This window comes from Rhinopithecus bieti, unplaced genomic scaffold, assembly GCF_001698545.2.
Source record: "Rhinopithecus bieti isolate Rb0 unplaced genomic scaffold, ASM169854v2 scaffold_1017, whole genome shotgun sequence".
Taxonomy (NCBI): Eukaryota; Metazoa; Chordata; class Mammalia; order Primates; family Cercopithecidae; genus Rhinopithecus; species Rhinopithecus bieti.
The window spans coordinates 1,598,932-1,652,185 of record NW_016803657.1 but is presented as its reverse complement, the minus strand read 5'-3'; the positions used below and the strand labels follow the sequence as shown (position 1 = coordinate 1,652,185).

The 53,254-nt window shown below is 55.1% G+C and overlaps 2 protein-coding genes and 1 pseudogene across 5 annotated transcripts; 1 reads left to right on the top strand and 2 right to left on the bottom strand.

The window, feature by feature from the left end:
- The first annotated feature begins 3,643 nt into the window (after positions 1 to 3,643).
- LTBP3 (latent transforming growth factor beta binding protein 3) lies at positions 3,644 to 23,410 on the top strand. 4 transcript variants are annotated; one of them, XM_017893921.1, is made up of 28 exons: positions 3,644 to 3,946; positions 7,169 to 7,498; positions 7,646 to 7,848; positions 8,028 to 8,133; positions 8,303 to 8,395; positions 8,577 to 8,699; positions 9,155 to 9,313; positions 9,404 to 9,589; positions 9,996 to 10,012; positions 10,086 to 10,158; positions 10,336 to 10,434; positions 13,957 to 14,082; positions 14,188 to 14,319; positions 14,443 to 14,571; positions 15,096 to 15,218; positions 15,456 to 15,578; positions 18,502 to 18,624; positions 18,827 to 18,946; positions 20,532 to 20,660; positions 20,966 to 21,133; positions 21,305 to 21,388; positions 21,622 to 21,750; positions 21,854 to 21,991; positions 22,083 to 22,223; positions 22,342 to 22,503; positions 22,594 to 22,674; positions 22,764 to 22,895; positions 23,010 to 23,410. In XM_017893921.1, exons 1-28 carry the CDS (start codon positions 3,883 to 3,885, stop codon positions 23,159 to 23,161), a joined length of 3,645 nt encoding a protein of 1,214 aa, XP_017749410.1. In that variant the 5' UTR covers positions 3,644 to 3,882; the 3' UTR covers positions 23,162 to 23,410. The 4 variants fall into 4 exon arrangements, with proteins under 4 accessions (XP_017749410.1, XP_017749419.1, XP_017749393.1 ...); XM_017893930.1 differs by lacking the exon at positions 22,083 to 22,223; XM_017893904.1 differs by lacking the exon at positions 8,577 to 8,699 and having other exon boundaries at positions 3,752 to 3,946.
- On the bottom strand, positions 23,358 to 27,071 carry LOC108542272 (N-terminal kinase-like protein; annotated as a pseudogene).
- Positions 27,072 to 30,454: 3,383 nt separating this feature from the next.
- LOC108543449 (N-terminal kinase-like protein) lies at positions 30,455 to 37,110 on the bottom strand. The gene is made up of 8 exons (XM_017893942.1): positions 36,912 to 37,110; positions 36,462 to 36,602; positions 36,133 to 36,255; positions 35,826 to 36,052; positions 35,303 to 35,393; positions 35,059 to 35,214; positions 31,488 to 31,646; positions 30,455 to 30,703 (listed from the first exon to the last, which is right to left on the bottom strand). Exons 1-8 carry the CDS (start codon positions 37,020 to 37,022, stop codon positions 30,470 to 30,472), a joined length of 1,242 nt encoding a protein of 413 aa, XP_017749431.1. The 5' UTR covers positions 37,023 to 37,110; the 3' UTR covers positions 30,455 to 30,469.
- Positions 37,111 to 53,254: the final 16,144 nt, after the last annotated feature.

Genomic DNA, 53,254 nt, shown 5'->3' with positions numbered 1-53,254 from the left:
GAGGTGGGGGTGGGAGGGGGTGGGTATAGGTGGGAGGATCCCTTGAGTCTGGGATGTTGAGGCTGCAGTGAGCCAAGATCATGCCACTGCACTCCAGCCCTGGCATGGAGTGAGACCCTGTCTCAAAAAAAAAAAAAAAAAAAAGGGTGTGCTGGCAGATTCTAGGCAAATCAGGTGCCACATGTGGTGATGAGGTTAGAAAAGATGTTCAGGCCAAAGAGACCATGTGTGTTGGGCTTTGTCAGCTTGCCCTGCAGACCCCGTCTGCATTCCTGACCTCCCTGCTACACCAGGAAGCTAAGCTGCACCTGCTGCACCCCCAGGCCCCTCAGTCCATAGACTTTCTTCTGGGTTCAGCCCACAGGAGGCCCAGCTGGAGACCCGTGACCAGGAGGAGATTAGGATGATATTTTTTTTCCCCAGCATCCTCCCTGCAGGCTGCAGGAGGCCAGGGGCTGCTGCTTTGCTTCAGGCCATACCTCTCAGGCAGCCCTCCCTGGTTATGCCAATGGAGCAATGTGCACTGGAGTGATGTCCCTCTGTTGCTAGCCTCAGTGGTTTCAGCTATTTCCTGCGGAGGCCCTGAGAGCTGAAGGAATTTGGTTGGGTATCATTTGAGTTAGGCATCATTACTGGGCTGGACAGTTTCATTGCTCCCTCTCACTGAGTCCCCTCATCAGCTGCTGAAGAAAGGCTGTCATCCCCCCATCCTACTGGCAGCAGCTTTAGACACAAGGGCCACACCTTCCTCCTGGCTCTTCCCCACCACACTCCTGGTTTTCCTCTCTGCTCCCTCCAGCTGCTCCTTCTGGTCTTTTGCCTGACTCCGCCTCCTCTCCCTGACCTGGGAACGGTGACCTCCCTGGGGCACCCTGGGCCCTCTTCTCTTCATAGTAAGCCCACCCTTTCCCACTGTCGTAGATGCCCCTGTATAACCCCAGGCCCCTGTCTCCAGGTCAGATGTCCCGTGTGAGCTGCAGACTCCCAGTTTTGGGCGCCTCCACTTGGATGACTCACAAGTATCTCATATTCAGCAGGGCCAGAACAGAGCTGTGGACCCTGCCCCGTGTTTCCAGCTCCTCTGTCTCCCCTCTTCTCTGCCCATCCAGGGATCAGACCAGGATTCTGGGGACCATTCATGCCACCTGCCTCTCCAGCAGCCCCACTTCACCCAGTCTTTACATCTCCCCTCCCAAATACCTCTCTCCTGGGGCCAAGTGAGATCTCTCTCCTGGGATGAAGGCAGGGTGCTCATTCTTGCCCTGACACAGTCCCACTGCAGTGAAAATAAAAGCAAATTCCTCACCACGGCTGGCCCCTCCCACCACCACTACCACCTTCAGCTCTCCCTCTCCACCACCTCCTGTTGTTCACTGGCCTTTTCTCAGTTCTCTGGATAGGCTCCCCCTGCAGCCTTCCCTGAGGTCAGATGCCCACAGGTGTGACTCACTCCTACTCATCTTCCAGCTTCCAGTGGAAGAGTCCCTTTGTCTTCCAGGTCCCAGCCCTCTCCTGTCCTGCTTCTCTGCTCTTCTCTGTCACGGTACCAGCCTCTGCACGGTACCAGCCTCTGTTGTAGCCACAGTTCTGTGTGAATTGATTTGGCACATATCCAGTTCCCCTAATACAGCAGCTCCAGGAGGGCAGGACTGGTTCTAGGGTAGGACTGGCTCTATTTGTGGCCAAGAGCTTAGGACGTGGTGGAGTCTCAGTTTGTTGAGTGAATTTTTTACATTTATTTTTTAATTTTGTATTACCAGTAGTTGAACATAGATGTTGAGTGAACAGATCCCCATCTCACAAGCAATGAAACTGAGGCTTAGAGACAGTAAGAATCCAACCCTGGACTGTTTGACTGTGCTGTGCTCCACGGTGAGCCACAGCCAGCTCTAGGCAGGGTCGGGACAGATTCAGATGAGTGTTAGGAAAAAATGAGTATTCAATGCTCAGCCCTGTGCCTGGCAGGTGGTCAGCACCTAGCATTATTCCCCGCCTCAGTGTGGACCAGGGCCCCAAGAAGCAGGGGCTTGCCCCTCACACTCCCTCCTGGATTCCGGCAGCAGGGATCCCTGGGAACCTGTGATTGCCTGTCCCAGCCCTGCACCACCAGACTGGACTTACTAAGGGTCCTCCTGAAGCTACCCACATCAACTTATGCTCACAGTAAAAACTGAGAGTTCCTTGGACAGGTGTGCCTGAAAGTGAGTCCCTGAACCTCCTCCCCCCAATTAGACTGCTGCCCGGGTGCTGTCCGGGAGAGGGTCCGGTGCCGCCCTGACTTGGCAGCGCTCTTCCTGGATGTGCCCTAGCCGTCCCCGCCTCCTGCTGAGTTCTGTGAGTCAGAGACTAAACCCTGGGGTCTCCTGGCAGGCCCTACAGTAAGGCCTGAGGCCCCGGACGTTGCAGCCTTTCCTTCCAGACCAGTGGACAAGCCTGGTCTGGAACTATGCTCCTCTCCAGCCATGGCCAAACTCAAGACCCCCACCCCCAGCCACTGCCAGCCTCTGCCCTGGGGCTCTGCTGTGCGCCTCTCTAGCCCCTGGGCCCTTGAACAGTACCCCCCTCCTCGCGGCTGTTAGCCTGGGAAGGGGGCCAGGCCCTGAGCTCAGACCTTGGCGATTCCAGAGTGTCTGAGGCCCAGAGCCAGCCCCGCCAGCACAGCCAGACGAAGGGAAAGGGGGGAGGTGGCAGGGTGGGCACCAGGAAGCCATTCAGAGGGGGCTGGCAGGGAAGCTGGGTTCTAGCTTTGTTCTTTCTGCTCCTCTTCTGGACCCCACAGACTTCTTCCTGGGACCTCCATGAGCCCTGGCCAAAGGCTGTCCCCACCCTTGAGCCCTTTCCTCAGAGGGGATTGGATCAGCACTAATAAGAAGTGACTTTGGGGCCCTGAGACCCCCACGTTTGCAAGGGAGGCTGGGAAAGAGCTGGAAGGCCTGGGCCCCGGCCCCACCCGGCCTCCATCGTCAGTGTGACCCGGCAGGGCCACCTCTCTCCCTCAGCCACGGTATCTCGCCCTACACAGGCCTCCCTGCCCCGCCCGGAGGAATCCACTGCCGGCCCGACAGTCCCAGGTGAGGGCCCTCTGGAAAGGGCCCAGCGCTGCCGCGGGTTCCGGCGGGGGCGGGCATCTGGGTTGGGGACGGTCCCCGCCCCGCCCCCCCAGCCTCCGCCCGCCTGCACACCCTCGCTTCTCCAGGAGGCAGCGACGACGCTTTAAACAACAAAAAAAAACTGTGTCCCTGGCCCGGGGCCAGCGTCCCAGCCCCCCCTTGCCGCCGCGCAGCTCTCCAGCCAGGGAAAACAACTGCTCACTTCTCCCTGCGCCCTCCCCGCGCGCTCCCTGCCTCCCGGCGGCCGCGGGAGAGGAGCCCGGCCAGGGGGAGGCGCGGAGCGGGCCGGCCGCCCGGCCTTCCTCTCCCTCGCTCCTCCTCTCCGCCTCAACTTGCTCCGGCCTCCTCGCTCCTGCCTGAGTTCGGGGCCTGGGCTAGGCTTCGTCCTGGGGCTAGGAAGTTTCTGCGCTCCCCGCGGTCCAGTCTCCATCTCCGAGCCTCCCGCCGGGCCCCCGCGGTCCCCTCCTGCCCGCTTCCTCCGCTGCCCTCCCTCGCTGTCCCCTACCCTCTCCTGGGGCTCCCGGCCCTCTAACTCCTTCGGGCGCGGGCCCCTCGCCCCGCCCGGGTGCGCCCCCCCTCCCCCGGGTCCTGCGGCCCCGGATGCCCGGGCCCCGACGGGCTGCTGGCGGCCTGGCCCCTGNCCGGCGAGCGGGTCGCAGGCGGGGGCGGGGCGCTGGCCCGCGAGCGCTTCAAGGTGGTCTTTGCGCCGGTGATCTGCAAGCGGACCTGTCTCAAGGGCCAGTGTCGGGACAGTTGTCAGCAGGGCTCCAACATGACGCTCATCGGAGAGAACGGCCACAGCACAGACACGCTCACGGGCTCCGGCTTCCGCGTGGGTGAGGGCCGGGGGCACGACTGGGGGCAGGGGAAGAACAGGCACCAGGCTCGATGGGAGAGCTAGTGGGGTCTTGGCCTTAAGAGACTGGGGGCTGAGGGTATAAAGGGCAGAGATCCGGGGACCTGGGGGCCCAGGGGCCTCAGAGAACTTGGGAGGCTGGAACTCTGGGGCCCAGAGTTGGAGGGCTGCATGGAGGCCTGGACTTTGAAGCTTTGCATTAGGTTTGGGGCCTAAGGGGTGGGGAAATGCAGAGGTCCTGGATGACACTGGCTTCCCAGAAGGTGCTGAGTTCTGAACAGGAGCACACAGGGTTTTTGAGGAATGTGAGCCGGGGACAGGAAGCCTCAGAGAAGGGATAAATATTCCCCCAAGAAGCAGACTTGCTGGAAGAAACAAGAAAAGTCTTTACAAAATGTCTAAAGTAGGGCCTGCCAGAGTAGACACCTGCATTCCTTGGGAGGAGGAGCTAAGGTCAGGGCTGGGGATGGGAGCTGGTTACTGGCAAGGTCTGAGAAGGTAGAGTATTGAGGCCTAAAAGTAGGGTGCAGGCCTGAAGGTAGGGACTAGTTTGGGGTTCTCAGCCTTTCCTTTTCCAATGCCTCCCCATAAGCTCCTGACATCCTGCCTTGGAGGCCCTCAGGGTCCCCCTCATCCTCCCCCAAGCCCCTACAACCTTCCCAGTTCAGTTTGGAGCCCACCCCTTCCCTGGCATCTCTCTTCAACGGGTCAGGCCTGGGGCTCAGTCATCCTCCTGCTAGGCCCTGTGGGCCAGGCTCAGGGAGGTGTCCCAGCAGTAATTACCCTCCTGGCAGGGTAATTAGGCCAGGCCCATGATGGCACCAGCAAAACAGCCCCTCTTACACATTCCTGTATTCACTCACCCACTCACAGAGCTAAAGAACCCCACTCATGTGGCTCACATTTGTCATGACATGGGGTGTGCGTGCGTGTGTCTGTGCATATTGCCCGTGTCTGGGGTCATGCCATGGGCATGGCGTGGCACACTGTGAAGTACCCGTCTTTGTGTTGTCTTGGGTTGTTTCTCTAGTCGCTGTTAGTGTGTGGGAATGTTTTTGTTTTTGTGTTTTTAAGATGGAGTTTTGCTCTTGTTGCCCAGGCTAGAGTGCAATGGTGCAATCTTGGCTCACTGCAACCTCCACCTCCCGGGTTCAAGTGATTCTCCTGCCTCAGCCTCCCAAGTAGCTGGGATTACAGGCATGCGCCACCACGCCTGGCCAATTTTTTGTATTTAGTAGAGATGGAGTTTCACCATGTTGGTCAACCTGGCCTCAAACTCCTGATCCCAAGTGATCTACCTGTCTCGGCCTCCCAAAGTGCTGGGATTACAGGCGTGAGCCACTGCGCCCGGCCAAGTGTATGGGGATGTTTATGTGAACCTGTGTTGGTGTCAGGATGAGTCTCTGTGTATGTGATGAGGACTGTGGGTGTGAGTGTATGTGTGTCCATCTCCCAGGCTCCCTGGCCATCCTGCCCAGGCTGCTGTCTCCATCTGTGCTGCCCACATCCCCCAGGCTCGGTGCCCAGGCCACAGTGGGCGGGTGTCATTGGGAGGTCACTCTCACCGCTATGAGTGACTCACTGGGAGACAGGAAAAAGAGAGTCCTACCTCCCCCAGCCCAGGACACACCCCTCTGCTCTGTGAGGTCTGGCCCCAGGAGGCCAGGCAGGATGGGCTGGGCTGGGATGTGCTTAGCCTGACCCTGAGGGCCATGGATGTGGGCTGTCCCTGTGAGGCCCTTCTGGCATCCAGGAGAGCAGTACCCCCGCCCTCCTGCCCTCCTGCCCTGGGAAGTGAGGGCAGCCATGGGGTGGGCAGGAGAGGGGCTGGGGTTTTGGGATGAGTCAGAGTCCCAAGGCTGGTAGTAGCATGGGTCGAAGGTGAGTATGGGACAGAAACAGACAAAGGTCCCATCCTCTCCCTCCCTCAGTCACTCCTTCATTCATTCCCCCAAATCCCCTGTGGGACCCAGAGCTGAGGCCAGCCTGGCCCTGCCTTCCAGAGTACCCTCTATAAGGAGGCAGACAGACAAGCAGGTGCCAGGCAGTGCTGGCCAGTGGGTGGTAAGGCAGGAGAGGGAGCTCAGGTGGGCGGGATAGGAGGAAAGGCTCCCTCCTGGTGGAGACACTGAGCTGGAAAGGATGAAATCTGCATATGTAGAGTGGGGGACGTGGGGCCTTGTTGTGGAGGGAAGGGCATGAATGAGGCCAGGAGGCAGGAGGCAGGCACATTTGCAAGAGGGAGATGGGTCCTGGGGTGTGCGGTGCACAGGGAAGGAGCAGAGGGGGATGGGCTGAAAAAGTTCTGGGCCATGGAGTGAGCTTCTGCCTGAGGCAAGTTTCTCTGGGACACTGAGACTTGGACCAGCAGGAGAGGCTGGAAGCCAAGGAGGGGTCTGGGTGGCCAGGCCTGAGCCAGGGCAGGAGCAGTGACCCTAGGGAAGAGGGGAGGCAGGTTCATGGGACATTAGAGGCTGTAACTGGGCAGGGGAGAGCAGGAGGGATGGAGCCATGGGGGCTCAGCTGTGGATGCCTGGTGGCCAGGTGAAGAGGAGGTGGGGAGGCAGGATACTGACTTCTGACAGTATGTCCTGGACAGCGGTGCTCAAGAGAGCCCTGGAAAGGTTGGGGGCTGTTTCTGTGTCTTGAGATGTGGACATCTTTGGCAGTGATGAGGTGGGGGCCCCAGGATGGTGAAGAGGGAGAGGGTGGAGAGCAGGCAGAGAGGGCTGAGGCCTGAAGGAGGGAAGGGTTTAGGGGAGAAGGGGAGGAGGTGCCAGGGACAGAGCCAATACCTTTGGAAGGCCCAAGGGGAAAGCCAGATCACCATAATTACTTGCCACCACTTATTAAGTACCCTTTGTGTATCAGGCCCTAGGGTAAGCATTTGTACAGCCCTTACCTCATCTAACCCACACATCTCTACAGATGAGGACGCTGGGGCACAGGGAGGAGACGTGAGTTGCTCAGGATGGCACAGCTGGCACATGGCTTAGCGAGGATTCAAGTCCTTGACTTGAGACTCCAGAACCCAACATGGGTGTAAGGATGTTGGGGAACCTAGAGAGGGCAGTTTCCCTGTGTAGGATGTATCTCAAAACCTGACTTCCCAAGAGGACAGAGCCAGTGGGTGGCAAGGAAGTAGGGAGGAGGGGAAAGAGACAGGATGTGGGTGAGGGCCTGACCCCCCTCTTCTCCCCAGTGGTGTGCCCTCTCCCCTGCATGAACGGCGGCCAGTGCTCCTCGCGAAACCAGTGCCTGTGTCCCCCAGACTTCACTGGGCGCTTCTGCCAGGTGCCCGCAGGAGGAGCCAGCGGGGGTACCGGTGGCTCAGGTCCCGGCCTGAGCAGGGCGGGGGCCCTGTCCACAGGGGCGCTGCCGCCCCTGGCTCCGGAGGGCGACTCTGTGGCCAGCAAGCACGCCATCTACGCCGTCCAGGTGATCGCCGACCCTCCTGGGCCCGGGGAGGGGCCCCCTGCCCAGCACGCAGCCTTCCTGGTGCCCCTAGGCCCGGGACAGATCTCAGCAGAAGGTACCAGGCGACTAGCAAACCCGGGAAGGTCGCCAGTGGGTGGGCACTAAGGGTGGCTGGGGCAGGGCAAGGTCAGCCCTGGAGAGTTCAGCGCGGTGACCCGCGGCGCGGTGCGGACAGCCCTGAGGACACCGCGCCCGCCTCCAGTGCAGGCCCCGCCCCCCGTGGTGAATGTGCGCGTCCATCACCCGCCCGAGGCCTCGGTCCAGGTGCACCGCATTGAGAGCCCGAACGCCGAGGGCGCGGCCCCCTCCCAGCACCTGCTGCCGCACCCCAAGCCCTCGCATCCCCGGCCGCCCACCCAGAAGCCCCTGGGCCGCTGCTTCCAGGACACTCTGCCCAAGCAGCCCGTGAGTGAATTCACAGTCGCGATGGGCCTTTCCTTCTCTCAGGGTTGCTCTGCCCCAACTCACCCGGATAGCAGAAAACTGAGGGGCAGGGGAAGAGGAAAAGAAAGACCCAACCCCAACAGGCGGCGCGGGGGTGGGGTGCTCTGTGACACCACCTCCCCTCCCCCTCCTTCCCCTAGTGTGGCAGCAACCCCCTCCCCGGCCTCACCAAGCAGGAAGACTGCTGCGGTAGCATCGGCACCGCCTGGGGCCAGAGCAAGTGCCACAAGTGCCCCCAGCTGCAGTGTGAGTGCTTGGGCTCAGAGGGGCGTTCCCCATCTGGTGGCCCCTCCCCACCCACCCCACCCATCCCTGCAGTGGGAGTCCCCACATCACCAGATTCCTCTCTACATCTGCTGTGCCCCTCCCCAGTTCCCTTCTCACCCTCCCATGCCAAGCTATCGTCTCTCTGCAGACACAGGAGTGCAGAAGCCAGGGCCTGTACGTGGGGAAGTGGGCGCTGACTGCCCCCAGGGCTACAAGAGGCTCAATAGCACCCACTGCCAGGGTATGGCCAGCTAGGAGATTCTGTGGGCTGGAGGGGTAGACCAACCATTACTGGGGGTGGGGAGGGTCCCAAGGTGGGTGAGAGAGGAGGCGGGGCTGGGGCAAGACCCTGAGTTTCTCGGAGCAGCCTGCTGTCACCCCATGGCCCCAGACCAGAGGGGCCAAACTTCCACTTACCACAGACATCAACGAGTGTGCAATGCCGGGTGTGTGTCGCCATGGTGACTGCCTCAACAACCCTGGCTCTTATCGCTGTGTCTGCCCACCTGGCCATAGTTTAGGCCCCTCCCGTACACAGTGCATTGGTGAGACTGGGGCTCAGATTCCTGGGAGGTCACAAGGCATGGGTGGGAGCAAGGATCAGAGATCACAAGAGATCAGAGTGGGGTTAAGGGTTGACTGCAGGAGGAACAAGGCTCAGAGCCAATAGGATCAGGGGTCAGCGGGGTCTGGGGTCACATGAGATCTGCCATTAGCAGTCACATGGGGTCAGGGATTACACAGAGCCAGGGTCATGCAGATCATAGGCTTGGTGAGTAGGAGTGGTGAAGTCCAGGATAGCTAGAATCGGGAGTCAGTGGGATCAGTGGTCACATAAGTTTCAGGGGTCACATGAGTTCAGGATCATATGGGGTCAGAGACCACATGGGGATCGATCAAGGGTTGTCTGGGCCGGAGAGGCAAGGTCTGCAGCAGCTGGGCAGAGGGACGTGGGCAATGTGCAGGCTCAGAAGCCCATGCCCCCCACTGCCCCCTGCAGCAGACAAACCGGAGGAGAAGAGCCTGTGTTTCCGCCTGGTGAGCCCCGAGCACCAGTGCCAGCATCCACTGACCACCCGCCTCACCCGCCAGCTCTGCTGCTGCAGTGTCGGCAAGGCCTGGGGCGCACGGTGTCAGCGCTGCCCGGCAGATGGCACCGGTGAGTCAGGATTACGCAGGGCTAGGGGTTCATAGGTCCATGCACCTGTCCAGGAAATGCTCACTTTTGTGTCTGCTGTCTTGACTGCAGCTGCGTTCAAGGAGATCTGCCCAGCTGGGAAGGGATACCACATTCTCACCTCCCACCAGACGCTCACCATTCAGGGCGAAAGCGACTTTTCCCTTTTCCTGCACCCTGACGGGCCACCCAAGCCCCAGCAGCTTCCGGAGAGCCCTAGCCAGGCTCCACCACCTGAGGACACAGAGGAGGAGAGAGGTCTAGCCTGACACCTTCTGATCCCTGACCCATGCCAAGTCCCTAGGCTTGACCCCTTGACCCTTGATCCACAGATCTGACCTCACAGTCTAACCCCCAATTCCTTATCCCTCACCCATCCACTGACCTCCCACATGACCCTCTGACCCCGACCCAGAGATTTGACCCTGAGCTATAACCTCCTAAGCCTTCTACAGCCTGACCTGTAACCCAAGGCCCATCAACCTGATTATGTGACTACTATGCAAACACACCCTAACCACAGAATCTAACCCCTGACCCTTGACCTGGAGACATGATTGTTGAATTCCCAGAGAACCTAACTACAAATACTCAGCTGCTGATCTCAGATCTGACTCCCTTCTCCCACCCCAACACTTCATGGCCCCATCTTCTTCCCTTTTAGGGGTGACCATGGACTCAGTGAGTACGAGAACCCAGATGGGAGGGGCGGGCAGGCGAGGGACAGGAGGGCTCATGCTGCTGTCACCCGCAGCCAGTGAGTGAGGAGCGGTCAGTGCAGCAGAGCCACCCAACTGCCACCACGTCTCCTGCCCGGCCCTACCCCGGTGAGCTGGGCTCTGTAGGGATGAGTCCTCAAGGGCTAAATCACTGGGTGGGCGGGGAGTTCACAGTTTAAGTACTCAGGGACAATCAAGCTGGGGTGGGGCGCCAGGCCAAGACTGAAGTGGAAAGGGAGGCTTCAGTCACTGTCGTCTCTGACCAGAGTGCACTGCCGCCCGCAGAGCTGATCTCCCGTCCCTCACCCCCGACCATGCGCTGGTTCCTGCCGGACTTGCCTCCTTCCCGCAGCGCCGTCGAGATCGCTCCCACTCAGGTCACAGGTAAGGCCCGCCCAGCAAAGCCACGCCCTGCATAGGCCACGCCCCCAGTTTGGTTTTCTCTCCTCCCCTCCCGCCCCCAGGCATTCCCTAGCGCTAACAGGCTAGCGTTTATCCAGGGCTGAGCACTGGGGAAGCCTGAGCACCAGAAATCTCACTGCCCTAACCGATCCAGGTAGCATGGTGGTGAGCCCATTCTGACGGAGTTCATTCCTTCAACAAATACTTACGAGTGTTGCAGGTCTTTTAGAATTTGTCTAGCAGGTTTCCCTGTTTTTTTTTTTTTTTTTGTTATTGTTCTTTGTTTGTTATTTTATTTATTTTTTTTTGAGACGAAGCCTCACTCTGTCGCCAGGTGGGACTGCAGTGGCGCAATTTCGGCTCACTGCAACCTCTGCCTCCCGGGTTCAAGCGATTCTCCTGCTTCAGCCTCCCGAGTAGCTGGGATTACAGGCATGCGCCACCACGCCCAGCTAATTTTTTTTTGTATTTTTAGTAAAGACGGGGTTTCACCATGTTGGCCAGGATGGTCTCGATCTCTTGACCTGTGATCCGCCCGCCTCGGCCTCCCAAAATACTGGGATTACAGGCGTGAACCACCGTGCCCAGCCCATAACCATCTTTCAAACTCTGCTCAGAAAGCCTTCTCATTGCCACCCTACTTATTATCACAACCCTCAGAATTCCTTCCTTCTACTCTGATTTATTTTCTCTTTTTCTTTTTTTGAGATGGAGTCTCACTCTGTCGCCCAGGGTGGAGTGCAGTGGCGCGATCTCGGCTCACTGCAAGCTCCGCCTCCCGGGTTCACACCATTCTCCTGCCTCAGCCTCCTGAGTAGCCAGGACTACAGGCGCCCGCCACCTCGCCCGGCTAATTTTTTTTTTTTTTTTGTATTTTTAGTAGAGACAGGGTATCACCATGTTAGCCAGGATGGTCTCAATCTCCTGACCTCGTGATCCACCTGCCTCGGCCTCCCAAAGTGCTGGGATTGCAGGCGTAAGCCACTGCGCCCGACCCTGATTTATTTTTTAATAGCATTTATAAGACATAAGAGATTCTATTTATTGATTGACTTGTTGCCTGTCTGCTCTACAAAGACAGGAAATTTTTGTCTGTTTTTGTTCATGCAGTATCCCCAGCACATCAACAGTGCCTGGCACATAGTAGGTGCTCAAGAACTATTTGGGTTCTTTCTTTTTGTTTGTTTGGTTTGTTTTTTGAGACAGGGTCTCACCTTGTCACCTAGGCTGGAGTCCAGTGGCACGATCATGGCTCACTGCAGCCTTGACCTCCTGGGCTCAAGTGATCCTCCAGCCTTGGTCTCCCAAAGTGCCAGGATTACAGATGTACACCACCATGGCTGGCTCTTTTTTTTTTTTTGCCTGGGAAGTTTTCCCGTGAAAACTGGGAAACCGTGGCAGGGTGCAGTGGGTCATGGCTGTAATCCCAGCACTTTGGGAGGCTGAGGTGGATGGATCACAAGGTCAAGAGATCAAGACCATCCTGACCAATGTGGTGCAACGTCATCTCTACTAAAAATACAAAAAAAAAAAAAAAAAAAAAATTAGCTGGGCATGGTGGTGCACACCTGTAGTCCCAGCTACTCAGGAGAATCACTTGAACCCGGGAGATGGAGGTTGCAGTGAGCCAAGATCGTGCCACTGCACTCCGGCCTGGTGATAGAGTGAGACTCCATCTCAAAAAAAAAAAAAAAGAAAGAAAGAAAGAGGCCAGGCACAGTGGCTAACACCTGTAATCCCAGCACTTTGGGAGGCCGAGGTGGGCAGATCACGAGGTCAGAAGATCGAGACCATCCTGGCTAACACAGTGAAACCCAGTCTCTACTAAAACCACAAAAAATTAGCCAGGCGTGGTGGCCGGCGCCTGTAGTCCCAGCTATTCGGGAGACTGAGACAGGAGAATGGGGTGAACTCCGGAGGCAGAGCTGGCAGTGAGCAGAGATGGCGCTACTGCACTCCAGCCTGGGCGACAGAGCGAGACTCCGTCTCAAACAGAGAGAGAGAATGAGAGAGAGAGAGGGAGAGAAGGAAGGAAGAGGAAAAAGAGAAGGAGGGGAGGGGGCAGGGGGAGGGGAGGGAGGGAGGGAGGGAGGGAGGGAGGGAGGGAGGAAGGAAGGAAGCAAGGAAAAGAAAGAAAGGTTAGAAGTGCCAGAGAAGTGAGGAAGGGAGGGGCATTCAGCTTGGGAAAAGGATATCACAAGGGAAATTAAGTTCAGGCAAAGGTATGGAAGCATGAAACACTGGTGGAGGAGGGAGAACCCACACACAGGCCAGTGTCTCTGAACCAAGGGAAGTCCAGTGCATGGAGCCTTGTCAGGAGGCTTGAGTTTGATGCCAGAGGCTGTGGGTGGTGTCTGCAGGATTTTGAGCATCATAATTGCTAGCTCAGACTGAGCAGTCCCTTTGTGCCAGGTACTGTCTGAAGAGTTTTACGTTCTACATACCATTTAACTTTCTCATACTCTGCGAAGTGAGCATTATTAGCCTCATTTTCCAGATGAAAAAACTGAGCCTCAGAGAGGTTCAGTAACCTACCCCAGGTCACACAACTGAACTGCATTCAAGCCCATGCCTGTGTGGGCTTCAAAACCACAAGGGAACTGCCAATCCAACTGAAACCCTGATCCTCCATGAGCTCCTGGGGTGAGAGCTCAAGTGGGAGATGGCTGTTCTTGGGGGAACTGGGAATGTGGACAAGGCCTCTCAAAGGAGGGGCTGTTAAGGAAGCCTAAGGAGAGGTACTCCAGGCAAAGAGAACCGCCTGCAAAGCCCACTGGCCAGGTGGGTTTGGGGCACAGCAGAGTTCACTGTCATGGCCCAGGCTGCATGGCAGGGGTGAGGGGGAAGGGGTGTGGGGAATGAAACTGGTGAGCAGTGAGGATCCAAAGGAGGGAGATGTTGGAGGCAGGGAGTCCTGGGCTTGGTGACAAAGAGAGTGAGGGAGGGTTCCTGGATCTGAGCGCCTGTGCGCAACTCTGGCACTAGTTAGGATTCCCAAGAAACCAGCTACTGCTAGTCCTGGGAGGGGGGTAATCAACCCTTCTGGAATAGGGGGGTCGGGTCCCTGGGGCAAGGGCTTTTGGAGTCACTGGGCTAGAGGATATTGGTGTGACTGAGGCTATAGAGGTTAAGGTGTTGAGGTGACTGGGGAGAAAGGGGTTTTAGTCCCTTGGGTGGGAGTACTGGGACTGCTGAGGGGCCCTGAGGGGATGTGGTTTGGTTTGAGGTGACCGGGGTCAGGGTCTTGGAGTGAACTAGGAATGGAAGTATTGCGGCCTGGGTGTGGGGTGATAAGGAAGTCAGGGGCCTGGAGTCCTGGTTTGGAGCTTTCTGGGGTCTTGATACTGGGGTTATCTAACATAGAGAAATAGGACATCCTGGAGTTGGAGTATGGGCTTACAGGAACCTGAGGGCATGTGTGACTAGGGTGTTAAGGTCTGCCCTGGGGATTTGACATAAGGTGAGCGCTCCCTGCTCCGTCCCCTGACCTGGCCATGCCCGCAGAGACTGATGAGTGCCGACTGAACCAGAACATCTGTGGCCACGGAGAGTGCGTCCCGGGCCCCCCAGACTACTCCTGCCACTGCAACCCGGGCTACCGGTCACATCCGCAGCATCGCTACTGCGTGGGTGAGGGCGGGGCAGGCAGCGGGCGTGCAGGTGGGTAGCGGAGGGCGGGCGACCCTAGATAGTGACGCTTCCTTTGACTTTTCTCGGCCTACCGGTTCTTCTCAGACGTGAACGAGTGCGAGGCAGAGCCCTGTGGCCCGGGCAGGGGCATCTGCATGAACACCGGCGGTTCCTACAATTGCCACTGCAACCGCGGCTACCGCCTGCATGTGGGCGCCGGGGGGCGCTCGTGCGTGGGTGAGCACCGCCAGGGCGGGGGCGGCCCTGGGTGGGACAGGCTCTCCTCCAGACTGCCGTGTAATCCCCACCCCACGCCCGCCACCTCCAACACCCGCTTCGTGGCCCCTTCCTCCCGCACAGACCTGAACGAATGCGCCAAGCCCCACCTGTGTGGCGACGGCGGCTTCTGCATCAACTTTCCCGGTCACTACAAGTGCAACTGCTATCCCGGCTACCGGCTCAAAGCCTCCCGGCCTCCTGTGTGCGAAGGTGAGGGGACCCCATTCAGATCAAAGAAGGGGCTCCTTAGCTGTCTCCCCACCTGGGGTGGGCCTGGGGAGCCTGCATTCTTTTTTTTTTTTTTGAGACGGAGTCTATCCCTGTCGCCCAGGCTGGAGTGCAGTGGTAAGATCTTGGCTTACTGCAACCTACGCCTCCCGGGTTCAAGCGATTCTCCTGCCTCAGTCTCCCGAGTATCTGGGATTACAGGCATCTGCCACCACGCCTAGCTAATTTTTGTATTTTTAGTAGAGACGGGGTTTCACCATGTTGGCAAGGCTGGTCTCGGAACTCCTGACCTCAGGTGATCCACCCGCCGCGGCCTCCCAAAGTGCTGGGATTTACAGGCGTGAGCCACCGCACCCGGCCTGTATGCTCAGCTCTGGGCCTCTCAGAGGTTGCGGTTCCGGGAGCCTCGTAGATTTGTGTGGGAGGAAGGCCCTGCTGTGGACGCTGGGAGCCGGGCCACCCACGTTGTCCCCAGATGGGTCCTCTTCCTTCTCCCTCCCCTGCAGATATCGACGAGTGCCGGGACCCGAGCTCCTGCCCGGATGGCAAATGCGAGAACAAGCCCGGGAGCTTCAAGTGCATCGCCTGTCAACCCGGCTACCGCAGTCAGGGGGGCGGGGCCTGTCGCGGTGAGGGCGGGGCCTGGATGCTAGTGGGTGGGGCTGTCGGGTGCCTCCCCCAGTCTGGCTCCGCTGGGGGCGGGGCGGGGCTAGCGGTGGTGATTGGCGTCTGGGGGCGGGGCCTTCCGAGAGTAGACGCTGCCCGCTCAACCCCGCGTTCCCGGGAGGAAGAGACCCACATCCCCGAGGGGTGCGCGGTCCGCCTTCCGGTGGGGCAGAGTCCGAGGCTAGGTCTTTCCGCCGCAGATGTGAACGAGTGCGCCGAGGGCAGCCCCTGCTCGCCTGGCTGGTGCGAGAACCTCCCGGGCTCCTTCCGCTGCACCTGTGCCCAGGGCTACGCGCCCGCGCCCGACGGCCGCAGTTGCGTGGGTGAGCGCCAGCACCCCAGCCCCGGGCCCCCGCAGCGCTCCACGCGCTGAAGCCAGGGAGCGGGTCACGCTGTCTGTAAACAGTGGGTGGAAGGTAGCTCATTCATCCCCAGGTGACTCTGCTCATTCATTTTCTCAACGAACCTTGCCAAGAAAGGCACCACTAGGGCCGGGCGCGGTGGCTCAAGCCTGTAATCCCAGCACTTTGGGAGGCCGAGACGGGCGGATCACGAGGTCAGGAGATCGAGACCATCCTGGCTAACCTGGTGAAACCCCGTCTCTACTAAAATACAAAAAACTAGCCGGGCGAGGTGGTGGGCGCCTGTAGTCCCAGCTACTCGGGAGGCTGAGGCAGGAGAATGGCGTGAACCCGGGAGGCGGAGCTTGCAGTGAGCTGAGATCCGGCCACAGCACTCCAGCCCGGGTGACAGAGCGAGACTCCGTCTCAAAAAAAAAGAAAAAAGAAAAAAAAAGAATCACTAGGAATTAGGCAAGAAAGGAGTAGGAGAGAAACAGCATGCCAGGTACAGGGGCTGGCACTGGCAGATCAGAGGTGAGACAGAGGGTGGGGTGTTGGGGAACTGTAAGTAATGACCCGGGTATGGGGGCTGAGGCCGGCTGGGGAGGGGCAGATCCCCATCCCTTGGAGGGCCCCCTAATTCCTGCCTGGGAGGTTGTGCTTCACTCAGGTGTTCACCTGAAGCATTTTAAGTGCAAGAGTGACAAGATTTGTCATTCGTTTTAGAACGTTCCTGGCTGCTGATTGTGAGGGTAGCTGGAGGTCTGTTGGAGAGACTTAGGGCAGAGACAGTGGTGGACAGGATGAGTGGTGGCCTCAGCATGGCCATGAGACGATGGTATTGGAGAAATGTTAGACCTCCTGGGTTTTTTAACTAGATGTCAAGTGAAAGCGAGGGTGGTAACGACCCCTCCCCGTTTCTGGTTTGGGTGAGTGAGGGGGTGGTGCTGCTCACTGGGAATGGGTCCTCAGAAGTGAGCATATTTGGGAGGGAAAATGCTGAGCTCCACAATGGACAAATTGAGTGGCTCATGCCTCTCAGCAGGAGATGCCAGCATACCCACCTGGAATGATGGACCATGGACCAGGGCAGCTATGGAGTCTTGGGTGGGCCTGCTTAGCCAACCCAAGGTGGGTTGGGTAAGCAGATCATCTAGCAGAGCCTTGTGGACACTGACAGTTCAGAGGCAGGCTGGGGAAGGAGTTGGAGGAGATGGTGGGGGAGGGATAGTAGGGGCACCTGAGGGGCACCATCTGGGAAGCTGGGGAGGACATATTTCCAGCGAAGGAGGAGGATGAGCTAAGTGCAGTAGAGAGGTTCTTGTAAAATAAGAACTGGTGAGACAACAAGTCTTAGAACAAGACTTAGGGGTCTGCCCCCTAATCCTACATGGAAATTCTAGTGATGCCTTCCTTGGCAAGAAGGTCCTTGGTGGCCTTGGCAGGGTAGCTTTTGGGATATGATGGGGACAGAGGCCAGGATATGTGGGCAGCAAGTGAGGAAGAACAAGACCTGGGGACTCTTGCTCTTCCTAAGTGGGACTTTGGTATAGGCTGAGGAGGTGATGCCAGGAAAGTGGACCAGGAGACAAGGGCATCAGGGTCAGGAGAGGAGGGAGGAGAGCCAGTGGGCAGCTGGCTGTGGACAGGGGAAGGACATCTCTTGCTGTAACAGGAGCAGGAGGGGAATGGATGTAGATAACGATGTTCCATGGGTTAAGGGTGATTACCCTTAATTCTCTCAATACACAGTGAAGGGCCTGGGTTGAGTAGGGGACTCAGGAGAACAGTGGCTATTTGGAAATGCCCCAGGGCACGGGGCTGCCTAGGGGCTTTGTGGAAGTCAAAGCTGGAGAGGAGTCAGAGAGGGAGGTGCCACCCACACGAGGCTCTGCTGGACTGAGGCTGAAGTGTGTGGCTCTGGCCCAGTATGCTCAGCTTGGTGGCTGCTCCAATCCCACCCTACACCCAGGATCCACAGGCCACAGCTCTGACCACAGACTGGGCATTGCCAGACCAGTGAGGAGGAAGGAGAGGTGTTTATGGATCAGGGACGGGAGTCCTAGGCATGATGAGCCCTGGGCTCCGGCTGGGAACTGTCAGAGTCTGAGGGTGTTAGGCAAGCTCAGAGGACTGAGAGGGAGGCCACCAGGCCCTGTGAGAGGGAAGGTGGAAGTGAGGACTTGAGAACCGTGGAAAGCAGGCAGCCTCTGAGGGCCCCAGGGTGGAGCAGATCTGAGTGACGAAATCCCCTTGGGATCCTGAGAGTGAGGGGAAGGTCATGGAAGCCGAGAGATCCAGGAATGTGAGGTCAGAGGCTGAACTGGTTGTCCACACGGATGTTTGAAACTCCCAGGATGGAGAGGAAAACAGAGCAGGAGGAGCGAGGAAGGTGGATGCTGACAGCCACAGGAGGGCTGAGGCTGCAGGAGGCCAGCGGCACCTCAGAGGCAGAGCCGTGGCTTGGAGGGGTCTGGGGTGTGGGCAACAACCGGCTCCACCAAAGAGGCCTCAGGAAAGTGTGTCCTAGGGGAGGGTCAAGTTCCTTTACCTCATGAGCAGGAGAAAGTGGAAAGGACAGGGATAGGGAGTTTATCCACCTGGGAAAAAGGGAGCCATGGCAGGTGAGGGAAGGATGGGAGCAGCAGTGAAAGCGGCTAGGGCAGGGAGAAAGGCTGGGGGAGGCTGGGGAGGCTCTTTAGCATCAGACCTGGCCTAGGGACCCTGGCAGCACCGGCCTGGTCACCAGGGTACCATGTGCCACCCAGAAGCAGGGTGAGACCTGTGCTTCGGAGTGCTGCTGGCCTCAGCTCTGGTGCTCCAGGCCATGTGTAGAAGTGAGAAAAGAGTAGTAGAAACCCAAGACCTCCCAGCTTGGTCCTCTGATACCCCCTGTGCCCTGCAGATGTGGACGAGTGTGAGGCTGGGGACGTGTGTGACAATGGCATCTGCACCAACACGCCAGGATCTTTCCAGTGTCAGTGCCTCTCTGGCTACCATCTGTCCAGGGACCGGAGCCACTGCGAGGGTGAGGGATCTTAGAGCTCGGGTGCTGACCTGTGCCTCCCTACCCCAGGACCCCCACCCCCCAGGGTCCAGTCCTAATCCAGATCTCAGCTGGGGCATGGAGGCGTGGGACTGACCCAGGGCTCTGGGGGAAATCTCTGGCTGCCTCAGGTCAGGGGTGGTGATCAGTCCCTGAGAGTCTCCACCCCTTCCATCCCCTACAGACATTGATGAGTGTGACTTCCCTGCAGCCTGCATTGGGGGTGACTGCATCAATACCAATGGCTCCTACAGATGTCTTTGCCCCCAGGGGCATCGGCTGGTGGGTGGCAGGAAATGCCAAGGTATGGGGGACTGAGAGTTCCTGAGGGATGTGACAGGGAGCAGTAATTCCCTAAATACACTGTGGCCTGTCTCTATTCCTTCCTCCCTCCCCTCCCTCCCCTCCTCACTTCCTTCCTAATTGAGATAAAATTCAGGATCTATCATTTTAACTTTTGTAAAAGTGTACAGTTCAGCGACATGTAGTACTTTGACAGTGTTGTGCACCCCCACCTCGATCCAGTTCCAGAACATTTCTTTTCCCCAAGAGGAAACCTGGTCCTCAGGAAGCACCTCCCTCCTTCCTTCCTTCCTTCCTTCCTTCCTTCCTTCTTTTCTTCCTTCCTTCCTTCCATCCATCCATCTTTCCATCCATCCTTCCACTCACCCACCCATCCATCTGCTCAGCCTTCCAGTCTTTCACCTAGAATAACAATGATCACAGTAAACATGACAGTTAGTGCTGTTGTTGTGCTTACTATGTGCCAGGCACTCTGTTAAGCTCTTTACAGATATTAATGTATTGGTCTTCCCCATCAACTCACCCATACATGCATTCATCCAACAAAAGTTTAGGCTGAGTGCAGTGGCTCAGGCTGGGGGTAGTGGCTCACGCCTGTAATCCCAGCACTTTGGGAGGCTGAGGCGGGCGGATCATGAGGTTAGGAGTTCGAGACCAGCCTGGCCAATATGGTGAAACCCTGTCTCTACTAAAAATACAGAAATTAGCCGGGCGTGATGGCGCGCACCTGTAGTCCCAGCTACTCGGGAGGCTGAGGCAGAAGAATCGCTTGAACACAGGAGGTGGAGGTTGCAGTGAGCCGAGATTGTGCCACTGCACTCCAGCCTGAGCAACAGAGTGAGATTCCATCTCAAAAAAAAAAAAAAAAAAAAAAGTTTATTGAGCACCTACTATTTTCCAGGTTCTGTGCTTTGTACTAGGTAATCAGCAATCACCCAGGGCTCCCAGCTAGGGGAGGCCGACATGTAAACTGATTCTGACAGTTCAGGGTCCTGGGTGTCAAGAAAGGTATGGACTAATGATTAATTGCAATGGGGAGGTGAATGCTGGACTGGACTGAACTGGACCAAAACGTAAGTAGGAGTTCCCTAGGCACGGGAAAGGCAAGGCATGGGAAAGGCAAGGCATGAGAAGTCATTCCAGGACCAAAGAGCAGTAATTGCAAAGCACAGAGATCTGGAAGGAGCTAGTTACGTTTACAGAGGAGGGGAGGGTGCCCTGAGCACAGAGTTGGGGAGTGGAGGGTGGTCTAGAGTAAGGCGTGATGAGACCTAAAGGTATCCGAAGCTCAATTCGAAAGGCCTCAAATGCCAAACTGAGTTTAGTGGCATTTGAGGCCTTTCCATTTGGGCTTCCGATACCTTTAGGTCTTGTAAGGTTAGTGGGAGCCACTGAAGGTGTTATGAAGGACAGCGGTGAATGTCCACATGCACATTCAGACACATGCACAGGCTCAGCAGACTTCCTGCTGTACATACTTTGAAACCAAAGTGGAAATTCAGGTTTTGAACTTGCATGAGGCCCTTGAGGTGCAGCCCCAGGGAAAGAGGGGCTGGGTTTCCATCTGCGCTACTCTTGCCCCCTAGACATAGATGAGTGCACCCAGGACCCAGGCCTGTGCCTTCCCCACGGGGCCTGCAAGAACCTTCAGGGCTCCTATGTGTGTGTCTGCGATGAGGGCTTCACTCCCACCCAGGACCAGCACGGTTGTGAGGGTGAGTATCCTCCTAGCGCCTCCCTTGGACTGGACAACTCCCCTGAGCTGCAGCTGGGGTTCAGAGATGTGTCCTGGCCTCATCCTCCTGAATTTGGGGAACCAGAAGAAATCCCTTTTGGCTGAGGGAGTCTGGTGGGGCCAGACCATGAAGGGCCCAGAACACCACGTTGAGAACAGAGCCAGCTCTCAGGAGGAGACTGAGGGGAGCCAGGGAAGGTGGGGGGAAAGAGCTGTGGTGGGTGGGCAGGGTGGACAGGGCCAAGGGGATCTGTGCACGACCCTGAGCTGCCCTCCACCCCTCAGAGGTGGAGCAGCCCCACCACAAGAAGGAGTGCTACCTGAACTTCGATGACACAGTGTTCTGCGACAGTGTATTGGCCACCAACGTCACCCAGCAGGAGTGCTGCTGCTCGCTGGGGGCCGGCTGGGGCGACCACTGCGAAATCTACCCCTGCCCGGTCTACAGCTCAGGTCAGGAGCGGGGCAGGCCCCTTCCCAGATCTTCAGTTTCTTCGTCTGGAAGCCAAATGTGGGAAATGGCGCCCCCTGGCAGTTGGGAAATAGGCGGCGGGCTGCAGCCCTAAACCCACGCGCGCGCTCAGTCCTGCCCCTTCCCTCCCCACGGCCGCTCTGCCTCCGCAGCTGAGTTCCACAGCCTCTGCCCAGACGGAAAGGGCTACACCCAGGACAACAACATCGTCAACTACGGCATCCCAGCCCACCGTGGTAAGCGCCCCGCCGCTCCGCCCGCCCCGCGCCCGCTCACCCCGGGCTGGGATTGCCGGGATCCCGCCGGGGCTCGCTGGGTCAGCTGCCCGCGCCGGGTAAGCCCCACCTTCCTCTCCTCACCGGCCCCGCCCCTCTGGTAGGCCCCACTCCCACCCCCGCGGGGTGAGCCCAGCCTACGCCTCCCGGCCGCGGCTGCGGGACCGGAGCGGCCACTGTTTGTCACCCCTCAGACATCGACGAGTGCATGTTGTTCGGGGCGGAGATTTGCAAGGAGGGCAAGTGCGTGAACACACAGCCTGGCTACGAGTGCTACTGCAAGCAGGGCTTCTACTACGACGGGAACCTGCTGGAATGCGTGGGTGAGCTCAGCCCCCTGGCGGCCGTGGGGAAGCGGCAGGGAGACACGCGCCAACCCGCCCATCCCGGGCCTGCCCCTACCACCCACGCTTTTCCTCCCTGCAGACGTGGACGAGTGCCTGGACGAGTCCAACTGCCGGAACGGAGTGTGTGAGAACACGCGCGGCGGCTACCGCTGTGCCTGCACGCCTCCGGCCGAGTACAGTCCCGCGCAGCGCCAGTGCCTGAGCCCGGAAGAGATGGGTGAGGCCCGGGCTGGGGAGTGGGGTACATGGGAGGGGCGGGGCCCGGGCCGAGCTGTGACGGCTCCCACCCACCCCCTCGCTGTTCGTAGACGTGGACGAGTGTCAGGACCCGGCAGCCTGCCGCCCTGGCCGCTGCGTCAACCTGCCGGGCTCCTACCGCTGCGAGTGTCGCCCGCCCTGGGTGCCCGGGCCCTCCGGCCGCGATTGCCAGCTCCCCGAGAGCCCGGCCGGTGAGGGCGAGGGTCGGCCAGGGCCCTGTCCGTCATGTGGCTCCCGCGCTGGTGGGGTGGGGCGGAGGCGGGCGGTCCCTGCCTTGGGCCCCTCCCTGATGCCAGGTGCTGTCCACAGAGCGCGCCCCGGAGCGGCGCGACGTGTGCTGGAGTCAGCGCGGAGAGGATGGCATGTGCGCGGGCCCCCAGGCCGGGCCTGCCCTTACCTTCGACGACTGCTGCTGCCGCCAGGGCCGCGGCTGGGGCGCCCAGTGCCGCCCGTGCCCGCCGCGCGGAGCGGGTAAGGCAGTCAGGGAGGAGTTGGCCAGGAGTGAGGATGGGGGCCAGGGCCTGGGGACCCAGCGTCACTGACCAGCTCTGCTCCTCCCAGGGTCCCAGTGCCCGACATCGCAGAGCGAGAGCAATTCCTTCTGGGACACGAGCCCCCTGCTGCTGGGGAAGCCCCCGAGAGGTGAGTGCTGCCGGGACGGGCCGTGGCGGGGTTGGTAGCCTTTGGCGGGGGGGTCAGTGTTGAAGGCCGTATTGTCCTGGGCCACGCAGATGAGGACAGTTCAGAGGAGGATTCGGACGAGTGTCGCTGCGTGAGTGGCCGCTGTGTGCCGCGGCCAGGCGGCGCTGTGTGCGAGTGTCCCGGCGGCTTCCAGCTCGACGCCTCCCGCGCCCGCTGCGTGGGTGAGCAGGGCTTTGGGTTGGGGCAAGGGAGGGGCCGGTGGTGAGGAGCCGCCTGGAGGCTCAGCGGAGCCGCCTGGAGGCTCAGCGAAGCCGCACCTGTCGCCCCACCTGCAGACATCGACGAGTGCCGAGAGCTGAACCAGCGTGGTCTGCTGTGCAAGAGCGAGCGCTGCGTGAACACCAGCGGCTCCTTCCGCTGCGTCTGCAAAGCCGGCTTCGCGCGCAGCCGCCCGCACGGGGCCTGCGTTCCCCAGCGCCGCCGCTGACACCGCCCTCGGCCCAGTCCTCGGTGATCACTGAGGGGTTTCTGCGAGCTCGGCCTCACTTCTGCCCTGACTTGGGGCTCAGAACCAGGGACCTTGGGGCCCGCAGACCCTCCCTGCGCCTTGAGACCCGTGGCGCCCCTACCGGCCCCACCCGGTTGGCGGGCGATTGTAAGGTCCCCGGCGGATGCTGTTTGCCTTACTCCCAGAGGGTGTTTCCTAGAAACTGATAAATCAGATCGTGCCTCTTTACCCTTGGCTTTCGAAGCAAATTGATGTTCACATCTGACGTGGGCGTGGGCTGCACAGCGCGGCGCCAGACCCCAGCCACCTCCCAGGACTGGGCCCCGGCACAGGTGGTGTGAAATAGAATTTATTGTGGCTCTGATTATGTACACGTGAGATGGCTGGCGGGCCGGCCGGTTCACGATGTTTGTAACAATAAATACACTGGTGGCGGGCTCTCCGCCGGCTGGGAGCGCCACGCCACGGTTCAAGTCCAGCTTCCGGGCTCCCCCAGCTTCATGGGGCCCTTGGCCGCCTTTCCTCTCCAGCGCGTTTGGCTTCCATCTCACCGCCGCCGCTCCTCGCGCTTCTTCCGGGCCAGCTCAGCCTTGGCCTGTCCTGGGTTAGGAAGGGGAGCCCCCGGGTCTCAGCTCTCCAGCCAGTGCTGCCTGGGGCCCTGTAGGGACGAGCTGGTCAGGGAACCCTAGCTCGCCCGCCCAGGGGAAGCACTCTACGACTCTCTGTCTCCAGGCTTCCCAGTTGTCCCTCACCCACAGGAGTTCCCTCCTCGGGCTGGTAAAGAAAAGTGTGGGCTGCAGTGGGGCCCACTTCGGGCCGAGGCCCACCATCTTAACCCTCTCACCAGACCCATGCTGGGTACCTGAGTGGCTGGGACGTGCAGACAGGGTAACGAAGGGGTCACCCTTGTGCTGGAGCTCTGGGCCACCCCAGTTATACTCGCTGACGCCAGCCGCACCCTCGAGAGGTGGCTCTCCTGGGAGCTTTGCTCCTGCCAGCCCTGTTCCCAGGACCTCAGACTTCCCAGCTGCTCCAGTCGGACTGCTGGGGATTTGGGAGGATTTTGTGGTCCGGAGTTCTGACCTGTAGAATAGCGGGAAGGGGAAGTAGCCCCATGGGGCCCCAGGGAGGAAAGGCCCAATACACACATCGCCACACACACCCGCCTGACCCAGTCTCACCTGACTAGCACGGCCTCACTTTGGCGCCCCAGTGCTCCAGTCCGTCCTGCTGGGCCCAGCACGGACTCGGGCCTCGACTGCTGCAAGTGGTGGAAGGGACCCACTGACTCCGCCACCTCCATGCTACAGGGCAAGTGAGCCGGCCCCAGCACCGTCCGACGAGCCACGGGCCCCGCCACTATCTTTTGCCTTCCTCCTCATTTGCTCCTCAGGCTCTGTTTCCCATATATTAAATGGACGCTGACCCTGGCCTGCCTTCAACCCTCTTTGAGGCTGGGGAATGAGATCTAGATGCCTCTTCCAACAGCCTTGGGGGCCAGAAAATGCTGCTCTCAGTCAGATGGGGAAATTGGGCCCCCAGCTCTGCCCCATTCTGAGGGCAGCCCCAGTCCTCCCTCAGCCCATCCTGAACCCATCCCCCAAGCAGAACTGGTCTGGTTCTAGACCTAGGAGTGGCCTCTCCTTGCTGACCCCCAGGGCTGGGTGGGCACTGGAGGAGGGGGAAGAGGGATGGTGTGGGTGAGAGTAAGGAAGTCCAGGGAATGCCCCAGGCACCATCTGCCCAGCCTGCTCCCTGGGGCCACGGGTTGAGTGGGTCCTGCTGCTGGCTCTGGTCTACAATGGCCACTCCACGAAGCCTATGCGCCAGGGATGCTATGCAGATGAGGACAGGCCAACTCCAGCCAGGCCCCACAGAAGCTCCCTGAATGGCAGCCTGTGAATTTGAGCTGGGGTCCCCTGGGGAGGCTCCCTCAGCCCCACACACCTCCAGGCTGCCCCAGTCTTCGTCGTCCCATCTGTCAGCAGCGCTGCTGTCCTCTGCTGTGTCCTTGTCCTCTTCCTGCGTCTCCCAGTGGCCTGAGGTTGTAGGGGTGGCAGGAACAGGGGTGGGAGCCGGGGCAGGAACTCCTGGGGAGCAGAGGCTCACTGAGCTTTCAGGGGAGTCTTGGGACAGGGCAGAGGCTGCTAGGGGAAGGGGGCTACTGGGGAGAATGGGTGCTAAGGAAGCCCACAGGGTGACTAGAGCCTACCCCAGCCCCTATAGTCCCCTCACCATCCCCGGGGGAGTCAGACAGTAACAGTTCCTGGGTGCCTGCAGCTCCCAGCCCTCTCAGCCACTGATGCAGCCAGGCCAGGACGCTCACCTTCAGGTGTGGGTCTTTGGGGAATGTTGGTCTCTGTGGGGGCAGTGGTGGGGTGCACACGCATCAGCTTGGAGGTGAGCGAGGAGACCCCGGTCACGGCCCAGCCTGCCCAGCTGGCTGCGGCTCCTCCCATGCCAGGGCTGGAGGCTGCATGGACATCCTTCTCTGGGCAGTGGCATGAGAGAGAGGTGGGTATGGGCACGTCAGGCACCCATGGGTGACAGGACAGCAGGAATTGACAGTGCCCTGTAGCCGCCCCTCCCTTCTCCAGGCCTGAGTTCTCCCATCTGTGAAGGGGGAGCTGAGTCAAGTCTGCTCACCAAGGGCCTTTTCAGAAAACTCCAGGGCGGGTGGGACACAAAACAGTCACAGGTCAAGGGGACATTGGCAGGGAAGAAGGAAACACGGAGGTGTAGTGCCACCACCCCACTTCCTCCAGCTGGGTCGGGTCCCTTCCGACACAGACCCAGTTTGGACAGGGGGAGCTCCGGGAATGGCCTCGAAGGGCCTGTGGGGTAACCAAGGGCAGACTGGGGCTCTGGGGTTCCCCAAAAACCTACCAGGCCAGCTGACCTGACATCCCCTACAGCCCAGCCCCAAGGGGCCAGCCCCAGCTGTGCCTCAACCTGGTCCCGCACAGATTTCTCAGGATCTACGTGAGACCGCCAGAGCACAGGGCAGGGATCTTGTGGGCACAGTCGTTCATTGAGTAGAGATTGTGGAGGGTGGCACGCAAAAGCCAGACACCCGGCAACCCGGGACGGCTGGCAAAACGGGTCCTTAGTGGCTCGGCTGAAAAGGCGGAGGTCAAAGGACCACTGTGTCTGTCTATGATGGGCAGGAAAGGGGGCTTCCTGGAGTAAAGGGGTCAGTGTTGGGCCCAAGGACCCACCCACAGCCTTACTTCCAGGAACGGGCCACACGTGGGCCCCCAGAATCTGAAATGATGAATGAATCACTAAATGAGGAGAGGTTTACCTTAAAACTCTGACCCTGGGCTTCCTTCCTAAAACACTGGGCTCCGACACTGCCCCAGGCAGGACCACAACAGCAGCTGTCCCCAGGGCTCCGGACCACAGGCTCCTTCCTCCCCTGGCCCAGCTGACGTGTTTCATTCTGTTAACTGTCTGGGCACAGCAAGCATCTGGAATTACAAAGCCTGGCTGAGAGGATGCACACCAGGCCGTTGAGGGCCAAGCAGGCCGGATTCAGATCCCAGTCCACCCCTCCTTGGCGTGTGACTCGGCCATTCACTCACCTCTTGGGGACCCAGATATGGGACCAACAGGCGTTCAGGGCCTGGGTCTTCTTGGGAGATGAAGGGCCCCCACACACCAGGACTCCCTGGCCCTGGAGGGAGGCCATGGTTCCTGTGAACCAGAGACCAGGCTCCGCAGTTGTGCAGGTACACTTACGCTGGCACTGAGGTGGGAGCCGATTTGCCAGGCAGACTTTGGTGTTGCAGCGGATGGACCCTTTACATCCTTGGCCTGTAAAGCCGTGCAAAGTGCTCATCAGCTCCACATTGAGGTTTGGCTTGTTTCGCTTCGGGGCGAAGTGCATGGACTTGTGGGGCGAAATGAGGCATGGAACTGTGCTGTGGCAAGCAAAGGCCTTGTGCAGGAACAGCCTCCTGGCAAGGCCCTCATCCCAGAGACATCCATCAAAAGCCTGCAAGGCCACTCCCAGGCCTGGGCCTGGCCCTTGGCCCTGGCAGCATGTTGAGGGAAAGGGACCCATTTCTGTCCCCCTTTACGGCAAAACCTCAAAGTCTGTCTTGCACTCCTGTCTCCTATTTCCTCTGCTCGCTCTTCCTGATGGCACTCCAACCTAGATCCATACAAACCAGCCCTTGCACTCTGCCCAGACTGGCTAGGGTGGGGTCACTTGCGGCTTCTCCATGGTACTAAATTTCCTTTTTTTTTTTTTTTTTTTTGTAGACGGGATTCTCGCTCTGTCGCCGGGCTAGATGCAGTGGGGCCAGGATCTCAGCTCACTCCAAGCTCCGGCCTCCGGGGTTTTACGGCCTTTCTCCTGCCCTCAGCCTTCAGGCCTGCCGATGCTGGGACTACAGGCGCCCAGCCACCTCGCCCGGCTGTTTTTTTGTATTTTTGTAGAGATTGGGTATTCCAACGTGTTAGCCAGATGGTACTTCGATTCTCCTGACTCCGTGATCCGCCTGCCTCGGCTCCCAAAGGCTGGGAATTACCAGCTTGACACCGCTCCCGGCCCATGTACTAATTTCAATGGCCAGTTCTCCATCCTCACAAACTGACCCTCAGCAGTCTGACGCCCCCTGAGTTTTTCCCTCCCTGAAAACTCTGGTCTCTGTCTTCCAGGACACCAGGGCCCCTCCTGTTCTCCTGACCTGGCTGGCTGCTCCTTTGGCTGAGATTGTAACGTTCTACCCACGTCAGAGCCAACTTGAGGTCTTTTTTATATTTAACGCTTTCTTGCCTGGGATCTTCAGCATTTCATGGCTTTAAATTGCCTTCTTGTGACGCTGGGACAAACCCCAGGCAACATACCGCCTCGCCCAGGACTTCCTAAATTGCACCACATGCATTACTAGGGCCAACTGGACACTTCCATCCAAAGCTGGCCTAACAGAAACAGAGCAAAGAATGGGGCCCCAACGCTGCTTGCGTATCTTCTCGTAAAATAGCAAACTCCTTAACCTTCCAGTTGTCCAGGCCACAGCCTCAGAGGCCACCCTCATTCTCCATATCCTTTTTTGTTTTTGAGGGATGGAGTCTCACTTTCTGTCACCCAGGGGCTGGAGTGCGTGGTGTGATCTATTCCACTGCAACTTCCGCCTCCATGGGTTCCAGCACATTCTCCTGCCTCAGTCCTCTGAAGTGGGCTTGGGATTACGGCGCCCACCACCAATGCCCGCTAAAATTTTTTGTATTTTTATTTTGTATATTTTTAGACAGAGTCTTTTGCTTCTTTGGCCCAGGGCTAGATGTGGGTGGCCGATCTCGGCTCACTGCAAGCTTCGTTCCCGGGTTCACACCATTTCCTTGCCTCGTCCTCCTGAGTAGCTGGGACTTACAGGGCGTGCATCAACAAATGCGGCTTTTGATTTTTTTTAGGAGATGGGTTTGGCGCATTGATGACCGGGGCTGGTCTCAAACACTTCCTGGGACTCAGCGATCTCCCACCCGCCTCCCAAATGCTGGATCCAGGCATTTTGAAGTCCACTGCGGGCCCAGCCCTGAGGCTTTGTTTTAAAACTACAAACTTTCTCCACGCTTTCCAACAATACAATAATTTTCTTTTCTGTCTTTTTGAAACGGAGTTTCGGCTTCTTGTGGCCCAGGCGGAGTGGCAATGGCAGAGCTCGGCTCACTGCAACCTCTGCCTCCCAGGGTTCAATTAAGTCTCCTGCCTCAGCTTCCGAAGTAAGCTGGGGATCACAGGCAATGTGCCAACCATGCCAAGTTGTTTTGTTTTTAGTAGGGAGACCAGGGTTTCGCCATGGTTGGTTTTCGAGGCTGTCTTGAACTCCTGCGACCTCCACGGTGATCCGGCTCGCCCTCAGCCTCCCAAAGTGCAGGATTACCAGGATATAAGGCCACGCTGCCCGGCCAACAATACACGTTTCTAATTCTGCTTATTGTTCTGGCAAGGGCCACTCTCGTGCCCTGGAAAGGAAGCTCCAATGGAGCAGAGGGGCTGGGCACCTCATGCCATGCTGCTCCAGCATGGGGCTTGGGGCCAGGAACAGGGCAGGTGCTCATTTGTCTGCTGAATGAGGAACCCCGCCCCCACCAGCTGCTGAGGCTTGGGCACCCACAGCATGAACCCACACAGCAAGGGACAGTGGCCTGCTTGACCCCATGGGCCCACAAAGCCCAAGGCCTCTTGGTTTCTAGGGTGAAAAGGGCCCCTCCAAGGCCTTGGAAAACCAGGGTAGCACTCTGGCCTGGTCACAACCCCCTGGACGTTCTCCTCCCGGATGCGGGTTGTGTCCAGAAAGCCATGTAACGACGTGGGGAAGATCTGGTGGTTGCGTTGGGTCATTCAGAGGTAACGGATGAACTGGCTTCCATCTGTGGCCCAAGTTGGGATGTGTCAACATGGTCAGCCCTCCCACTTCTATCCCACAAGCCATGGAACCACTCCTGGGCTTAGCTTTCCCACCCAGGCAGGCACTGGCCAAGCCAGGTCAACCGCCTTGAAGCCCCTACCCAGGTGTTTTGCTTCAGGCCCCAGTGGAAGTGAGAGAGGCCCAGGAGGGCGGCTAGGAAAGGCCTGGCTCCACATAGGGGTCCGGGCTCATCTGGGTCACCCTCTCAGAGCCCTCTTCTATTTTTTTTTCTAAGATGGAGTCCGCTCTGTCCACCAAAGGCTGGAGTTGTAGTGGCACGTCTCGGCTCAACTGCAACCTCTGCCTTTCCCAGGTTCAGGGCGATTTTACTGCCTCAGCCTCCCGGAAGCAAGCTGGGATTCAGGCACCCCACCATCCATCCCTGGCTCATTTTGTATTTTTAGTAGGAGAAGGTTTCCAACCATGTTGGCTAGGCTGTTCTTTGACTCCTGTACCTTCAGGTTGGATCTGGCCCAACCTTGGCTCCCAAAGTGCCTGGGATTTACAGCCATGAAGCTACCCCACTGGCCCAGCCTGAGCTTTCCTCTATAACGAGGGTCTCCCCCTGCCCTTGTTCCTCCCCGCCTGCCCACATGCCATGAGAGGACTGGTGGGTTTGGTGGTTGCAGAGGGAATGGCACTGGGAACCACTGGTACTTCCTAGACCCCATCCATCCTGTCTGATGCTCCCAGCTGCCCTGGGGTTGGCAGGAGACAGACTGTATCCCCACTCTAGAGGGCTAGAGTGATTGAGCCAGGAGAGGAGGGGGCATGAGAGTGCTGCAGCCTGGGCAGTTGGCCATTCCCAAAGCTGCCAAGGAGCCCTGTATGTGGTCAACTTCCTGAGAGCCTGGCCTCAGGGGTTCCCTCACTTCTGCATATGTTCAGGGGTGGGATTTCTGGGGTCCCTGTGCAGCCAGGGCAGGTGACTCCCCAGCAGCCAGGGGAGGGTCTGGGTGGGGTGGACCACCGCGGACTCTGCTAGAGGCTTCACCTGCTGCAGGAGGCGGATGCGCATGGCCCGGTCAGTGGACGAGAACATCTTGACCACCACAGGGATGATCTTCTGCTGATACTCCTCTGCGCTCAGGAACTTGCCCACCTGAAAGGGCAGAAAGAAGGATTCAGCCACTCACAGGAATGGGCTGACTTTGCTGGGCTCATCTACATTCCTGGGGCTGATATCCCAGGATGGGAATGAAGTGATGGCAGAGTAGAGGCAGGCATTTCCTCAGTAGCTCCTCTGCCCATATTCCATCTCGGCCCTGCCCTTAACCTTTCTGGGCCAAGGCCTCTTTCAGGAGGCTGACGAAAGCTCTGGGCCACTCCCTACAAGGAGGTACCTTTATGCCATATGCAGACATTCTGCCTGCAGTCTCTGGGGGTTCTCAGCTATACAGGACTGCTTGTTGTCTTCTCCCCTCCTGGCAATACTTTCAGGTGAAAGGGTTCTCCCCAAGGTGAGGAGGGCAGGGACTGGCCGGTGCCCATAAAAAGGTGGGCTGGGGTCTGAGGAAGGGGTGGAAGATCCAGCCCCCAGAAGTCAGGTGAGCTGAGTGCTAAGCAGTCAGGAGGGAGATGGCAAAGTGGGGTGGTGAGTAGGTCATCCCCTGGGTGCTGGGAACCAGGGTGCACAGGTCAGACCCAGGGAAATGGAGGAAGGGCTGAGGGTTGTGAAACCAGAAGTTTGTGGGAAAAGGATTTTAGGGGCAGAGTCTCTCCTCCCCAGGGGACAGCTGGTCAGGTGCCTGTTTATAGACGCTGGCAGGAAGCTCCTGCACATATGGGCTTGGGTCTGCCCTAACCAGGCTGCCCTACCCCAGGGCCTTCTCTGTGGCAGTTCCTGTGCACCTAGCCAGCCTTCTCGGTCCCACAGCTCCACTCACCTTGAAGAGGGGTGTGAGGACAACGGCCCCAGCATTGCCGAACTCGAAGGCAGTCAGCAGCTGGGGCAGCACCTTGTGCCGACAGAAATCCTCAGGGAACGCATCCAGGCTCTTGCTCAGCTCCTGGAAGAACTTTTGCTTCTCGGCGGGCTCTTTGATCTGGGGGAGTGAGGATGGGACCCGGGGAAGAGATCAGCCTGGCTGTAGCCCAAACCCAGGCATGGGTGAGGACAAGGAGAACTGATGCTTATGGGCTCCGGAGCCCGGCTGCCTGGGTTCAAAGCCCAACTGTACCACTTACCTGCCGTGTAAAATGGGATAACAGCTCTACTATCTACGGGATCGTTCTGAGGATTCAACTAGAAAATGCACATAAAAGCTGCAGCATAGGCCTGGCACACAGCAGACGCTCAGTCTGTTAGGGACTGTTGCTGTCATTGCGGCCACCTGACCTGTTGCTGGGAGAGCAGCCACTAGCGGCATCAGGCCCTTTATCAATGTTGCCTCTACTGCTCCCTACCTAGGATGTGAGCACAGAGGGGAAACTGAAGATCAAAGAGGTGAAGGGGTTTCCTTGGTTCCCCTGCCCTGGCTGGGTTGGGCATGAAGTTCCTGGTAGGCCATGGGAAGGCAGGGATTAGGTACACTTTACCCCCAGACCTCATCCTCCCACTGAGCCAAAATGGACCAGGCTGTCAGCTCAATGGTCTACCTTTAGTCCTTCTAACCCCCCTTTGAGGCCATGATACCCCCAACTGATATTTCCTGAGCACAGATTATGTGCTAAAACCTTTACTCAGATTACCTCAGTCCTCTTCACAACTTTACGAGGTAGGCGCTAATGTAATCCACATTTTACCAACAAGGAAGCTGAGGCACAGAGAGGGCAAGGAGCTTGTCCAAAGTCACACAGCTAAGAAGCAGTCAGAGAAGGGTCTGACTCAGTGGTTTGTGCCGTACACTTCAAAAGATGCTGTCACTCCCCCCATTCACAAAGGGGGAGATAGAGGGTCAAGGTCAGCAGCCAAGAGTGGCCAGTATTGTGTTCCAAAGTCCCGGTGCTGTACCGCCATCCCCACAGTCACGGCTTAGCCTGGGAGAGGCGACCTCTGACTTGGGACAAGGAGGACCTAGATGGCCCTCAAGTAGCTCAGACCAGCGTGGGAGGCAGGCTTGGTGGTCTGATCACATGACTCAGCGGGGCCAAGGCCCAGAGAGGCTAAATCACATCCAAGGTCATACATCGAGAGTCACAGCTGGGTTCTCTCCACCACGCCACCCAGCAATGGGAAGAAGGACCCCTGGGCACTCCCCTTTCATGTTCTCTGGGAGGCTCCCGAAACCCCATTTCCTATGAGGCGCATTTCAAGGAGAAGGGCAGCTTGGCAGAGCCAGCCGTATGAGGAGAACTCCACATAACAAAGTTCCTGCTGCCCCGACACTACCCAGGAGGCAACAGGGCCTCAGCGTTTCCAGCAGCTTCTCCTTCCAGGTTCCCACCCTCCAAAGGCCCTCCCCGCCCCGCAGCATCTGAGTCAAGATTCCATGGCATCTGCTGGGTCAGGGTCTGTGGAGTGCCTGCCACTCTCCTGCCTTGCTCCTGATTCTGATTCTCAGCTCCCGCCGTTTTCCTCACACACGGCTGGGTCCACGCATTGCATACAGCAGAGCCCCCCTCCCTCCTCCCTACAGCAACCCTGCGGGCCAGTGCACCTGGATGCTCCTCACTATATACATGCGGAAACCAAGGTTCAGAGGCAAAGCAGAGGGCTCCCTCCTCAGCATCTCTCCGTGTGCTGTCGCCTCTGCCTGGAACTCCTCCTCCAGGTACCATCCCTCTGGCTCCCACCATTGTGTCCTTCAGGCCCCAGCTCAAACGTCACTTCAGAGAGCCCATCCCTGAACACCCACTCCAGTACTTTCTTTCCTGCACTGGTTTTTTCTCTTTTTTTTTGCAATGGCACAATCTCAGCTCACCGCAACCTCCTGCCTCACAGGTTCAAGTGATTCTCCCGCCTCAGCCTCCCGAGTAGCTGGGATTACAGGTATGCGCCACCACACCCGGCTAATTTTTTGTATTTTTAGTAGAAACGGGGGTTTCTCCATGTTGGTCAGGCTGGTCTCGAACCCCTGACCTCAAATAATCCGCCTGCCCCAACCTCCCAAAGTGCTGGGATTACAGGTGTGAGCCATCACACTGGTTGGTTTTCTTATTTATGGTGGTTTTTTTTTTTTTGAGACAGAGATTCGCTCTTGTTGCCCAGGCTAGAATACAATGGCGTGATCTTGGCTCACTGCAACCTCCACCTCCCAGGTTCAAGCGATTTTCCTGCCCCAGCCTTCCTGAGTAGCTGGGATTACAGGCATGTGCCACCATGCCCAGCTAATTTTTGTACTTTTAGTAGAGATGGGGTTTTTCCATGTTGGTCAGCTGGTATCAAACTCCTGACCTCAGGTAATCCACCCACCTCAACCTCCCAAAGTGCTGAGATTACAGGCGTGAGCCACCGCGCCCAGCTCTTATTTATGGTTTTTATGTTTTCTGTCTCTCCCCCAGCAAGAGTTCCCAAGGGTGGGGATCTGGTCTGTTTACTTTTTGCTAGATCCTTGAGGGCAGGGATCTAGGGCTGCCTCACCTTCCTCCACACTGAGCTGGAGCTGCCCACCCCCCTGCAGCCAGCACAGGGTGTTACATCCCTGGGGACCAGAGCCAGAATGTGCATGTGGAGTGACTGGAGTAACCAGAGCTGGCCCTAAATGCCTGCTGGGCGCAGAACAGTACACCATGCACTTTCAATTCTGACTCCTCACTGGGCCCCTCTGGAGTAGGTACAGGTTGAGTCTCCCTTGTCCAAAATATTTGGGACCAGAAGTGTTTTAGATTTCAGATGTTTTTGGATTTTGGAATATGTGCATTATACCAATTCTATATATATATATACATACACTTTTTTTTTTTGAGATGGAGTCTCACACTGTCGCCCGGGTTGGAGTGCAGTGGCGCGATCTCGGCTCAGTACAACCTTTGTCTCCTGGGTTCAAGTGATTCTCCTACCTCAGCCTCCTGAGTAGCTGGGATTACAGGTGCCCACCCAGCTGATTTTTTTGTATTTTTAGTAGACATGGGGTTTCTCCATGTTGGTCAGGCTGGTCTTGAATTTCCGACCTCAGGTGATCCACCCGCCTCAGCCTCCCAAAGAGCAGGGATTACAGGCATGAGCCACTGCGCCCAAGCCCAAATTCAACATTTGTAATCCAAAAAATGCAAAATGCTCCAATGGGCATTTCCTTGGATTGTAATGTTGGTGGTCAACAAGTTTCCAGTTTTGGAGTACTTAGATCATGCATTTTCGGATTAGGGATGCTCAACCTGTACTATTATTGGGACTGAACTTCAGCCAAGCAAAGTCACAGAGTGAGTATGAGCTGGAGCCTGGGTTTGAACCCGGATTGGCCTAACTCCACAGTCCATGCTTGTCTCCTGAGGGTCAATTGTGAGATACCCTGAAAAACAGGGTGGAGGCAGAATGGAAAAGGTAGGGTCGAAGCCCAAGGTGAGTTGGGGGCTCACCTGAATCTCCTCCAGGAAGAGGTTGGTCTCTACAAAGCGGTTGCTCATGAAGCCACCAGGTGCCCGGCAGTTCTGCAGGAAGCGGGCCGGGTTGGGACGCACCTTGGGGTTCGCTCCCACCAGCTCACAGTAATGGGGTACTAGTGATTTGGGGATCTGTAGGGGAGGGGTCAGTGTCAGGGCAGGGGTAGCCAGCTGGCAGAGGGGCCAAGGCAGGGCAAACAGCCAGGGGCAAGAAACTTACCTTCCCAGGGTTCCGTAGGGCTGCTGCCCGAGGTAGGGGCCCATTGAAGACTTCCCAGATGAGGCAGCCCAAGCGCCACATGTCTGCTGACCTGTGACAGTGACCCAGAGCTCTTAGGGCCCCACCAACCACCTGCACAGGCCTCCAGCCTGCCTTGGGCACGATGCACCCACGGCATGCCAGGGCCTGGCAATGTCCCTCAGCTGAGCCATCAGTGCCAAGAGGCAGGTTTCATTAGCCTCACTTAACAGATTAAAAAAACCGAGGCTCAGAAAAGTAAGCACATCTGCCCAGGTCACAGAGTTTTCAAGTTCAGAATCACCCAACCCCGAAGGCTGCGTCCATCCTGCCCTACCACCCTGAGGACCCTGGGGGCAGAGGAGTGTCCCTCACTCCTGGGACACTGATTCCCTCCCCAGCCAAGCAGCAGGGAACAGGGGAGTACCAACTAGTCTAAGAGTCCTGAGGCTGCAGGGGCCTCCAGGACAGGGCAGCTTGGGGCGCACTGCCCCTAGTCACCCACCACTTTTCTCTGACCACTCTGCCACTGCTGTCAGCCAACTCCGGGGGGTCATACTGCTCAAGCTCAGGGATCCCCTTGCGGGGAGGTCCCCCACCGTCGCCCTGGGCTGAATACATGTAGTCCAGGCCCCCAAGCTTCCACTCGCCAGCTCGGTCCACGAACACGGCGGCCATGCAGACATTGTTGTGGATGAGGCTGCAGTCGTTGACCAGGAAGCTGAGGGCTTTCTGGGGGCAGAAGGAGCCATCACGCCCCAGTACCTGCAACCCCCCATCCCTGCTGTCATCACCACTGCCCCCCACCTCACCACGATCTGGTGTAGCCCCCAGGAGATCTCCAGCTCCTTCAGGCCACCAGCCTCCACTCTCGCCTTGAGGTATATTCCCAATGGAGTCACAGCCTCTGTCACGACGTGGAGACATTTTTCTGTCTGGGGAAGGGGACACAGGATTATCAAGGGCGGAGAGGCAGAGAGGAAGGAGAGATAAGCGACTTGAAGTGGGGAGAGATGGGGAAGAGGAAACCAAATCTGGGGGTGCTGGGGCACACAGGGTGGAAACAGGGCAGGAAGGGAGACAGGAGTGGGTAACCAGGAGATAGTGAGAGGCAGAGACGGGCAGGCAAGGCAGCGGGTACCTCCAGTCCATCGATGTAAGCCAGGATGTTGGGATGCCGTAGAGTTTTGAGGCGCTTGAAGGCAGCTTTGGCCACCTGGGTCTGCTCTTCCGCGCCAGGCTTCACATCATAGACGAAGATGGACACGGGGCAACCTGTGGCCTGGGGGAGGGCAGCGGGGCCAGAGATGGTCCCAGAGCTGTTGTGTTGCCGGAAGACTAGGGCCGGCAGCCAGGTCTCTCCCCAAGTCAGCCTTAGGGACACTTCGCCGGGCCCTCGTAACCCCGACCCTGTCCGCCTGTCGGTCCCTCGGTCCCTCCGCCCGCCACGTAGGCACTGCCCGCCCCCTCCCCGGCCCGCTACCCCGAAGCTCCACCGCCACGTCAGGCCGGGTGCGACGCGGCGGGGCCGGCGGCGTGGACTAGGCAAGGCCCAGGTCGGCCGCGGCCTACGGAGCTCGGTCGCACTCACCTTCTTGCGCCCGCGGTGCAGGGCCCAGGGCCCTGGCGGGCCGCCCTCTAGGGGCTCCGGGATGAGCTCGAACGGAAAGTCCCGGACCGGGTCCCGAGCAAAGAACCACATCGTACCCACCGCCGCCGCGGGCTCGGGCGCCTTAGCTCCGGATCCTCCGGCAGCCCGAGCCGGGGCTGGGCGGAGACGGGGCGGGGCCTGCGTCGGACGGGGGCGGGGCGCGGGGCCGGGGCGGGGCCTACGTCGGGGACGGAGCAGAAACGCTGGAATTGGGGCGGGTAGGGCGCAGAACTGAGTTGGGCGGGAAGGGGCGGGGGGCCAAATGAGGCGGCGGGAGAGGGGAGGTGACTGGACCTAGGGAAGGGTGGGGAGAGGCCGGGGCCAGTCCAGGGGGGCGGGCGATACTAAGATCAGTAGTCCGCCGCAGGATAACTCTCTTAAAACCCTCCAAGCCAGTGAACCCTTATATCTAAAGGGGCGGGATAATAGAGCCTGCCTTCTAGCGTATTGTAAGGATGAGAGCTTTAGAAGGGACAGACGGATGGGGAAAACGAGGCAAAAAGGTGGAGAGGTAGGGAGACTGACATGCATGAGAGGGCGCAGTGAGGAGTGAGTCAGAGACCCAGAGAGGGAGACTGGCCCCACGCCAGACACTCTTTCCCACCAGCAAGTGGGTGCCTCCAAGCTGCGGGGAGGAGTCGGTACTGATGAAGTGACCAGGAGAGAAGCACGAGGAGATGCCCCAGAGAAAGAGCGTGGGTGAGAGGCAGAGAGTGAATCCAAGGTTCCAAGGAGGTCCAGAACCCCGGGGCAGGGGCGGGCACCCAGGAAATGGAGGAAGGAGAGACTGAGGAGGGAAGAAGAAGTGACCCCAGGGAAGGAGGGGTGGAGAAGGAGCAGCTGGGCAAGTCCGGAAGAGGTCAAAGGCCTGGGAGGGGCCCCTGCTCTCCTGGGCTCAGCTGCCCGGCTCTCAGGCCAACAGGTTGCGTCTCTCGGTGCCTGTGCAGACAGCCATGGAGTGGTGTTAGCTCAATCAGCTCATCACACTGGTGGGGATCCAGCCCCTGAGCTGTGTAGGAGGGGCTGGACAGGCGGTGGTTCCTCTGCAGGTAGGGTCTCAGGACCCAGGTGTGGGCGGCAAGCCACCCAGGTGCCAAGGCAAGAGATCGAGGGCACGAGCTGTTCCAGTATTATAAAATATACAAAATAATAGTTATACTTGATATAGATAATAGATATGATTATATATGAATATCATTAATCATTAGTCTATAGCAATTACTCTTTACTCCAATATTATAATAATCCTTGCTCTACAATCATAACCTAGGAAAAACCAGGCCATACAGAGATAGGAGCTGAGGGGACATAGTGAGAAGTGACCAGAAGACAGGAGTGCGAGCCTTCTGTTATGCCCGGGCAGGGCCACCAGAGGGCTCCTTGGTCTAGTGGTAACGCCAGCGTCTGGCGTTACCAAGCGGACCGCGTTACCAAGTGGACTGTGTTCTAGCAGTAGCGTCAGTGTCAAGGAAAAGCACCCGCTACTTAGCGGACCAGGAAAGGGAGACTCTCTTTCCCTGGAGGAGTTCAGAGAACACTCTACTCCTCCACCTCTTGTGTCAGGCCCGCCCACAGTTATCCAGAGGCCTAACCATCTCCATGTGATGCTGTGTTTCAGTGGTCACGCTCCTAGTCTGCCTTCATGTTCCATCCTGTACACCTGGCTCTGCCTTTTAGATAACAGTAACAAATTAGTGAAAGTACTAAAAGTCTCTGATATGCAGAAATAATGGCGTAAGCTGTCTCTCTCTCTCTCCTCTCTCTCTCTCTCTGCCTCAGCTGCCAAACAGGGAAGGGCCTGCTGTCCAGTGGACACGTGACTCATGTGACCTTACCTATCATTGAGATGGCTCTCACTCCTTACCCTGACCCTTTGTCTTGTATCCAATAAATATCAGCACAGCCAGGCATTCAGGGCCACTACCGGTCTCCACGTCTTGGTGGTAGTGGTCCCCCAGGCCCAGCTGTCTTTTCTTTTATCTCTTTGTCTTGTGTCTTTATTTCTACAATCTCTCATCTCCACACACAGGGAGAACACCCACTAAGCCCCGTAAGGCTGGACCCTACATCTGGCGCTCCAACGTGGGTTTCTCCCTCGCTGTGTGAAGTTGCGCTTTGAGCCGGGGACTCAGCAGAGGACTTTCGACCACAGATTCCTGAGGATTGCAGTCAGTGAGCTTGGTGGTAAGCTTGGGCACTCAAGAGTATCCCGGGGACACCATGGGACAAGCCAGTACTAAGTACTCGGCTTATTTAAACTTTTTAAAAATCCTCCTGTCTTATCTCAATACAGGGCTGTCCCTGTTCAGCCCTGCTGTGGAGCTCTCAACCTTCCGTCTCTTCGGCCCCAATCCCTCTGGGGCCTAGTTTTTCACTTTTCACGCCTGCTTCTCTTTCGGAAACTCAGGCTCTCTTGAAGCCTGGTTCTCTTTAGACAAATCAGGCTCCCTTGAAGCCTGGGTCTCTCTCAGAAAATCAGCCTCCCTTGAAGCCTGGGTCTCTCTCCATAAATCAGGCTCTTTTGAAGCCTGGGTCTCTTTCGACAAATCGGGCTCCCTTGAAGAAACCTCAGGCCCCCTTGAAGCCTGGTCTGCAGTTACTGTGGCAGCCTGGACTTCAGGCCCATGAAAGATCTGCTCAGCAGGTCATCTCGTCTCATCCTGGTTTACAGGTTCTCAACTCTTTCTCCATTCAAAATTCCAACCTTTTTTCTGCTTCTGATCCGATGGCTACTATGATTGCCACCACTACCCTTGCCGCTCACAAGCAACAAGTTACATACGTTCCTCAAAATGACACTCCTCTTATGAGGGCTATAGCACAGGCAAGAGAATATGGGGATCCTGAAGCCTGGCAATTTCCTGTAATTTTATAACCTCCAATACCTGCCATCCCTGCGACACAAAATCAGCCACAGACCGCTGATCTTGCTCAGCAGACCGCTGATCTCGCGGCACCTTCACACTCCGTGTTAATATCTTGTTTTTCTGCAGTACAACAAGCAGTTGCAACAGCCGGTTTGGTTATAGCTCCAGAAAAATATCCAGACTTCTTCTCCTTATCACTATTTAGGAATGCAGCTAGAAGACAGGTTATTAAGCCCCCAAAAATCATTGTTCCCCTCACCCGATTACAAGTCCAACAGGTTTTTGCAACCTACATTCCTTGGCAAGTACATTTGACAGGTTTCCCAGGTATAATAGATAATCATTATCCCAATGTAAAACTATTACAGTTCCTTAAATTCACTTCTTGGATCTTACCTAACATTACTAGAAACACTCCATTAGCTGAAGCTGTCACTGTTTTTATTGATGCTTCCTGTAATGGCCAAGTAGCATATACAGGACCTGTGTTCTCAACACAGGAGCTATTTTAGCACAACAGCTGAGCTGATTGCTGTCATGGCTGTTCTTGAAGATTTCCCTGAACCAGTTAACATTGTTTCTGATTCTGCCTATATAGTCAGTGTTGCTCACAACATTGAAACTGCCTTAATCAAATTTCTGCCTGATGATAACCTACTTTTGCTTTTCCAAGGGTCTCAGTCTGTACTCAGAGCAAAGTCTTCTCCTTTCTACATTACTCGCATTCAGGCTCACACACCCCTCCCCGGATCCCTCTTGGCAGCAAATGCCTGAGCTGATACGTTAGTTGCTCCCGTTTTTACAGATGCAGAAAATTTTAATGTTTTAACTCATATCAATGCTGCGGGACTCAGGAAAAAGTTCCCCCTTACATAGAAACAAGCTAAAACCATTGTATGTCACTGTCCTACTTGTCAAGTGTTAATTTTACAGCCGCTTCCATCGGGAGTTAATCCTCGAGGCCTTTCCCCCAACGCACGCTGACAAATAGACGTAACCCACTTTCCAGCTTTTGGGAGACTTTCTTTTGTACATGTAACAGTGGACACCTTTTCCCACTTCATCTGGGCTACGTGCCAAACAGGAGAAAGTACTGCTCATGTTAAACGACACATGCTTTCCTGTTTCTCAGTTATGGACTGCCCCGTTAAGCTTAAAACTGATAATGGTCCTGGCTATACTATCATTGTCTTTGAAAAGTTCACTCAAACATGGGGCATTAATCACACTACTGGAATTCCCTATGATTCTCAAGGACAAGCACTGGTGGAACAAGCTAATAAATCTCTCAAAGACCAGTTTCGCAAACAAGATAACAAAAAGAGAGGGGATGCTTAGCTCTGTTCAGATTAAATTTTTTAAATCTGGCTAAAAACCAACTTTTCACAGCAGCAGAACAACACTTTACTGGTAATAAATTTGACCCACAAAAAGGCAAGAGAATATGGCAGAAGGACATAACAACTAATAAATGGTAATTAGGCACTGTAATAACATGGGGTGGGGGTTTTGCTTGTGTCTCCCTAGGAAAGGACCAACAGGCTGTTTGGCTTCCCTCCAGTCAGTTGAAATTGTACCATGACTCCAGCCTTGAAGAACCGTCAGAAACAAAAGGCGAACAACCGCCAGAAATTGAAGCGCGAGGCTCGTCGCCTGACTAGTAAAATTGGTAATCTTAACTTCGCATCACAACCTCACCCCACAACTCCTGATACAAAAAATTCCACCCTACCGACGTGGGGTCAGATAAAAGTAATTTCCAGGCCGGGCGCTCAAGCCTGTAATCCCAGCACTTTGGGAGGCCGAGACGGGCGGATCACGAGGTCAGGAGATCGAGACCATCCTGGCTAACATGGTGAAACCCCGTCTCTACTAAAAAAATACAAAAAACTAGCCGGGCGAGGTGGCGGGCGCCTGTAGTCCCAGCTACTCGGGAGGCTGAGGCAGGAGAATGGCGTAAACCCGGGAGGCAGAGTTTGCAGTGAGCTGAGATCTGGCCACTGCACTCCAGCCTGGGTGACAGAGCGAGACTCTTTCTCAAAAAAAAAAAAAAAAAAAAGACAAAGGGCATTACATAATGGTAAAGGGTTCAATTCAACAAAAAAAGCTATCCTAAATATACATGCACCCAATACAGGAACACTCAGATTCATAAAACAAGTTCTTAGAGAACTACAAAGAGACTTATACTTCCACACAATAATAGTGGGAGACTTTAACACCCCACTGTCAATATTAGATCATCGAGAGAAAATTAAAGATATTCTGGACTTGAACTCAACTCTGGATCAAGTGAGCCTATTAGATATCTACAGAACTCTCCACCCCATAACAACGGAATATGCATTATTCTTAGCACCACCTGGTACTTATTCTAAACTTGATCACATAATCGAAATAAAACACTCCTTAGCAAATGCAAAAGAACTGAAATCATAACTAACATTCTCTCAGATCACAGGGCAATCAAATTAGAACTCAAGAGTAAGAAACTCACTGAAAACCACAAAACTACATGGAAACTAAAAAACCTGCTCCTGAATGACCCCTGGGTAAATAATGAAATTAAAGCAGAAATCCAGAAGTTCTTTGAAACCAATAAGAACAAACAGACAACGTACCAGAATCTCTGGAATGCAGCTGACGCAATGTTAAGAGGAAATTTTATAGCACTAAATGCCCACATCAAAAGACTAAAAAGATCTCAAATTGGCTGGGCACGGTGGCTCACACCTGTAATCCCAGCACTTTGGGAGGCTGAGGTGGGCGAGTCATGAGGTCAGGAGTTCAAGACCAGTCTGGCCAACATGGTGAAACCCCATCTCTACTAAAAATAAAGAAAACTAGCTGGGCATAGTGGCGGGTGCCTGTAATCTCAGCTACTTGGGAGGCTGAGGCAGAAGAATTGCTTGAACCCGGGAGGCGGAGGTTGCAGTGAGCCAAGATTGTGCCAACGCACTCCAGCCCTGCCGAAAAAGTGAGACTCCATCTCCCAAAAAAAAAAAAAAAAAAAAAAAAAACTCAAATCAACACCCTAACATCACAACTAAAAGAACTAGGAAACTAAGAGCAAACAAACCCCAAAGCTATCAGAAGACAAAACTAAACAAGATCAGAGTGGAACTGAAGGAGATAGATACATGAAAATCCTTCAAAAAATCAGTTTATAAATTCAATGCTATTCCCATCAGGCTACCACTGACATTCTTCACAGAACCAGAAAACTACTTTAAAATTCATATAGAACTAAAAAACCCATATAGCCATGACAATCCTAAACAAAAGAACAAAGCTTGGCGGCATCACACTACCCAACTTTGAACTATACTACAAGGCTACAATAACCAAAACAGCATGGTACTTGTACAAAACAGGCATATAGACCAATGGAACAGAATAGAAAACTCGGAAATAAGACCGCACATCTACAACCATCTGTTCCTGGACAAACCTAGCAAAAGCAATGGAGAAAAGATTCCCTATTTAATTAATGGTGCTCAGAACACTGGCTAGTCATATGCAGAAAATTGAAACTGGACCCCTTCATTACACCTTAAACAAAATTAACTCAAGATGGATTAAAGACTTAAATGTAAAACCCAAAACTATAAAACCCTAGAAGAAAATCAAAGCAATACCATTCAAGACATAGGCACAGGAAAATATTTCGTGACAAAATGTCAAAAGCATCTGCAACAGAAGCAAAATTGACACATGGAATCTAATTAAGGAGCTTTCTGCACAGCAAAAGAAACTATGAGTGAATAAACAACCTACAGAATTGGAGAAAATTTTATAATCTGTCCATCTAATGAAGGTCTAATATCCAGAATCTACAGGAAAAAAAAAAAATCTAATTAAAAGTGAGCAAAGACATGAAACAGACACTTCTCAAAAGACATTTATGTGGCCAACAAGCATATGAGAAAAGCTCAACATCACTGATCATTAGAGAAATGCAAATCAAAACTACAATGAGATACCATGTCATGTCAGTCAGAATGGCAATTATTAAAAGTCAAGAAATAACAGATGCTGGCAAGGATATGGAAAGAGAAGAATGCTTTTACACTGTTGGTGGGAATGTAAATTAGGTCAACCATTGTGGAAGACAGTGAAATGATTCCTCAAAGACCTAGAAGCAGAAATACCATTTGACCTAGCAATCCCATTATGGTGTATATACCCAGAGGAATATAAATCATTCTCTTGTAAGGATACATGCATGTGTATGTTCATTACAGCACCATTCACAATAGCAAAGACATGGAATCAACCATGGATAAAGAAAATGTGGTACGTACCGTGAAACACTATACAGCCATTAAAAGGAACGAGATCATGTAGTTTGCAGGGACATGGGTGGAGCTGGAAGCCATTATCCTCAGCAAACTAACACAGGAACAGAAAACCAAACACCAGGTGTTCTCACTTATAAGTAGGAGCTGAACAGTGAGAACACATGGACACAGGGAGGGGAACAGCACACACTGGGGCCTGTCAGGGGGTGTGGGAGAGCATCAGGATAAATAGCTAATGCATGCAAGTCTTAATACCTAGGTGATGGGTTAATAGGTGCAGCAAACCACCATGGCACACATTTACCTATGTAACAAACCTGCACATCTTGTACATGTATCTTGGAACTTAAAAAAAGGTAATTAAAAATAAGTAATTGTAAATTTCAAGGTTACCATAATTCTAAGGTTACTTATCTATAATTTCTTTTACACTTAACCTTGCAAGTTTTGAAAAATTCTTGTTTCTATCCTTCTTGTTGAAGGATAGAATGCAAAGGTTTATTACAAGAAACATCTTGCAAATGTTTATTACAATAAATTAAAATTTTACTTTCCAAATTTCACAAAACAAAGCGCAAAATAAATATAGTCTTTTGAATAATAGGGTTTTTTGTTTTGTTTTGTTTTGTTTTTGAGACAGGGTCTTGCTCTGTCACCCAGGCTATAGNTTTTTTTTTTCTGAAACGGAGTCTCGCTCTGTCGCTCAGGCTGGAGTGCAGTGGCTCGATCTTGGCTCACTGCAAGCTCCGCCTCCCAAGTTCACACCATTCTCCTGCCTCAGCCTCCTGAGTAGCTGGGACTACAGGTGCCCGCCACCATGCCCAGCTAATTTTTTTGTATTTTTAGTAGAGACGGGGTTTCACCATGTTAGCCAGGATGGTCTCGATCTCCTGACCTTGTGATCCACCTGCCTCGGCCTCCCAAAGTGCTGGGATTACAGGCGTGAGCCACTGCGCCTGGCCAATCCCAGCACTTTCAATTTGGGAGACTGAGGTCGGTGGATAGCTTGAGCCCAGGAGCCTGAGACCAGCCTGAGCAACATAGCAAGACCCGTCTCTACAAAGAAATAGAAAAACTTGCCAGGCGCGGTGGCTCAAGCCTGTAATCCCAGCACTTTGGGAGGCCGAGACGGGCGGATCACGAGGTCAGGAGATCGAGACCATCCTGGCTAACATGGTGAAACCCCGTCTCTACTAAAATACAAAAAACTTGCCGGGCGACGTGGCGGGCGCCTGTAGTCCCAGCTACTCGGGAGGCTGAGGCAAGAGAATGGCGTGAACCCGGGAGGTGGAGCTTGCAGTGAGCTGAGATCCGGCCACTGCACTCCAGCCTGGGCGGCAGAGCGAGACTCCGTCTCAAAAAAAAAAAAAAAAAGAAAAAAAGAAATAGAAAAACTTAGCAGCACGTGGTGGTGCGTGCCTGTAAGCCTGGGCAACAAAGCAAGACTCTGTCTGGGAAAAAAAAAAAAAAGAAAGGATAGAGGAGTAGGGAACCATTATATGCAAAAAGGAGTCGCGTCCAAAACATGGTGTAACTGGGTGAGAGGCGTGCGGTGATGCGGGTTAAGTGTGTAGCAACACCTGGGGGCTGCATCTAGGCCTTTCGCACCCACGTGCACCCACATGTGTCTACACACAGGTCTTCTCAGGAGGGTATTGTCCTTGTCATTCAGCTGAGTAAACTAGGGCCTGGTCTCAGGTCACATGGTTAGCGTTGTCGCGGCAGGGATGAGACCAGAAACCAGCAGGCAGGACTCCAGGAGGCTCAGAGAACATTCCAGAGGTGGACAAGGCTTAGGCAGCCCAGCCAGGTGGAGGGTGGTCAGGGAGGGGGCTCCTGAACTGGGTCTTGCAGGAGGAGTGGGCTTTATGTTGGGGAGGAAGGAGGGAAAATGTTCCCAGAAGGGGGAAAGGCATAAAAGAAGGCCCAAGATGGGACAGTGAGGGAATGAGTGGGGAGCAGGTGGTTCCTTTAGGGGAAGAAAGGGACACCAGTGAAGCAAGGGTGTCAGAGGCAGGATGCTGGCAGGCGAGGGGGCCCCAGGTGGAAACTGAACTGGAACCCTGGGTGCCGGGGAGGCAATGAAGGTGGATGGCAGGGGAAGGTCTTGATAAGCTCAGCGGGTCTGGAGGACACTGTGGTGGCAGCAGCCCCAGGGAGAGGACGTGGAGAGGAGCCTAGTGTCGGGGCCACAGCAGGCAGGGCAGGGGACCCATGGCTGAGGTGAGTGGGGCCTGCAGGACTTCCTGGCTGGAGATGCCACCAGGAGAATGAGCCATTGGGGCCATCCCCTTGGAGAGGTTCCCGCCCAGAGTTGAAATGGGGGTTTGAGACTCTCCAGGGAGGAGACGTCACACATTAGAGCTCCTGATGGGGCAGGGAAAAAGGCAGATGAAGTTCCAGAGGCCCCTTCTCTGAGAGGCCTTCCCTGGCCACACCCCTCCTAACACCCCATCCGTATCCCTGCCTCCTCTCCTCCCAGCTCTGGGACCTGTGATACAAGGACAGAAACTCGCTTTGTTTTCTCCTCATCCCTCCAGATGCTGGCTCCATGAGGGCACAGACCCTTACAGGCTGTTTTACGCGCTGTGCCCAGCACAGTATTTGCTGAACAAATGAACAAAGGAATGAAGGAGTGAATGCATAAATGGAACTGCACTGGAGGGGCAAGAGAAAGAACAGAGCCCAAAGCAGACCAGACTACACGGAGAAGCCAGAAAGGCCCTCCCAGCCCCTCCTGCACAGGGGCCCCAGGCATCTAATACACTCTGATGTCACCTTTGGGATGGTCACTCATAGCTGGCCGGTAGAGCCAAGGCCTCTCCTGAGCTATAGCCTGAGCTGTAAGTTGTCCATTCCAAGTGCCCGCCGACATCTTCACTTAGCCTCAGGCCTGTCACACTCAACTCAGCATCGAAAACTCACCTGGTTGCCTTCCCCTGTCCGCTTCACCTCCCTACCTCTCTCTGTCTGAGGGGATGCAGCTCCATTCCCTAGAGCCCTGAAGGGAGAATCAGGAGGCCTTCCTTAAAACCATTCCCTCTGTCAGTATCTGGCTGGGTATCTGCACCTGTTAAAGAGACCTGCTCCCTCCATGCGCTGGTCTCCAGACCTCTAGGCCTGCCTTGCCCCCACATTGCAGCCAGAATCATCAGTCTTACCATCTGTTCCCCAGGGGCAAGCCCCTAATTCATCTGCTGTTCCAGGGCCTAACTACCCTCCAACCTACCCCAGCTTCTCTCTCTCTCTCTCTCTCTCTCTCCTACCTCTCTCTGTCTCTCTGTCTCTCTGTCTCTCTCTCTCTCCTCTGTCTCTCTCCTTTCTGTCTCTCCCCTCTGTCTCTCTCTCTCTCTGTCTCTCTCCTGTCTCTCTCTCTCCTCTCTGTCTCTCTCCTTTGTCTCTCTCCTCTCTGTCTCTCTCTCTCCTCTCTCTCTCCTTTATCTCTCTCCTCTGTCTCTCTCCTCTGTCTCTCTCCTTTCTCTCTTTCTCTCTCCTCTCTCTGTCTCACTCTCCTCTGTCTCTCTCTCTCTGTCTCTCTTCTCTGTCTCTGTCTCTCTCTCTCTCCTCTTTCTCCTCTCTCTCTCCTCTCTCTGTTTCTCTCTCTCTCCTTTCTCTCTCTCTTCTCTCTCTCTCCTCTCTCTCTGTCTCTCTCTCTGTCTCTCTCTCTCTCCCCTTCTCCTCCTCCTCTCTCAGCCTCCCTTCCAGCCACACTGGATTGCAATGCTCCACACTTCTCACTTCACTTTCAAGCTGTTCTCCCTGGAGGAAGGCTGTCCTGGTCTTCTCTATCCAGCAAATTCCTATTCATTCTTTGAATCTCATTCCAAATGTTCCCTGCTCTGTCTAGCCTTCCCTGAATTATTCAGGTAGAAAGCATTGCTTCTAGCCTGGCAAGATGGCTCACACCTGTAATCCTGGCACTTTGGAAGGCTGAAGTGGGAGGATCGCTTGAGCTCAGGAGTTCAAGACCAGCCTGGGCCATATAGTATGACTCTCATCTCAACAAAATATCAAAAAATTAGCCAGGCATGGTGGGGTGCACCTGTAGTCCCAGTTACTTTGGAGGCCGAGGAAGAAGGATTGCTTGAGCCCAGGAGGTTGAGGCTACAGTAAACCGTGATTCAACCACCGCACTCCAGCCTAAGCAACAGGGTGAGATCTTGTCTCAAAATAAGTAAATAAAAATAAATAAATTAATTAAATTAACTTGTTAAAAAGCATTGCTTCTGTGCTTCTCCAGTGCACTTCACAAGAAATGCTCTCAGAGGCCAGGCACGGTGGCTCATGCCTGTAATCCTAGCACTTTGGGAGGCTGAGGAAGGAGGATAGCTTGAGCCCAGGAGTTTGAGACCAGCCTGGGCAACATAGCAAGACCCTGTCTCTATTTTTTTTAAAAAATGCTCTAGCCGGGCGCGGTGGCTCAAGCCTGTAATCCCAGCACTTTGGGAGGCCGAGACGGGCGGATCACGAGGTCAGGAGATCGAGACCATCCTGGCTAACACGGTGAAACCCCGTCTCTACTAAAATACAAAAGAAAACTAGCCGGGCGATGAGGCGGGCGCCTGTAGTCCCAGCTACTTGGGAGGCGGAGGCGGGAGAATGGTGTAAACCCGGGAGGCGGAGCTTGCAGTGAGCTGAGATCCGGCCACTGCACTCCAGCCTGGGCGACAGAGCAAGACTCCGTCTCAACAAAAAAAAAAAAAAAAAAAAAAAAAAAAAATGCTCTTGGCCATCTGCAGTGGCTCACACCTGTAATCCCAGCACTTTGGGAGGCCAGAGCAGATGGATCACTTGAGGTCAGGAGTTTGTGACCAGCCTGACCAACAGGGTGAAACCCCATCTCTACTAAAAACACAAAGAATTTTCTATAAATTGAATCATGCAGTATGTATTAATGGCGAAAACTGCAATTACTTTTGTTTTGAGACAGAGTCTCACTCTGTCACCCAAGCTTGAGTGCAGTGGTGCAATCACGGCTCACTGCAACCTCTGTCTCCCGGGTTCAAGAGATTCTCATGTCTCAGCATCCCCGGTAGCTGGGATTACAGGTGTGCCCCACCACACTAGGTTAATTTTTGTATTTTTAGTAGGGATGGGATTTCACCATGTTGGCCAGGCTGGCCTTGAACTCCTGATCTCAGGTAATCCACCTGCCTTGGCCAGCCTGCAATTACTTTTGCACTAAACTAATACTTTTTAAAAATTGGTTTCTGTCATCTCATTATCTTTTGAAATTCTTCCATATTACTGGTGTATCAGTAGTTCATTCAAGATTTAAAACCTTGAGACACCATGAGCAAAGCTCACCACTCCCCAGCATAAAAAGTTATAGATAACTGCTGGGCACAGTGGCTCCCGCATGTAATCCCAGCACTTTGGGAGGCCGAGGCGGGTGGATCACAAGGTCAAGAGATCGAGACCATCCTGGCCAACATGGTGAAACCCCATCTCTACTAAAAATACAAAAATTAGCTGGGTGTGGTGGCGCATGCCTGTAATCCCAGCTACTCCGGAGGCTGAGGCGGGAGAATCACTTGAACCAGGGAGTCGGAGGTTGCTGTGAGCCAAGATCGAGCCACTGCACTCCAGCCTGGTGACAGTGTGAGACTCTGTCTCAAAAAAATTAAAAACAAAAAAAATGATGGTAGATGTATTCAAGGAATATTTCGGGGATTTGATCCCTTTATGAATCTTGTGATGGATGAAAGTGTGAAGATGGCAGCTAGTGGACAGCAGAGCAACCTGGAATGGTGGTAAGATGAGGGAGAAGTATCCTCATGTTAGAAACCTTGGAACAACTATAAACAATGACTGCGCTGCAGAGAAATCCAAGTCCCCTCTCCAAAGGACTTGTTTTACTATTAAGGAGGGAGACCACTACTCCTGCTGCCCTCCTCCCCCCACCTTGCCTACTTCACAAGACAGGAGGAAAGAGAGAAAGAAACAAAAGTAAGATAAATAGCCGACAACCTTGGCACCACCACCCGGCCCTAGGAGTTAAACAAAGTAATAATAATAACATCAACCCCTGGCCTAAACTACTTGTGTTATCTGTAAATTCCAGACACTGTATGAAAAAGCATTGTAAAACTTTTGTTCTGTTAGCTGATGCATGTAGCCCCCAGTCACATTTCCCACGCTTGCTTGATTTATCATGACCCTTTTACATGGATCCCTAAAAGTTGTAAGCCTTTATAAAGGCCAAGTATTTCTTCTTCAGGGAGCTCGGCTCTTAAGACGCGAGTCTGCCAACGCTCCCGGCCGAATAAAAAACCTCTTCCTTCTTTAATCCGGTGTCTGAGGAGTTCTGTCTGCGGCTCTTCCTGCTACACTATGATGTAAAAATTGGGCCAAGTACTTTTTTTTGAGACGGAGTTTCCCTTTGTCGCCCAGGCTGTAGTGCAGTGGCATGACCTCTGCTCACTGCAAGCTCCACCTCCCGGGTTCACTCCATTCTCCTGCCTCAGCCTCCCGAGTAGCTGGGACTATAGGCGCCCGCCACTACACCCAGCTAATTTTTTGTGTTTTTAGTAGAGCCGGGGTTTCACCGTGTTAGCCAGGATGGTCTCGATCTCCTGACCTCGTGATCCGTCCACTTCGGCCTCCCAAAGTGCTGGGATTACAGGCATGAGCCACCGCGCCCAGCCTGGGCCATGTACATTTTTATATTAAGCTTTCTGTTAAGTAAACATTTGTAATAGTAAAAATAAAAAAATAAGAGAGAGAGATTTAAAACTTCTACTCCTCAAAGACTTTGTTACAAAAAAATGAAAAAGCAAGATACATATTGGGATAAAACTTTTGCAAAACATATATTTAAACATAAAACAGGCCACTAGCGACAGCTCATGCCTGTAATCCCAACACTTTGGGAGACCAAGGCAGGCGGATCACTTGAGGTCAGGAGTTTGAGACCAGCCTGGCCAACATGGCGAAACCCTGTCTCTACCAAAAATACAAAAATTAGCCGGGCGTGGTGGCACATGCCTGTAATCCCAGCTACTCGGGAGGCTGAGGCAGGAGAGTTGCTTGAACCCAAGAAGTGGAAGTTGCAGTCAGCTGAGATTGCGCCACTGCACTCCAGTCTGGGCGACAGAGCAAGACTCTGTCTCAAAAAATAAAAAATAAATAATAAACATACAACAGAAATAAAAAAAGAAAAAAAAATCTGACAATGGACTTTTATCTAGAATATGTAAAAGCCCTTACAACTCAACAAAAGATAAAAATGCCAACAACAATGGCAAGAAATAAAACACAAAAGGGCCGGGCACGGTGGCTCACGCCTATAATCCCAGCACTTTGGGAGGCCGAGGTGGGTGAATCATTTGAGGTCAGGAGTTCGAGACCAACCTGACCAATGTGGTGAAACCTGGTCTCTACTAAAAATACAAAAATTAGCTGGGCGTAGTGGGGCGCTCCTTCAATCCCAGGTACTTGGGAGGCTGAGGCAAGAGAATTGCTTGAACCTGGGAGGCGGAGGTTACAGTGAGCCAAGATCGCAACACTGTACTCTGGTCTGGGCGACAGACAGAGACTCCGTCTTAAAAAGAAAAGAAAAGAAGAAAACACAACACAAACGAACAGACACTTCACCAAAGAAGATATGCAACTGCAGCCAGGCGGGGTGACTCGCACCTGTAATATCAGCACTTTGGAAGGCTGAGGTGAGAGGATGATTTCAGCTCAGGAGTTCCAGACCATCGTGGGCAACATGGAGAGACCCCGTCTCTACTAAAAATAAAAAAATTAAGGCCGGGTGCGGCAGATCACACCTGTAATCGGATCACACCTGTAATCCCAGCACTTTGGTAGGCCGAGGTGGGCAGACCACATGAGATCGGGAATTTGAGACCAGCCTGACCAAAATGGAGAAACCCCATCTCTACTAAAAATATAAAATTAGCCTAGCATGGTGGTGCACGCCTGTAATCCTAGCTATCAGGAGGCTGAGGGAAGAGAATTGCTTGAACCCGGGAGGCGGAGGTTGCAGTGAGCCAAGATCGTGCCATTGCACTCCAGCCTGAGCAACAAGAGTGAAACTCCATCTAAAAAAAAAATTATCTGGGCATGGTGGCATGCATCTATGGTTCCAGCTACTTGGGAGGCCCAGGTGAGAGGATTGCTTGAGCCCAGGAGACAGAGGCTGCAGTAAGCTGAGGTCCTGCCACTGCATTCCAGCCCCAGCAACAGCGACAAAGTGAGACCCTGTCCCAAAACACAACAAAACAAAACACACCAGTGCTGGGTGCAGGGGGTCACACCTGTAATCCCACTTTGGGAGGCTGAGGTGGGAGGATCCCTTGAGTCCAGGAGTTCGAGACCAGCCTGGACAACAAAGCAAGACACAATCTATTTTTTGTTGTTGTTTTTTGAGACAGAGTCTCTCTCTGTTGTCCAGGCTGGAGTGCAGTGGTACCATCTCGGCCTAATGCAGCCTCCGCCTTCTAGGTTCGAGCAATGCCTCAGCCTCCCTAATAGCTGGGATTACAGGCGCCAGCTACCATGCCCAGCTAATTTTTGTGTGTTTTTGGTCTTGCTGTGTTGGCCATGTTGGTCTCAAATTCTTGGCCTCAAAAGATCCACTCTCTGCGGCCTTCCAAAGTGCTTGGATTACAGGCGTGAGCCACCATACCCAGCCACTCTTAATTTTTATTTTTAATTTTTTTGAGAAAGAGTCTCACTCTGGTACCCAGGCTGGAGTGCAGGGACGTGATCTCTACCTCCTAGGTTCAAGTGATTCTCATGTCTCAGCCTCCTGAATAGCTGGGATTACAGAAATGTGTCACCGCGCCCAGCTAATTTTTTTTGTATTTTTAGTAGAGACAAGGTTTTACCATGTTGGCCAGGCTGGTCTCAAACCCCTGACTTCAAGTGTTCTGCCCACCTCAGCCTCTCAAAGTGCTGGGATTACAGGCGTATCCCAGCCTATATATATATAATTTTCTTTGGAGTGGGGGACGGAGTCGCGCTCTGTCACCAAGGCTGGAGTGCAATGGCGCTATCTCGATTCACTGCAAACTCCACCTCCCAGGTTCACATCATTCTCCTGCCTCAGCCTCCCCAGTAGCTGGGACTACAGGCATCTGCCATCACGCCCGGCTAATTTTTTTTT

What these genes read in the sequence shown, in the direction of transcription:
- LOC108543449 (XM_017893942.1), bottom strand. Translation starts at nt 37,022, where the DNA reads ATGTGGTTCTTTGCTCGGGACCCGGTCCGGGACTTTCCGTTCGAGCTC. An exon ending in CTTACATCGATGGACTGGAG is followed by an intron (nt 36,256 to 36,461) that starts GTACCCGCTGCC and finishes CCCCTTCCCCAG; the next exon opens with ACAGAAAAATGTCTCCACGT. An exon ending in TCTTCCTGGAGGAGATTCAG is followed by an intron (nt 31,647 to 35,058) that starts GTGAGCCCCCAA and finishes TCACTCCCCCAG; the next exon opens with ATCAAAGAGCCCGCCGAGAA.
- LTBP3 (XM_017893921.1), top strand. Translation starts at nt 3,883, where the DNA reads ATGACGCTCATCGGAGAGAACGGCCACAGCACAGACACGCTCACGGGC. An exon ending in CGACGGCCGCAGTTGCGTGG is followed by an intron (nt 15,579 to 18,501) that starts GTGAGCGCCAGC and finishes TGTGCCCTGCAG; the next exon opens with ATGTGGACGAGTGTGAGGCT. An exon ending in GAACCTGCTGGAATGCGTGG is followed by an intron (nt 21,751 to 21,853) that starts GTGAGCTCAGCC and finishes TCCTCCCTGCAG; the next exon opens with ACGTGGACGAGTGCCTGGAC.